Genomic DNA, 72089 nt, shown 5'->3' with positions numbered 1-72089 from the left:
TTTCTGTTTGGCTGATGTAGTAAGAGACTTGAGGTGATTGTTTGCTTTGGAAAGCCTTCCATCTCAAGAAGACCAAATCATGGTTGGCAAAGGCCATGTCTCCTCCAACTCTCCTTCCAAAGTACTCTTTCTTGCTCTCTTTGAGTTGGCCTTTTTTTTCCCCATTATCATGAAGTCAGGAGAATCTAAGGTCTATGACACAGGTACTCAATCTAGTAGGGAAGCACCAAGGCTGCCTCTGTTTTAAGTTTTATGTCAGAAATGCCAAAGGAGGGTCTTGACCAACCTACAAAGCTGAGCTCATCTAGTAGGGGTAAAGAGCTTGAGGCCTCATAGCCTTGAATCTGGTATTTCTAAACATCAGTGGTTCTCAACCTTCCTAATGCTACAACCTTTCATGTTATGGTGACCCCCAATCACAAAATTATTTCTTTTGCTACTTCATAACTATAATCTTGCTCCTGTTGTGAATCATATTGTAAACATACTGTTGTTACCAATCTGAGGATAGAGACCAGTGCTTTGGCACCCTAGACCCGCTCAGCTTCCTGACCCAGCTCCACCGGAATCCTGATAAAATTCCTGTTTTCCTTTGCTTTTATTTAGTTATTTTTAATGCTGGGTGAACTGATCATTTTAAATTTTTTGTTATTTTTTTAATTGTGCACCCATACACTCACTCAAGTACAGGTACCCGGAGAGGCCAGAGGCATTGGCTCTCCTGGAGTGGACAGGCCCCCAAGGGTCATGACCCACAGGTTGAGAATCACTGCTAGAGAATGTCCCTCTGTCCAGCTTGTAAATAAAGCAAGCACCATGGTCTTGCATGGTGCTAAATTCAAGCTTCCCTGACCTTTACCAGCATGTGGATCTGGAAAGTTTGGGATCAGGAAGTCTTGCACAAGCTGTGTCTTATGCCAAATCAAGCATCGGGGCAGGAGAGATGGCTCAGTGGTTTAGAGCACTGGCTGCTCTTCCAGAGGTCCTGAGTTCAATTCCTAGCAAACATTTGGTGGCTCCAAACACCTGTGATGGGATCTGATTCACTCTTCTGGTATGCATGAAAATAGAGCACTCATAACATAAAATAAATAAATAAATCTTTAAAGAAACACATCATAAACATTTTCAAGAAAGAAATGAGGCAGAGTTAGCAGAAAGCTACCATACAATGGGATGAAGGAACCATGTTCCTTCTCTACACACCAGAGCCTCAGGAAGAGTCTTGGATCAGACTAGCCCTCATAACTCATAACGCTATGGCTTGCTGTAATTCGATCAAACCCAGTGAGTTCTTACGAGCCTGATAAAGCCGGCAGCATGAAATGCTGACTCTGTTTTAAAGGCAATAAGAAAATAGTTCATTCTGAGCCAAATATGAATGAACAAGGGCTGGGAACATGGGACCATGTTACCCTGAATGACCTGTTTCTCTCACATCCGCTCCACCATGGGAAAGGAAGCATGGACTTTCATAGCCACAGAACAAAGAGGGTCATAAACCAATCCATGTAGCAGACATGTTGGTGGGAGCGTCAGACAGAGGTGCTCTGACTCTAACTAAGCAAGGGGATCCTTCCCATAAGACTCGGTTGCTGTCTTAGCTTTGGGCCTTAGCAGAGACCATAGATCTCTGTTAAAGCTAGAGATACATTCCAAGAGCTTTACCCCATAGTCCCAGGATGCTGGGTCAGACACAGAGGCTGAAAGAAAATGGCTGCTACAAGGATTGAGATAACCCAGGAACGTTTTGGGTCTTGACCCTTCAACATTCCATCTCTCCACAGTCTGGCTATGTTGCTCTGCTGAGGTCCAAAAGCCCAAGGCCTCTGTGCCAAAGACGCAGTTTGTTCAAAACCTTGGCTTTGGTGAGGTTAATCAGAAATAACGTTTTTATTATAGCAGCTGGAAGTGAATTTATTTAGACTTGTTTATGACGATTATTCATTCATTAGCATTAATTTGACACGCCGTTCTGCATCAAATTTGCCTCAGCCCTCTCTCAAAAGCAAAACAAGTTTTTTTTTTTTTGTTTTTTGTTTTGTTTTTGCTGAATTTGACCAGGGATGGGAGAAATATGCACTATGCATCATTATTTGTGGGTAAATCAAAGAAGAAGCGAAAAGACATTTGATTAAAGCTTCTGAGCCAAGTTCACCCCATCTCTGACCTTTCTGATCCCACCACCCACCCTCCCTTTCCTGTGATTCTCAGCTAGAGGCCTGTGGAATGTGCATAGCCTGTTATCCCCTGGAGACCGCAGATCCTTTTACTCTTCGCATTCAATTCCCTCAACTCCACTTGGTCCCAGCAATCTCATCTCCCTGTTTACACGGTATCTCTGTTGTCCTGCCAAAACTTAAAGTAGTTCCCTGGGCCCTTCTCCTTTCCCGGAGGCACCTCCTCTCCTTCCTGGCTTGAGCTGAAGTCCGTGTTTCCCCAGAGGATTCCGTCCCTCGCCACCCCAGCCCTCTGAAGTGGAGCGGCTCATCATGCACACAGACATATCCAGATGTCTGTACCCTTCTGCCCACACTCCACCGCTCTTTCACATTCTCTGAAAACTCCATCCTTCTGGGGGGGCAGAGTAGGGAGAGATTCTTATCAATCAGTTTCTCTCTGTATTACTTTCTTTTGCTGGAAAATAAAAATAGTCCAAACCAAGCAAGTTTCAAAGATCACAGTTGTCTTGCAGGCTTGGAGGTCAGAAATCCTGAGGAGGCTACGCTAGAATAAAAGCAAGGAGTCCTTTCTGGAGATCCAAAGGAGAAATGGTTGTTAAACCTACACTTACTTTTCTAACTTCTAGAAGCTGCCATGTTTCTTAGTTTGAGATTTCTTCCTCTATCTTTAGAACCAGCAATCTCATCACTCCAACCTCCATCCCCTTTGTCATTATATTTTCTTTCTCTTTCTAGCTCTTGACTTTTCTCTCCTGGTGTTTAGGAACCTATTTGATCATGACAACCTCAAACCCAAATGCTCCAACACAGTCTTCTCATATCAAAATCCTTAGTCACATCTGTGAAATCTCCATATGATATGTCCTGAGGTTTTAAAAGATGGACATTTCATCTTTCTTTCTCTATCTATACCACCCTTGTCTCCAGAAAGGCTAATCACCCCTGTTTGGTTTTTTTGTTTGTTTGTTTGGTTTTGTTTTGTTTTCACTTTTTAAAAATTTATTTATATTTCTATAAATTACAATTTATTCACTTTGTATCCCCACTGTAGCTCCCTCCCTCATCCCCTTCTAATCTCAATCTCCCTCCCTCATCTCCTCCCATGCCTCTCTCCAAGTCCACTGATAGAGGAAGTCCCTCTCCTCTTCCATCTGACCCTAGCCTATCAGATCTCATCAGGACTGGCTGTATTGTCTTCCTCTGTGGCCTGGTAAGGCTGCTCCCCCCCCCCAGTGGGAGGTGATTAAAGAGCCAGACACTGAGTTCATGTCAGAGACAGCCCCTGTTCCCCATACTAGAGAATTCACTTGGAAACGGAGCTGCCATGGGCTACATCTGAGCAGGGGTTCTAGGTTATCTCCATGCGTGGTCTTTGGTTGGAGTATCAGTCTCAGAAAAGACCCCTGTGCCCAGAATTTTTTGATCTGTTGCTCTCCTTGTAGCGACCCTGGTTCTTTAGTGCACCTGAGGCTAGTTAGGAAACAGAGGAGGTGTGAGAGGGAAAGGGTCCCTTCACTCTCCTTACTCTGACACTCAGGAGTTTTCAGAACTGACCAGGCCACATGCGAAGGAACTGGTCCACTGTGGGGAGCGCACAATAAACTCACAACATGCAGTGAGTTCAACGGCAGCAGTTTTCCAGATAATCCCAGATGCCTTGGTCATCTGAACAAGGAGAACATAGAGGTTTTTTTTTTATTGCAATAACATGTCACATGGCACAGGGTGAATATATTTCTCCATATATGTGTGTGTGTGTGTATGTGTGTGTGTGTGTGTGTATGGCTTACAGAATTAACTCGTATAAGTTGAAGAGAGTCCAGCAGCAATCAAGAGGTTTTTGAAGCAGGCTGGTGGGAATTAAGTTTGGTCTATTTGATACAATAGCAAACCCCAAACCACCTCATAAAAGAAGGTGCCACAGGCTGTGGGGGAACAGGGTTGAAACTGATGCTACAGACTTGAGTCCGGCTTCCAGATCAAAGTAGGACATATGCAGATGGGTGAGCGGGTGGACGGACAGATGGGCATGAACAGGTCCAGTCAACAGCAGGGGGGCTGAGCTGAAGTGTTGGGGTCAGTTCGGAGCTCTCTGTCTTTCACTCCTTGGTGCACACACCAGTTTTGAATAGGTCAGTGTCTGGCCGTTATCATCGCTGTGTGAGGTGTCCATCATTTTATGGGGTCCTGGTGAAGGAGTTACACCTTTCCTTGGGCTGACCTGTCCGGTAAGTTCTCAGGTCTGGTTTTCCCAATATGGTTTTAACGTACCCATGTGTGCCGACAGTTTCACGTTGCCCCCAATAAACCATAGAACGGGAATAGTCATTCATCAGCCTGTGCCATGTGTGTGGTGCTACACAGATGGTGATGTCTGTTTGCCCACCCAGGAGGTCATCCCCCACACTCAAGATGGAGTCAAAGCTCCTTGTAAAACGGAGTTTCTTTGGGTCAGATACACCTTAAACCCAAACCAAACAAAATCGCTTTTTATCCATGTGAAGAAACTCAGAGTCGGGCATAGCCTGATCTTGGCGACTGCACTCTCCGAGAAACTTCACAAGTGAGACTGTCAGAAAGGCTAATGGTGGGCATGCCAAGACCGACATCCTCGTGCTGTAGGTACAGCCAAAGTTCCCTTCGGTCAGCGTCCTCTCCGGCTGCAAGTCTCCATACCTGAGAAAGTCTCCTTCTCAGGACCAAATGCCATGGAAGAAGAAGGATAAATGAAACGTTCCAACATGGCTTTTCCCTAATATCTTAACCTTAAGCAGCTCCAAAGCCCACACATTGCAGGTGAAGCTACCATGAGGCGCTTAGATATTTTCCTCTGCTAACCTCTGCATCAGACGCTCACTAAATCAGTGGTTCTCAACATGTGTGTCATGACCTTTTTGGGGGGTGTCAAATGACCCTTTCACAGGGGTCACCTAAGACCTTTGGGAAACACAGAGATCTGCATTATGATTCACAGCGGTAGCAAGAGGACAGTCATGAAGTAGCAACAGAAATTATTTAATGGTTGGGGGTGGGGTCACCGTAGCATGAGGAACTGTATTGAAGGGTTAGGAAGGTTGAGAACCAGTGCCTCAAGAACATCTTGTCTTGAGGCAGGCAACTGGAAACCACTTGTGTTTAAAAGCATGGGTACTTCACTAGGGCCTACAAGGCAGTCAAAAGCACAAAAAAAGGCTGCCGTTGCTACCCTCATGCTGTGTCTGTCTGTCTTACTTTGGCTGAAGGCACAGACCTCAGTCATTGTCCTTAACTCTGTGTCACCCTGGATGAAAATCCTTCCATCTAGGCCACCCCTCTTCTCCCAGATGAGGATGATTATCCATGAAGGCAAGGCTGCACTGCAGAGCAGAAGGGACCATCTTGTAGAAACCAGATTCCCTTCAAGAGATGACAATAATTATTTGGATTGAAGAGCTTAAGATAGCCTAAATCTAACTCCATTTTGAAATAAAGATCTTGACTGGGAACTGAATTCAGACATCGGGAAATATCACAGAATGTACACCTGGCAGAAAACAAAGTTAACTCTCCTAGCAACAGCCTCCAGGAAATATAACAGAATAAATGCTTCATAGAAAATAGAGACAAACTCCCTGGCAATAATCAATGGAAATTGGTTGGGAATTGGGTGGGAAAATTCTCCCCAATGTTTCAGATATGGTTTAGAAAAATAGCCATTGTGATTATATGCCTTAGCCATTGTGATTATGTGCCTCAGAAAAGGTCACCCCGCCCTGCTAAACTTCACCCAATTCTGTAACGCCAAGGCTTGTGCCCCCTGCTTGCTGCCATGGAAACCCCCAGCTCACAGACTTTCCCTTTAAAAATCCTGTTCACTCAGAGCTCAGGGTCCCACTCCTCTACTGCTGCGCCGGTGAGACTTGGGTCCCGAGTTCAATCGCTCTCATAATAAAAGCTCTCTTGCAATTGCATCGAGTCGTCTCCTGGTGGTCTCTGAGGGTCCCGTGAACCTGGCATAACAGGATCACCTTTCATAATGGGAACTGAGACTATGATCAACCGGGCCACACCTTGCCTAGCATACCCCATGCCACCTGCACTCATTTTTAATTAATCAATCGATTGATTGATTGATTGATCTATCTCTCTATTTATTTTTATTTATTTATTTATTTTTGACACAGGGTTTATCCATGTAGCCCTGGCTGTCCCGGAACTCGCTTTGTAGACCAAGCTGGCCTGGAACTCACAGAGATCCGTGTGCCTCTGCTTCCTGAGTGTTGGGGCTGCCGGAGTGTTTCCCCACACCTGGCCAGCTGCACTAATTGAATTCTTCCTCTGTTTAAGCCTAAAGCTCCTGTCAGCACTCCAGTGTAGTCTCATTGCATGGGTCTCCTCTCTTTGCTGTTCACCATCACTGACCTTCTTCAGCGGTGAATTGGACACAGCTGCCTGAGCCCAACCTCTTGGGGCTGCTAGAACCTGGGCGTTCCCTAGAAAGGTCAGTTAGAGCCCTGTGTTTCATCACTAAGCTCACTTTTCTTCACTCTGCCTCATTATTTTGTGGTATTAAGTCAAGAACTTCACACATGAGTTGAGGACAGCAGTCTCTAAGGGTCTTGCCTTCCCTGGTCCCTCCTTAGCTCTCTTTCGGGACTCCTGCTCAAACCCCAGCCTCTTTCTTAAGGGTTCTTCCCATTAAGCACTCTCTTTGATCTCACTAAGAGCCACAGTACCCTAATGTACAAACAACCTGCTTCCTGGTTAATCCCTTCAGTGGCTTGTGTTTACTAGCAATTGCTTTCCTTTCTCCGACTTTCCTCCTCCTTCAGTTGACCTGGGCCCTGGAAGAACCAGATCCTGAGGACTTCAGAGGGAGAGGACGCTCTCAACTGCACTGTCTGGTACCCTATGAGCTTGATGAAAGCTTCTTAACAGGGCTCCAGTGTGCTTCTTCCTCTTGAACATTCAAAACATAAACTTTCCAGCACACATGTGCCATCCACATTCCTCACTCTGTCTTATCATACGGGATTTACTCTGAATCCAAAAAGAAAACAACAAAAAGAGGCCACAGGAGTCTGAGAACACCGTGTGGGCATGGAGGTACGCCAGAGGGTGCAGCCTCTGGTATCGTTCCTCAGAGATCTCCCACTTTTTGTTTGGGACAGGGTCTTTTATTGACCTGGTCAGTAAAGTTTCTTACAGTTTACTCTCAGCTCTTTTGTCTCAGTCTTTCTCTCTCTCTCTCTCCCAGTTGTGTTGTCTGCATGCCTCAGGGCCTCATTAAGTACCCCAATAGCCATAAATCACCACGATCATCTATCCAGGATAAATATCTACTTTCCAAAAGTCCTTGAGAGACAATACATGCTAGCCTTTTCAGAGCAATATACCAGTTAAGGATCCACACTTTCTCTTCAAAGGGGACCCCAAAGAGTTACTTGGGATAAGTAAATCTGTGTGAGCCTGTGTTACATTGCTCCTGGTCTTAAAATTAATGAAGCGTGTGATATCTTGATAACAATATGGACATCCACCCTTCCCTGTGTCCCACCAAATGCATCCCTTCCTAACTACCATAGAAAGCCAACTCTGTCTCCTGTCTCATTGGTTTCTGAGTATCTCAGCTCATCCTCAGGCTTGATCTCCATTGCCTGTGCTTTACTATCTCAGCATTATACCTAACTCCTCCTCTGAGTCTCAGACTGTAGGACCCCCAGGATGTTGGCAGGAAACCGACACATACTAATTAGCCATACTCAAACCAGCCTCCCACGTTACTCTGTCCCGCCTCACAGGGGCTTCCAAAACCCCTAGACTCTCCCTCGAGACACAACAGGGCATTGCTGTCTTCCGCATTGGAGAACCATTTTCCTTACTGTCAAGCCTTCTGGTCTCTGTCTTCTTCTTACAACCTAAAACCTATCCCTACCACTCACAAACCAAATAAATAACAGAACAGCAGGCTCAAGAGCTTTTACAACATCAAAAGACTTAAATTCACTCTCAGCTGTTACACTTCAAAGCCCCCAGGCCCTGGATTACTGCCCACTGTTGAAGGTGGCTCTTATGCCATGTGAAAGGAAGTAAAAGGTATCAGGACAAGTACAGCAAAGCCCCTGAAATGTCACAACACATGCCAGTAGTTTTCAGGTGCAAGGAATAAGTGTTTGATTGGTGGAATCAAAAACAAATCTCTGGCTATGGTCACGCTTACCCTGCTTCTTTCCCATTCTAGGACTGCTCACCACCATCTCCTTCCTGCATTTGACTTCAGTGTCCTTAATCTTCTTATCAAATGTGTTTCTTCTGGGTGTTCAACAGCTCTGTCTCTAGACAGAGTTTCAACAAAGCTTTCAACCCCTGCCACCAGAAACCCCACCTGTCTCCAGCTCTCTGGACCAGGCAGGGCAGACAGTCCACCCAAACTGCCCCTGCATATGCTTCTCTTTGAGAGGTTGTTACATTGTCAGGGGATGGTGGGTAGAAAAAAAAAAAAAAGGCCATGATTGAGAGGCCCAAAAGAAAATGGGTTCCTAATGCAAGCCTAGTCCATAATGATTGAGAGGCCCAAAAGAAAATGGGTTCCTAATGCAAGCCTAGTCCATAACGCATCTTGAAAACAGAAAACCACAGCTTTGTTCCACCCGAACAATGCAGACAAAATTAACCTGATACCATAGATCCCTCATGTACATGCTGGGAATTGCCTGCTGGGAAACTGCCCTTGAAGTAGCTCACTCTAACCAAAACTAGACACATAATTCTCAGTGGGCTCCTTATGGTGCACTAAATAAACTTATTTTCTTCCATCCTTGATGTAAAGTGAGCATTCTTTATCAACATGCCAAAATCCCCCGCCACAGAGGGATTCTCCCTCCTTTACTCCCATTGTTGGTTTCTGTCTCTATCAGTTGCCTCTTTTATCAAGCACTGAACTTCATCTGTTCCTCTCATTCATAAACATTCACATTTTCCTAGTCTAAACAAAAGAGGAGAGGGGGTCGTGGAGGAGGGAAAAAGAGAGGATAGGAGAGCATACTTGAGCTGAAAGCAAAAGAGCGGACCATTTGGGGTGGGAGGGAGATCAGGAGGAGGAGGGAAAGAGACATGGAGAATTAGCTGAGGAGGGAGATAAATTAGAATGGAGCTCAATGGCTCTCGTGTATGAAAATTCAGTGATTAGTCCCATTACTTTGTATGTTAACATACATAAACTAACTTTAGAAACTGGAAAATTGGGGTGGGGGTGAAGCAAAGGGAAGGAGGGAAAGAAGAAATTTTTTAAAAATTTAAATGTTTCTTACAGTAAGGCCAATTAGACCAATGGAGTGGGAAAAATGAAATAAAAACAAAATAAAATAAATACATCCTTCCTTACAGTTGCCATTTCTTAGGCATTCACACTCCTTGTGTAGGTGAGATGGAGGTGGGTTGCAGGATGTCAGCTGGCCTGAGAAAAAGCTGCTTCCTTCAGAATGAAATGAAGGCATGAGTTCAGCAACCTTCAGGATATTCCAGAAACTGGAACGTGATTAAAAGTTTGAGGAATTGTTTCTCTGACAAATAAATAAATAAATAAGATGGTGGTGGTGCTATTTAAAAAAGAAAATAAAGTTAGCAGGGGGTGGTGGGAGGCAGAGATAAGTGAAGGCCAGCCTGGATTACAGAGTGACCTGGACAGCCAGGGTACACAGAAAAACCCTCTCAACAACTGAAAAAAAATAAATAAATAAAAGAAAAGAGAGTCCAGGACAAAAAGACTGATGGCTGTGTAGGCTGAGTAATGGGCTCCGCAGCCCACACTTCCTAATTCCCTGTGAGTCTGCTGCTGCCCAGTCTGGGGCAGTGTCCTGAGTGCCAGCCTCTGAGAAAGGGTATTACACGGTGCGGTATGAAAAAGGCATTCACAGGCGCTCAGCTCACATCACTGCTGCGTTTCAAGATGATTTAGGAGCATATCACACGGTCAAAACGTCAAACTGTTTCATGAGCTTATATGACCAGCTTGTATGCGTACGTATGTGTGTGCCTTTTGGGTCACTTTCTTGATCTCTCTCCACTTCACTCACTGAGGCAGTGTCTTTCATTGAACCTACAGCTCATCAGTTTGGGTATCATAACCAGCCTATTTGCTGTAGGAATTCCCCCTCATTTCCTCATCTCTACCTCCAGAGCACTAGGAATTACCAGTGGGTCAAGTGATTATCCCATTGCTCCATTCACATTTGTAACACAAAACTTCCTTTTAAAAATAATACCTCTAGTAAAATATCTATTTATATTTTTAAAATACATAAATATTTTAGTAAAATTTAGTAATACCTTGCTATGAAGTTTGAACTAAGTTCATTTTTTAAAATAATCTAAGTGAGGTGGCAACTGGGCGTGGCAAGTTGTATACAGATAGCATGAGGATGAGCCTGTGTGAGAAGCACCAAATCGATGAGGATGAGTTGGTTCTGCCAAAGAACAATCTGAAGATGAGCTGAAGTGATGCCTCAGCCAGCAAAGTGCTTGCTGTGTAAGCCTGAGAATGTGAGTTCAATCCACAGCCCCCATGTAGAAGGCCTGGCATGGCGTCACATCTGGCAATCCCAGCACCAGGTAGGCAGAGACAAGTGGGTCCCTGGAGCTCATTGGAAAGCTATTCTAGCCAAATCTGTGAGCACCCCAAGTTCGGTAAGAGACCTTGTCTCAAAACATAAGGTGGAGAGTGACAAAGATACCTAGTGCTGACCTCTGACTTCCACACACGCTGTCACACACCCTTAAACGTTCTCACACCCACATACACACATACAAAATCAAGAGAAAGAAAATCTATCAATGAATCATCATTACAACCCCCAGGAAGAAGGCCATGGTCCGGGGGCACCTGAACTAGTCTGCAACCACAGCTTATAATGGCGGCGGAGGCACTGTGTGCCACAGGTTAATACTACCAGCCTATCATGTAGGTGAGCCCTCTCCTTCGGACCTCATGCTCCCTGGCAACACTGTAATTATAACTGAGAGGCCGCCTACCAACTGCAATGCTCCCATTAGCAAACCATCAACATCTGCCTTCCTTTGTAGTTTATGACTCAGTAACAATTAATTAATCATTCCAACCTCACATGAGCTTGGATCCTTGTTCTCGCAAGTTTGGTTCTGAGCCCGCAAGACTGGAGATACGGGTGCTGACCAGAGGTCAGCTTAGAGAGATGACATCATGCACAGGCTTGCTGCCGTACCAGCCCACCAGCCTTCCTTCCTCGGGGGCTCTCTGCCCTTGTGGCATGGTTTACATCAAAGGGCAGCCCCGTCTTAGCGTTGACTGCCTGCCTCTGTCCCGGCTGCTCACTGCCTAGTGCGTTTCTGTGGTCTCCTAGCTGTCTGATCCCAGCTTGTTTTCAGAGCTTCTTCCTAAGGACCTCCTCTTATCTTTGAAGGCCTTTGAGCATTTGATGCCTTCCATCTGGTTCCGGAGACGTCACTTCTTTTTGTTTGGTTGTTCGGTCCCCTGAAAATGCTTTCTCCTCACACTATTCTCCTGTTGCCCCTTGATCATAAATATGTCCATGGTAAACATCAGAACAGAGCCCTGGGGTGAGGTTGTGTGCAGGTAACGCACACAAAGTGTTGGCGGATGGTACACATCCAATAGCGGTAGCCGTTTGCTCCTTGGCCACATGCATGACTTCAGTTACTGTACGGAGTAATCCCATGAACTGTGCACAGCCTTCTGTTCTCCCCAGAACTCCAAATTGGTGTTTAAGCTGCCTGCTGACATTTCCCACAGGCCCCTCAAAGTGAGCATGTCTAAAACAGAATTCATCAACACCCTCCCACCCCACTGTGCCCCATTTCCCAGCCAGCAAAAATTCCTATTTCTCACCTATTGGTCCCTAGTGATGACTAACGTTATGACAAGCCCAGACATCCAAGCAGGTTAGAAGCCATTGTTAGGTCTCACCTTGACTGAACACCCCATTTATCGAGGCCATCAAACTGAATCCTCTCCCATACATACTTCCTAAACGTGGCTTTCCATTTAACTTGTCTTCGACAGTAGGGCCTGGATTTTTTTTTTCTTTTACAGACCACCTAACATCAGTACTCCACTTGCATGGTCCGCCATGGGCCTTTCACGTTCTGACGGCAATTTGCTTCCTCCACCCCACACCCTCCAACCTGACCAGTGCTCAGGCTTCCAGAAGTGTTTCGATCTACATTTTGTGCTCTTGTTTGTATCTGAGACAGGGTCTTGTTCTGTAGTCCCCTCTAGCTTGGAATTTACTGTGAGGCTTCCTGGCGATCCTCCTGCCTCAACCTCTGTGAGTCCTAGGGTTTGGGCATGTTCCCCCACGACTGGTTTGTTTGGAGGGGTTCACTCTTCCCTTGAGCCTCAATTCTCTGTCTTGGCAAACCCTGCCTCAGATAAGATGCTCGTCTCAAACATCACCTCCCTGGGGACAGATCCTCTGGGTGAGAATGTGCCTTGTTCCTTAAAGCAGCACTGATCATTGATCGTGTTGGATTGACACTGTCTGTGTGTCCTTTACCCACTGTGAGCTCCTTGAGAGCAAACACATACTGCAAAGCACTGATTTCCCTGATACATGGGGATTACAGAAAGACATGCTCTTGGAAAGCAGCTACTAGCAGCTGCCATTGATTAAACTGAGAAGGACCAGGCCTGCCTGCATCCCCCCCCCAAAAAAAAGTCAACCCTAGGCCATAGGTTACCAATTCCAGGAACAAGACCATACAATCCCCTACCCAAGGAACAGCCTGGAGATAACCACAAAAATGGGAAGGAATCTCATCTCAGGGTGGGGCATCTGTGCTGGGCAGCCTTGTATTATCTTGTAGTAGAACATTCTTGGCACAGGAATGCAGCCCACTGACCCCCTGGACACAAGCCAGTCAGGGGTTGACCCTTGTAACTTCCCTGGCACCCACCAGTTTGGACCAGTTTAAAGAGCCTCTCAACTCATATTCAAGCTCTAGCTAGCCCTAGCCAATCATCAATGCACTGGTACCCTTGCTTTTGACCTGCACCAATCACAATAAAGATAATCCAACTGTCCCTGAAATTCCCTTAGATGACCTTAAGTAGAGCTCTTGTGCTCATCTGGGGGTCACCATTCTGCCTGGATGGTGGCCCCAGCATGCTGGCCTTCTGCAGAATAAACGCTTTTTGTTGCTTGCATGCAACTTGAGTCTGGGGTCATTCTTTCAGCATCTTCTGGACCCTAGCAGAACGACTGTCAAATTCTGGTCTTGTCTCATGAAATCCAGATTTGGGATCATGCCTTCCTCCATCTTCTGTGACTTTGGCTCTGAAAGACTCCTTCCTTGATTTTCAGCCACCAGGGTTGTCATGACTAAATGCAACAGTTCTGGTGGCTTAGAGAACAGAAATCCACTGCTTCTCAGTTCTAAAGGCAGGAAGTCTAAGATTAAGGTGCCTGGGAGGATGCACAAGGCCAACTTCTCAAGGCCTTCTGCACAAATGTAGAAAGGGTGAGTTCAGTGTCCCTACCCCTCCCCTTTTTTTCTGAGACAGGGTTTTTCTGTGACCCTTTTTGAGACAGGGTCTCTCTATGTAGTACTGGCTGTCCTAGAGCTTACTGTATAGACCAGGTTGGCCTTGAACTCACAGAAATCCCCTTGCCTCTGCCTCCTGGGTGCTGGGATTAAAGGCATGTGCCACCACACCTGACCACTGGCTTCCATTCTTGCCTCTAACATCTATTCACCGCGCAGTAGCCACCGTGGTCCTAGTCATCAGGTTGAGGAGGCTGGAGAGGTGGCTCAGCAGTTAAGAGGGTGAACCGTGAACAGCTCTTGCAGGAAAGGGAGTTCAGTCCTCAGCACCCAATCACCTGTTACTCCAATGCCAGGAGATGGGGGGGAGGGGGCTGTTCTGGCCTACTCAGGCACACATACACACATAAATTTAAAATGATTTTTTTAAGTTATTAGATTACATGGTCCTCATCCTCAATATCCTCTGATAGACTTACCTCACGTGGAATAAACTCAAATGCCCCAGAGGTCTGGGCCATCTGCCATAGCCACAGGTTGCTTCACTTTCCCCAGCTTCCTTTCTTCCTTCGTTCCTTACCTCATTCTCCCCACCTCATTGGCACCATTACTCAGGAAAGGGTTGCTGATCACCTCTCCCTATTATCAATGAAGATATGCCATCACTCTGTCCCCTCAACTTGCCCCACAGCACACATGACGACATGTTTCCGCATGAGCATTTACATCCTGGTTTAGTGCTTTTCCTCTGAGGTAAGAGTTCCAGGCAGGCACACAGAGCTTTAGTCACTGCTGTGTCTCAGCACCTAGAATGGTGTCCGGCATGTGGTATCCCTTTGCATCGGTTTGCCAGGGCTGTCACAAAGTGCCACACATCTCATAGCTTAAACAGCAGAAACTTAGCTCTCATAGCTCTGGAGACTAGAATTCCAAAAGCTAAGCACTCCTTCTGAAGGCTGTGAGGGAAGGGTGTGGCCCAGGCCTGGCTTGGCTTACAGATGGTCATCCCCCCACCCCCACACTGTCTTTTTAATGGTCTCCCCATTTGTGTATCTCTGTGGTCAAATTTCCCCCTTTTTATAAGTACACAATCATATAGAGTTAGTATTCACCCTCAGGAACTCACTTTAACTTGTTTCAGTTCTACAGGGATCCTGTCTCAGGCTGGGAGATGTAACTCAGGGGTAGAGAGGACCTGCACAGCACAGGCAACACCCAGGGTTGGATACATAGAATTGTGGGGAAAGCCTCCCTCAAACTAAGATAACACTAAGAAATGGTGGAGGTCAGGATTTCAGAATATGAGTCTTGAGATTGGATACTGTAATGCCAGGTTCACGGGACCCTCAGAGACCACAGGAAATGACTCGATGCAATTGCAAGAGAGCTTTATTACGAGAGGGATCAAACTTGGGACCCAAGTCTCACTGACACAGCAGTAGAGGAGTGGGACCCTGAGCTCTGAATGAACAGGATTTTTAAAGAGAAAGTCTGTGAGCAGGGGGTTTCCATGGCAGCAGGGGGGAACAAGCCTTGGTGTTACAGAATTGGGTGAAATTTAGCAGGGCAGGGTGACCTTTTCTGAGGCACACAATCACAATGGCAATTTTTCTAAACCATATCTGAAACATTTGGAAGAATTTTTCTACCCGATTTCCAACCGATTCCCATTGATTATTGCCAGGGAGTTTGTCTCTATTTTCTATGAAGCATTTATCCTGTATTATTTCCTGAAGGATGTTGCTAGGAAAATTAACTTTGTTTTCTGCCAAGTGCACATTCTGTGATATTTCCTGGTACCTGAATTCAGTTCCTAGTCAAGATCTTTATTTCAAAATGGGGTTATATTCAGGCTAACTTAAACTCTTTAATACAACATATAACCGGCCTCAGTGACTTTCATTTTTAATTTTTTTATTGGATTTATTCATTTTATTGTATTGTGTTTTGCCTGTGTGTGTATATATATACCACGTGGGTGCCCTAGGAGGTCAGAAGAGGGCACCAGATCCTCTGGTGTCAGAGTCATAGTTGTGAGCCACCATGTGGGAGCTAAAAATTGAAGCTAGGTTGTTGGTATAATGTTCTTTTGAAATGTATACACCTTACCCTTGTTCATTCAAATGCTGATTTCTCCCCACCCCCGACTCTCTGGTTTTAATCTGGATATTGCATTGTGATACTTATTCTAAGCATCCTGTCTCAACTTTGTGTAAACAGGCCAAAATAAAGCAACTAGCCACAATGTTGAGCAATGGGAGGAGCCAGATGACAGGAAAGAAGGGAGGAGCCAGAGGGCAGGAAATGAGTGGGAGGAGAAAGGGTGGGGCAGGGCGAGGAGAACGGAGCTGGGAGGAGCTCTTGGAACTATGTGGAGAATGAACCAGATTTAAGATTTCACAAAAAGCAAGTATAATGGGTAAAATCTAAATGTTGGGAAACTATGAGGGCTTGGAGGTTTAAGAGAGAATAACTATTGCCCAGCATTGTGTTCTAGGTTAACTAAATAAACCCAGCCTCTGTGTGGTGATTTGGTTATACAGCTGTTTAGGATTAACAGCAGCTTTACTAAAAGATAATTATTAGTAAATATTAATCACCACTTACAACACTGGGTTCTCTGTAAGGGCAACAAGTGCTCTTAACAGCTGAGCCGTCTCTCTAGCCTCCTCGATGACTTTTTTCATTGAACAAACAGAATCCTAAAAGTTAACTGATGAGGTAAGGGAAAAATCCTCAGAAGAGCCCATGAGCAAGGCTCTCCCCAGTTCATTGTTCGTCTTTTATCTTCTCGTGGCCAACTACAACATGTTTATTAGATTTTCACTGAGTAAACACACTCTTGAAGGTTGACTGATGAATAAGGGGAATACTCAAAGGAGCTTTGTGTAACACTGAACCTTGCCTGTAAGCACAGCCTGTGATTGCTCTCCCCAGATTATTGTTCATCTTGTGTCATTTCGAGTCCAGATACAACATATTAATTTCCAAACCACACACACACACACACACACACACACACACAAAAGAAAAAAACAAACAAACAAAAAAGTATTAAACCCAGCTAAAATCAATTACAGGCAAGTAATGGGAATATAGATTAAGCATGTGGATTAAAAAAGAAATCAGTCTGCATTTTAAAGGATGTCATTACATAGAGAATTGCTTAGGACCTGTGAGTAGACAAAGTTGAAACCTCGAAGTCTCTCCACGTGTAACCAAGCATTCACAACTTTACAAAGTTCCCTGTGGCAGAACAAGTTTAATTTGTCTCAACTCCGGACTCCCTCCTTCTCAGTGGCTCAGGTGGTAAATTAAAATTTAGAGCCAAACTAATCTGACACATAATTAAGAACATACGTTGTTATGGTGGTGCTTGAAAACGCAGTGAGAGGGAAGCAGCTCTCTCCAGTGATTAGTTTAGCGCCTTCCACAGCCTTGGCAAGAGTGCTGAGGCTCAGCTGGGCGGAGAGTCAGGCGCGAAGTGGCTGAGCCGCCTCCTGCGCTGGGGCCCTTCTGAGAGGCTTTGAATTCGGGAACCCCGATGTCCCCAGAAATAGACGGTTTTCCTGGTCCGAAGGGGACACACAGGCTCCCCTGGTCACTGCGGATTCTGGCACCTGAGCTCTATAAGGAGCGCTCCCACCTTTCATGCCTTGGTAAATCCATCTCTCTCTTCAGATTTCAGCTAAAGTAAAATCCAGGTACTTTCGCTCATCTAATCTTCATGACAGCTCACGGGTGAAAATTACTGAGAGGACTGAAACGCTAAACCATGATGGAAGTTCTCGCCCATACGCCACGTTTTCTTTCTACTTTCTACTCAGCCACTTCCGGTTCACAGTCCAGAGCAGGAGAGGCGGAGAAGTAGGGATACCAAAGGAGCCCGGCATAGTGTGTTGTCTCTGGGCAAGTGAGGTGACAGGAGGTGGCCTTAGACGGTACACTGTTGGCTGGAGAGCACAGCAAGTCCTGACAGGTGAACAAACAGTAGCAGTGACTTAGGGGGGTTTGTACAAGGTATAGATAGACCTTAGCAGGGTGGGCGTGAAAAACACGAAGTTGTCAGAATGAAAATGGAGTCGCTTTTGTCAAGCTCGGAAACCCTGGAGGAGGGACGAGCGTGGAGTCTTGCATAACGAGGACTGCCCTCCAAATGCTGACAGAATCGCAGCACCATACAGTGGCCTCCACAACCTTACACTACAGGGCGGTTCTGCAAGGACATTTGATCTGCTGTTTGCTGTTTAAGCTTGGACTGACCTCTGACCCTCGAACACCCCTGTCCATTAATCTGCCTGGCCAAGGGATTATTGCACCAAAATATTTTGCGTAGTCTTCCTCATTTTTTACCTTTCAAAAGCTTCCCTTTCGGCTAACTGTGGCAGCGCATAGGCTAAAAGCTGCCCCTGGTCTCACCCTCCTTGGTTGGACACACTCATAGTTTATTTACTATGCACGTCCAACCTCCTCGCAACGCTGCTTTTCCCAAGTAGGCTTGTTGGCCTTTGCAGAACAGAGGTGTTTTCTATTTGGCTTAGTAACGGCCTCTCCCCGGATTCTGGGTAGCAGGCGCTGCCCAAGATACACCGAAAACTTACAGCTCCTTAGTACCCTTGCGGAGGAAGAGCCTCTCGTACAGGTTTCAAGTGGTTTCTGTGTTCAGAAACTAAACTCTGCAAACAGGGTAATTGCAACTATGTCTCATTTACCCCAGTCCTTGTTCTTGGCTTTGCGCGGAAGGCCAGGGGTCCATACCGCACATGCGCACTAAGTGTGTTTGACCTTCAAGTACCATTCGCTCCTTTTTGCTTTTATCTCAGTGTTAGAATTGCACTGTTTAATAAGTTATTGCAGGAGAGGTCCTTGAAACAAAAGCAAGGGACGTTTCCTGGACCTGCTGAGTTTGACAGTATTCCTGTTTAATCTCTAGCCGATTGTTATGATTTGGACCTTAAGTGTTCCCTAAGAGTCGGTTGCTAAGGGCTTTGTCACCCATCTGTGGTGCTCTAGGGTAATGATGGAATGTTTAAACATAGGACGGTTAAAACTGATCATTAGAAGGGATGGAGAGCTGGCTCAGCAGTTAAGAGCTCTTACTGTTCTTGCAGAGGACCCGGGTTGGGGTCCGAGCATGCACATGGCAGCTCACGTGTCTCTAATTCCAGTTAAATTGGCGTCTGGAGCCCCCTTCTGGCGTCTATAGGCACTGCATGTATGTGATGTCCAGCACCCCCAAAATAAGAAAATAAATAAATACATACATAAATAAATATCTAAAGGGCATATTGATCATGAGGTTGATAGGAACTAGCACCACCTAGAAACTGAGCCCGTGGTATGTTTGTGAGGGATTTCTAGATTGGGCCGGGGATGAGAAGACCCACCTTGATGCAGGTGGCATTACCCTTTGGGCTGGACCCGTTGACTGAAGGAAAAGGACAAAGCGGTCTGAGCGCTAGCGTTCAGTGCTCTTTGCTTCCTGACTGGGGATAAGATGCGACCAGGGCCTCACGCTTCTGCCGTCATGCCTTCCCAACCGTGATGGACTGTGCACCCAAACAGAGCCAAAGCTAGCCCTTCCTCCCTTAAGTTTCCTTCCCCGGCATTCTGTCATAGCTCTGAGAAGAGCAACACGGGCAGTCGTGTCCGGAGGCTGAATGACTCTTTCACAGGGGTCGCCTAAGGCCATCTACATATCAGGTGTTTACATTACGATCTGTAATGGTAGCAAAATTATGGTTATGAAGTAGTAATGAAAATAATTTTATGGTTGGGGGTCACCACAACATCAGAAACTGCATTAAAGGGTCACAGCATTTATAAGGTTGAGAACCACTGGGATAGAGCTACAAAGTTAGGTCATTGGGGCGCGCCCTTGAGGGGGCTAAGGGAGACCCCATCCCTCTTGTCATTGCCTTTGCTTTCTGGCAGGCAAAAGACGAGCAGGTTTCCTTTCCCACGAGATTGCACGTTTCTGTTTTTGTTTCTACCTGCAGATTGCTGCATTGCTCAAAGGCAATGAATGGCGCTAACTGACCTTGGCTTGAATCCTGGGGCCACGGCCCAGTACAAACTTTCCTTCCTTTAAGTAGTTAGTGCATGTCATCTGAAATGCCACATCATCTGAAAGCTAACTCAGCCTGAAGAATTTTCTCTTCAGTGCTTCATTCTTGGATTTTAAGGTGGTGAGATTTGCAGAAATCTCTAGTCATAGGCAAAATCATAAGCTTTTTCTCCTACCTGAGATAGTCTTGCCATTCTCATCCCTTCTCAATACTCTGAAGTTTTTGCTGTCTATTTTATTCCTCTGAAAATGGGCCACAGGTATGGCTTTCAACAGTACCATGGTACAGGCCAACCAACGTAAAATCAGAACAACGGCTCCTTCTGGATAGGTGTTCAATAAGGTCAAGGAAAGGGTCTCACTGTGTAGCCCTGACTGGCATGCAACTCACTATGTCGGCAGATCTCACATAGTCTGTCCCCAGAACTGAGAGAAATAAACTTCTGTTAGGGGTCAGTGATGCGGTGAGAAGAATTATTCCCTCAGGAAACTTTTTATTAAAGAAAACTGTGAGAATTACTTCATCAGAGCACAGAAAGTGAGACGTCTTGTGAATGATTTTTGTGACTGTTTTGACTCTGGTGTGGATATTTTGCTAACCCTCACCACTCTGAGGGAGGCAGGACAATACTCGGAGTTCATCAGACAACAGGATGCTCAGTGCCGGAACTGTATTTTTCTTTTTCCCTTCCTTCCTTCCTTCCTTCCTTCCTTCCTTCCTTCCTCCCTCCCTCCCTCCCTCCCTCCCTTCCTTCTTTCCTTTCTTGTTCTGTTCTGTTTTGTTTGTTTGTTTGCTTGTTTGTGTGTTTGAGACAGGGTTTTTCTGTGTAGCCTTGACTGTCCTGGACTCACTTCGTAGGCAAGGCTGGCCTTGAAGTTATAGTGATCCATCTGCCTCTGTGTCCCAGAGTGCTGGCATTAAACGCATGTGTCACCACCCCCAGCCCCAGGATATTTTCACATAAGCTGTGAATATGGCAGGTTTACCAGCATTGGGTATCCCTGCGGTGTTGTGGATATAAACATGTTTTTGTTTTAATCCCAGATGTGGGATGTGGGAATGATTCAGATGGTCCACAGCAGCAAACTATTTGTCTCATGCTGGTTCTGAGAGGAGCTCTTTGCCAGCTGCAGATAGTTTAGATCTGACAACTCTGAAGAGAAAATAAATGCCAGATCCCAGAGAATGTGGAGCTCAGAGAAAGAACAAGACTGCTCCTGCTTCCCCCTTGCTGCTCCTGGTTGCTGTTGAGAGACAAGAAGTTGGAGATCTCCTGAAATGAGGTTTGGGCTGGTTCCAAGGAACCCGATGACCCTAACCAGCAGGAAGTAGCTGAGAGAACTATGCCCCCTCTCCCATTAACTCTTTCTCTCTTCTACCTGGTGTTGGGATGTTGGGGTGGAGTAAGGAGAAAGGATTTTGAAAATGTAAGTAAAAGAGTTTTTAATAAGTATGCCCACACCAAGCCCTTCTCAAACCAAGGTTGCTCACAGGACTGCCAGCTTTATTGGACGGGCATTTTGTAACCAGTAACATCTGACAGCTGTCAAATGATTTGAAAGGCGGCCACAGTTTCCTGTTATTCAACTCCAAAAACCTCATGGATGATGGATAGATAGCTCATCAGTTCTTGAAAAGGGAAAGTTAACTTCTGTTTCTCCAAACTGGTATTGATCCATGTATTATTTGCATGGAAGCAGGACATTGGCGATGCAACCCCGGGCTTCAGGCTTTCTAGACAAGCCTGCCATTGAACTGAATTGCCAAACCTGTGTCGTGTTAGTTAAAATGACTATAAGAGAGAGAGAAAAAAACCTTTTGTTTATAAAGTTAAAACCAAACAAAACCTACTATCACTATCGAAAAGCAAGAGCAGTTCTTGGAGACTCACCAATGAATACAAGAAGAGTCCCGCTTGTTCCTTATGAGGTAGCCTTGGCTTCGAGCAGGGGAGCCCACACAGCTGGCTGTACAGCTGTTAAGGGACAGAAGTGGGACCTGCAACCTCATGCTGCTGTCATTTTCTGAGCAGAAACTGTCTCCCGTCCTACAGTACAGGCAGCCAACACTTTTGTTAGTGTGATGTCTGCTTCTTACTGTGTGCCAGACCCAGCTGTACTTGTCTTATGGGAACGTACTTCACCCTCTCTACAACCTGTGACACGGGAGAGCAGCTTGCCCAGGGTCACCCAGGGAAGCATTCTGCTGAGCCGGAGATCTGTCCCCGACAGCTCGGCTTCAGGATGCAAGTGCTTAGTTACATTTAACATGGTGCCTATTTTTATGGGAGATCTAGGAAAGGGTCCAACACAGATGAAACTGGGAGTTTAGGCAGAAGCTGGGCAGATCTGGGATGGGGGTGCTTTTCCTCCCCTGCAGCCTCGTACTGACAACATGGGAGAACCAGGAAACCGCCCTTCCAACCCCACACCCCCAGCTCCCCTGTGATCATTTCCATGTGTGTGCCTCCTGTCAGCCACACCTTACACTTGTCTGTTACCTCAGGAAGATACATGCATCTTAGAGCAGGTTTCCAGTCTGTTGGCTCTCTGAGGTATCCCAGCCATGTAGAGCTGAGCCGATAGTTGTTAAAATACCTGTCACTTGGTGAGTTACCTGGAATGCTGAAGGTTTTCAGATTTGTAACACAAAGCACAGTGATGGACCACTCGGAGACAAAGAAGACCCCACAGAGTGTGATGGCGTGTGGTGGGCCATGAGGATGCTGTTCTAACATGCAAAGAATTGCTCTCAGAGGAGGAAGTGGTGCCCCTGAAATCAAAGTGACAACCCTCCTGGGCCAGGGAGATTACTTTGTAAGTAAGACAATGGGAAGAGACAGAAAGGCACCACGGGAATGAGGCAGCAGGAAGTGGGGAGAGGGTAGTCTCTGCTTTCAATTTTCTTTGTCTTTACAGGTTTAATGTTTCACTGTAATCCCTTTTGATCCCCTTGTTGAAATCATATTACTTAGACACTTGATTCTAGTAGAATCTTAAAAAAACAAAAATGCATGCGTACATGGGTGCCTGCAGTGTGTGTGTGTGCGCGTGTGTGTGCGCGCGTGTGTATGTGTGTGTAGGCCAGAAGTCAACATAGGGTGTCTTCCTGGTTCATTCTACACAGTTTTTTGTTTTTTTCTTTTGGAGACAGGGACTCCCTATGTAGCCCTGGCTGCCCTGGAGCTCACTATGTAGACCAGGCTATCCTCAGACTCACAGAGCTCCACCTGCCTCTGCCTCGTGTGTACTAAGATTAAAGGCATGCGCCACCCATCGCCATGACTGGCATCTACTTTATTTTTTTTTTTAAGACAAGCTCTCTCATGGAACCTGGAGGTTATTGAGTTGACAAAATTGGCAACTTCCTCGGTGCCAGTTACAGGTTTTTATGTGCGTGCTAAGAATCTGAACTTAAAGTCCTCAGGCTCACGCAACAGACATTTTACCAACAGAGCCATCTCCTCAGCCCATCTGGAGGACTCTTTAACCGCATAATTTTAGAAGGCTGTGGAAGGTTTGGAGTGAAGCTGAGCTGCTGTTTGGTGTCGCTTTCCATTTTCTGTGGGTGCTAAGCAAAGGCTTCCTACTGGAGATCTGACAGTCAGGGAGAGCAGACGGAGAACTGATTCCCTCGGAGGCCAGGTTTCACGTCTCAAGCAGAACTATCGTGGCAGCTTTCCTCCACACGCTTTACGGTCTTCGAGTCTAGTCGGGCCCTTGTGGGCATGTGTTGTCTCTTCTTTTCCAGCTAATCTCTCCCGGGATTGGCTAGCATAGAAATACAGAACGTTTTGGAAAGCTGCATTAGGTATAACAACTGCCAAAGGTTCTTTCTTATGAGTCCCTGAGATCTGCCCACAGTGGGGCCACAGTGCCCAAGGTGGGCACTCCTGACACAGAGGATGTCTCGCACAGACTTTGTGACTGCAGATAAATGGCTCTGTAGAGGCTGGTTGTGGTGGTTTGAATAAGAAATACCCCCTTCACCCCCTGCATAGGCCCATTTATTTAATCACGTGGTCAGGCCCTGGTTGGCAGCACTCTTTGGGGAGGAAGTAGACCCTTTCTTTATGAGGTAAAGCCTACCGGAGGAAGTACATCACTGGGTGCAGGTTTTCAGAGTTGATAGCTTGGCCCCGCACTTCCACTTCATCCTGCTTGCTGTGTTCATTCGAAGATGTGATCTCTCGGTTTCTGGCTGCCAGGCCTCCCCTGCTGTTACAGAATTTCCTTTCGGAACCATAGCCCCCAAATCCTCTCTTTTCTATAGCTTGCCGTGGTCATGGTATTTATCACAGAATAAAATAAAAGTAACTGTTTCGGACATCCCGGGGTTGCTACCTGCTGCGGGCGTGGCTGGCACACCCTGCCCTCCACCCTGAATTTCCCAGTACATGGGCAGGGCTTCCCCTTTCCCGGAGGCTCTTCACCATATAATCCAGACATTTTGGTTCCTGTCTGTCTCCTCTGCTCTCTTCTCTTTCTGAATCTCTTCTTCTCCCTCTCCTCTGAACATGCTTCTCGCTCTCGCTCTTTCTGCCTCCTCCTCCTTTTCCTCCTCTTCCTCCCCTGCATGGCAGCGTAGAGCTGCTGCCAATAAGACTGCTTTTAAGTACTTCGTTTTGCCGCTAGCTCATTCTGTTATTTCAGTCAGTAACTAATACTCATTTATCATTAAAAATACTAGTAGCTGGGACTAGAGAGATGACTCAGTGGTTAAGATCACTGGCTGCTCTTCCAGAGGATATGTGTTCAAAATTCCCAGCATCCACGTGGTGGCTCATAATCATTTGTGACTCTGGTTCCAGGGGATATGACAACATTTTCTGGCCTCACTGGGAACCAGACACACATGGTACACAGACATACATGCAGGCAAAACATCCATACACATAAAATAAACATAATAAATTTTTAACTTATAAAAAAAAAATCCTAGTAGCAAAAACATCCTTAAATGTAGAAAAAGAGGCTAATATTAAAAATCTGTCCAGGAGGATGCAGAAGGCAGGCTGAAACCTCAGCCTGCAGTCCCTGCTCTGGGTCACTTTCTCTGCTTATAAAATGTACATAGATAATGAAAGTGTCTGCCAGAGCCCTGGCCTTTGGTAGATGCTCTCACAAAACCCCTGTGCTATGCTGATGAGATAACCCTGGTCAAAGGCCGAGAGAACTGAGACAAATGCACGCGCAGCGGACGCCTGGCTAGACTCCTCAAGAGTATTGGAGCTGTGAAAAATGAGAAATCTAGGAGCTGTCGAAGCCCACAGAAGACTGGAAAAGAAATATGGTTTCCTGAGTCCTGCAACACAAAGTCAACATCGATGGAAATCTGGGGCCGATGAAACAGACCTGAGATTTTGACAAATTTCCCACGGTCATGTAAGATGTAAAGAGCGGAGACACTAGCATCTTTGCAGCTTTGACATCAATCTGAGTGTTACTCCAAAATGAAAACTGTGTGGACACACACAGTACTAGGGATTGAACCCAGGGCTTAGCATATGTAAGGCAAAGGCTCCTCAACGGAGCCACACACCTAGCCCCCAAACAAGCCCTATTAAGTAGGTACTATAGCTATTTCATTACACAGAACTATGATTTAAAGGGATTTGGTTGCCATGCCGTCAGAGCAAGAGAATTCTACTCATCTGAAACAGGACTGTATCCCAGGGCCATTTTCAATGGTTACTAGAAGGCCTTGACCTCCATTGTCCCATTCCTCCTTTTTGACCCAGTTTCAGCTTCTTACTCTTACTGAACGCTTACCGGTTCTATTTTGTTTAGTCCTCAGGACAATCCTACAGCATATCTCTATATTTCACATATAAGAAAACAGAGGATCAGGGGTGGGGACCAAAAATTTGCCCAATATCACACAGTAACTAGAGTGGAGCACAGCTCTAGACCCCAAGGGTTGACTATAGGGGGCCCCTGGAATAGATTCGGCATACACCCAGACACCAGATTCTCAGCTCAAAGGACAAAGGGGAGGTGTCTTTGGATTGGGCAAAGGCAGCATCAGGTGTTTCTGCAGGAGTGGCTTTTAAGGAGAAAAGGAGGAAGCCTGTGCTAGGATGAGTTGGGAAGTCCTGATTGGCCATGTTCGCCAGTGTGGCCAAATAATGAATTTTGATTGCTGGACCTTGGTGTTTAGAATCAGAAATGAGTCAGTGGCCAAATAAGGGGAACGGATCTTGGGGGCTAGCTTAGGAATGCAATCTAACAGTTTAAGCAGGGGAGAGGAAAGAGAGGAAGGCAAAACCTGCCAGAGCCATGTTTGCCTTGCTCGAGCCTGTTAGAGAGCCCTTTCACCTTGATGATCTTGGTGATTAATACCCATTGTGTATCACCAGCGGCTGCGCCACAGAATGGAAGCTCCCTTAGCTGCTTCCTGTGAAACAGGACTGTCAATGGGACACAGCCTTACAAAGCGTAACAAGCACTTAGGACATCTTTTCCAGAGAGCATTGACTCCTTACTTGGGCCCTTGAACATGCTAATTACTCAATAATGTTCTCTCTAGAAACCCCAAGCTAGTTAACCTAACTCCCTTCAAGACTGAAGGCACAAGGACAAGAGTAATGAGGTATTTTCCTGCTGTCTTTTTTTACAGTGTTTTGTTCCAGAACTCCAAAAAGTACCCACGGGTCTTGTGTTGTCCTAATCCTGCCATTTCCAGGAAAATGAAGACTTCCACGACCGGTGACTCCAGATCACACAGCACAATCATCCAGGGTGTTGAGGTGCAGTCAGAGTGTGAGCTAGGCTCTTCAAGCAATAAGGGTATCTTTCAACCATCTTGCACAACCAGACTTGAGAACAACTGGTCCACACAAATTAATTACGTGCCCCCACTGCCCCAGTTCTCTACTTAAACCTAGCGTCAACATGAGTTTTAAACCCTAAAACTCCTTCCCAAGACCCTTCTGTTTCAAAACCCTTGGACCTTCTGCTCTTCCCAGGTACAGATCTTTTAATCAGCCAATCAGGATTAATTGGGGAGCATTCCTTCTCATCACCTGTGTTGGGGGTTGGGCTGATGCTTGTACTTTGATATTAATTACTGGCCCTCAAGATCTGGTCACTGACCTATCCTTGTGTAAACCTGCCTAAGACATTATTCCTGACTGGTTGATTAAAAGGCTTAAAACCTGGGCAGGGCAGAATGTGGTGGGCATGGCTAAGGTTCCCTGGGTTTGGGGTTCAGGAGAATCACGGGAAACAGACAGACAAGAAGAAAGGAGGCAGGAGGACACCACGATGGGTTAGCAATGGGTTTACATGGAGAAGGAACCATGTGGGCCAGGAGGAAGGGTGCCAAACATGGCGTGGAAAGGCCTAGATGAAGAATACAAGCAAGTATTTATAAGACTATAAATGGAAGGTAGGAATGTGCTAAGGCAGATGACATTGGATGGGGGCGGGGAAGTAGATAGGGAGGTTATTAAAAATAGCATAGGTAGATATATTTGCCCAGCACAAGGTAAATAGGAATTATAAAATCTAACAGGTGTCTGTGTCTTATTGATTGTGATAGTTGAATAATACCACCATGATAATCACAGGGCTAATAACAAACATGATTTAGCCCGACACCATTTTACCGCCAACAACATAGTTGTGAGCCATCTGATCTGGGTGCTGGGAACCAACCTCCACTCCCCTGCAAGAACACTTTTAACTGATGAGCCATCTCTCTGGCTCCTAGCTATGCTTCCTTGAGATGGCATTTTAGCCTACTTGAATTGTTTGGGAGCCTCTCAGAACCCCAGATGATGTGGCAGGAGCCGGGAGATAGGAAGTCCAGGATGGTGCTGCAAACATAGAGACTTGCTGGGCTGCGAGGCAGGAATGAAAGTCATGGTGAGAGGACAGTCAAAGCAGGGGCTGGACAGACAGCCCCGCTGCACTGCTCAGGGCAAGCCCGAGGCTCTGCAGGGGAGGAAAGTGAGAAATGAAGCAAAAAAGGCAGAAGAGCTGAGGAGTGGGCTGCTGAGGTTGGCTCAGCAGTAAAAGTGCTTTTGCACAAAGCTTGATCCCAGATCACACTGTGGAAGGAGAGAAAAGCAGAGAAAGGCTGGAGTGAAAAGGGTCTGTTCCATAATCCTCAAAAGAAGAAATAAAAATACAAATGGCCAACCGGTACTTTTATTATTATTATTATTATTATTATTATTATTATTATTATTTTATTATTATTATCCATTGCCATTTATTTCATCATTTTTTCTACCTACCATCCATTCTTCTCCAACAAAGGAAACTTCACCTTTCGTTTTATTCATTATCCCCTTACCTTTGTGAGTTATTTTTCCTTTCAATTTCATCTCCATTGAGGCCTCCATACTGTGACTTTTTTTTTCCTTAAGAGCCACAGAGAGCCTCTTCAGCTACATAGACATAGACGCTTCCTCCTCCATTCCCTCCTTTTTGCTATTTTCAAACAGAAGGCCTAACTCTCAAAGCAGGGTCTCTGGATGTAGGCAGGTTTCTAACCCTCTTTAAAGTGATGTATAATTTATGAATGATTAAAAATAAATTCTTTGTAGCATTCATAGCATCATTTATTATTTAATTATACATTTTAAAAAAAGCTGTGTACTTTATATGGACAGATGGACTGACTGACTCTGGGCTTGGTTTGGGCTTTTGAAATCTCAAAGCCCACCCCTATCGACACACTTCCTCCAACAAGGGCACACCTACTCCAACCAGGCCAATCTGTAAGAGCTTCTTGGGGTCATTCTTATTCAAACCAGCCCAGAGCTTTTAGGAGTTGATGCTTCGACTTCCTTATAACTACTTTAGGGCACAGTCTTTGCTTGAAGCAGCATCAGTCTAACATCTAAGTCTCCATCTTCATTAATACTCTCCTTACAAATGTACCAAGAACAAGCATTTCACTTGTTCAAATAAGAGGCTCTTTAGATAGGCCATCAAGTGCCATATTCTTCAGGTTTTTAAGGACATAAAGAACACTTGTCCCCAAATCTTAGAGAAGTGTTAAATGGTTAATATAGGTCGATGCATCTTTCTTTCTTTCAGACAGACATGAAACTTTGCCTTTGGTCTAGAGAGTCAGCATACATATATACTGTGCCTTTCAGCTGGGTGTTCCTAAGAGCCAACTCCGCCATTATCTCTTAACTCCCGGGACTGGCCAACAGGTACTTTTAAAGATTTTCAACATCATTAGTCAACAAAGAGATGCCTACCTCAGTCAGAACAAGCTATCAAACAAGGAAAAGGACAATAAAAGCTGGGAGGGATAGGAAGCAAATGTGCCCTTCTGCGCTTGCCGGTGGGAGAGCGGCTAGATAGAGCAATTATGAAAATCGGATGGAAGTTTCTTAAAAAAAAAAAATAATAGAATTGCTCTAGGACCCTGCTATGCCAGTGCCAGACACATCCCCAATGGTGTCTGTGTGCTATCGCAGAGAGATTTACACACCCGAACCTACTCCTGCATTATTCACAATAGCATGGCAACGGAACCAGCCTTGACGCTAGAAGCTAGAGGAATGAGGAATGAACATGTGATGTATATACATGGGAATTTTATTCGTCTTTAAAAACTGAAACCACAAAATGTACAAGAGAATAGATGGCACTGAAAAGCATCACATGAAGTGATGAAGCAGACTGAAAAAGACACAAACTCATGTGTTCACTCTCATTTACAGACGCCTGTGTACAATGTGCAGGTAAGTGGAGTGTGGGTACAGGTCGTGAAACTAGACAGAAGACCACAAGATGGGAGCAGGATGAGTAAGGGAGTGGGCAACAGCAAACAGGGACATGAAAAGGAAAAGGAAGGGGCCGGAGCAATGCTCTTCTATAGGTCCTGAGTTCAATTCCCAGCAACCACATGAGATCTGGTGCCCTCTTCTGGCCTGCTGGCATACATGCAGGCAGAACATTGTATAATAACAAATCAGGAAGGAAGGAAGGAAGGAAGGAAGGAAGGGAGGGAGGGAGGGAGGGAGGGAGGGAGGGAGGGAGAGAGAGAGAGAGAGAGAGAGAGAAAGGAAGGAAGGAAGGAAGGAAGGAAGAAAGAAAGAAAGAAAGAAAGAAAGAAAGAAAGAAAGAAAGAAAGAAAGAAGGAAAGAGAAAGAAAGAAAAAGGAAAGAAGAAAGAAGGGGGAAAGGAGGGGACAGGAGGGAGGGCTCAGCAATTAGAAAAAAATCACTTGCTGCTCTCTTGCAGAGAACCCAGGGTCAGTTCCCAGCACCTTCGTGGCAGTTCACGACCACCTATAACTCCAGTTCAAAGGAATCTGACACCCACTTCTAACCGCCACAGGACATGAGTGCGTTACCCATATATACATGCAGGCAAAACCCTCATAGATTTAAAATACTTTTTTAGAAAATAAAAAGGAAGCTGTGGGGGTGGAAGAGGAAAGGGCAGAAGAACCAGGGGAATGGGTAAGACACCGGGGAGAGAATCAGCCAAAACAAGTTTTGCAGAATGAAACTTAACCTGTGTACGCTAATTAAACAAAATTAAAAGAAACATTTATTTTACTTACTTATCTTTTGGTTTTTTGAGACAGGGTTTCTCCGTGTAGCCCTGGCTATCCTGGACTCACTTTGTAGATTAGGTTGGCCTCAGACTGACAGAGATCCACCTGTCTTTGCCTCCTGAGTGCTGGGATTAAACGGGTGTGCTACCATGCCCAGCCCAAAACATATTTTTAAAAGACGAGATCTGTTTGAATATTGATGAAATAAGGAGCAGAGGTCTTGAGATAATCTTTCATTTTAGCATCTCTTATGTAGATAAGAGAACAGAACACTTTTACATATCTATTCCAATTGTTAATTTTCCCCTCCTCTTTTCTTCTTAGTGCATAAATCATATATAGGACCTTTCCTCCAGTGCTAGGGAGTGAACCCAGGGCTTATAAATCAAGCACCCTACCACTGAGCTGTAGACCCAGAAAGCTTGAGGCCTTTTGCTTGCCAAGCAAGCACCCTACCTCTGAGCTATCTCCCTGATCCACCTGATAAGTTTCTGATAAAAGCACTCTTAAGATTTGGCACAATTACACAGAGATGGCTTCATAATTTTAGCTATTCTCCCTTTCTCTGTGTCTGCCTCTGTGTGTCTTTCTGTTTCTGTATATCTTCTCACTCTGTCTCTCTCTCTGTGTATGTCTGTCTCTCCTTCTGACTGTGTAGCTAGCCTGCGACTCACAAAGATCCACCTACCTCTGCTTCCAAAATGCTGGGATTAAAGGTGATCCTACCATGCTTGGCCCTCTGTCTGTCTGTCTATCTGTCTGTCTTTTTTATAACTTCACCAAGTTCAGTTTGTGTTCCCACTACTATTATCCTGCTAAATGGATATAGCATTAAAATTACTTGCTACTACACCCATACATCACTCAGACTCAAAACTTGGACATTACTCAGGCATTCCTGAAATGGAAATCTGAGTCCTCAGACCAACATCAATCAGAGCAGAGTGGAGATGGGTTCCTTCCCATTGGGCTTGGATACATGAAGGCAGGTGAGAGGGAGAATAAAATGTCTTTCTTGGGATTCCTTCTGTCCATCTTATCAGGCAAGGAACTCATGCACACCCAAATCAAACAGCGTATTTTCAATGCCAGCATCTTGGTGCAGTCGATAAAAGAATGGAGGTTGGGAGGATGATTTTTCAACTTAGCACACTTTAGCAGTGTCGCTCAAGTGTGTTGGTTCTTGAAGGCAAACAGTATTGCTGGGGTAGACAGCTGGGAGTCTGGCTATGAGCACTGAAACCGAGTTGTGTTATTCACCAATAAAACTGTAGTACACTTTCACTCCTCCATCAGCGACATGGAAAGTAAGCCAACAAGCATGCTTACAGCGGGTTAGTCACTAAGCATGCTCACATGTGCTGTGTTTCTGGAGCTCAGCAGCCACCTGGGAGGGGCGGGAAGATCACTATGCATTATTGCCCTTTCCACTACAAGGCAAGTTAGACTCAGAGAGATTAAGCAGCTTGAGCGTGGAAATGACCCAGCCTCAAGTAGAACTAATGTCTTTTGACTCCACTTCTCTGATTTTGGACCACACAGCTAAGAAAATGATGTGCCACATTTGATTTTCTAAAGACTACTATGGCTTAAATTTTCATGGGAGACCAATACTTCGAGGTCAGTAAGTACAGGCATCCCTCAAGCATGGAACTGATTTTTAAAAAGCATCTCGTAGCTCATTCCTCTGCTGAATTCTGAGACCACTTGCATGGGTGTCTGAGGGTAATGTTCCTAGTACTGTGAGCACAGACTTGAACTCTATCTTGGAAACTTTCATTGGCAGATGCCCACTTTCCAGGACCCTATGGCACTTCTGTGGGCTCTACAGCAGGAACCTATAGATAGTCTGGCTCCATGCTCCATGCTGTTAATCACCACCTCTCCAAGCACCTACACATTTTTAAAAATTTTATAAAAATTAGGCATATATGTCAGTTACAATCTATTAATTTCTTTGAGACAAATCCTGCACAAGAGTGGGTTTCCACCTTGAAAAAAAATAATTTTAAAGAACAGTCTCCTGTGAATAATGACTAATATTTGCCGGGTTATTTAGCCAAGAGGCATTTGCCTAGCACCTACTCCATGCCAAGCAGCTGGAACACAAAAAAAGGGCAGAGAGGCCACCTGTACTTAAGAACGTTCTAAAATAAGCCTAAGTTGGAAATATGTGCACCATCAAAATGAAATAGGGTGACGTGGTGAAACTGGATGACTTGAAGCAGGGTGAGTGACTGAGAGCCAGGCTGTCATCAGGCACGGCGTTTTGAGGAGCGGGGTTTAAGACGGTCTTGAATTTCCATGCTTCTCATGGATGTCTCACTGGGTTCCAGTTGAGACTCTTTCTGTCTTGTGAATATTTCTAAATTTGCCTGGTGCTTGGAAAGAGAGATAGTAAGGTGCACCGTGAAATCACTCTCCTCCGTTTTTTCCTCTTCCCTAGATGGGTTGCATCAGCTGCACCAAGAGGCTGACCTTGAAAACATGCTCTTTGGTTTGGAGGTACATGGGTTCCTTGCATGATGAAATGGAAAGAAGAAAACCCAAGAAAGACGTATCATTTCCCCTCTCACCTACCCCCAAAGAAGCAAGCAGAGTGGGGAGGAACCCATCTCCACTCCACCATGGTTCATGGACAACATAAATCTCTTTAAGATTTGAGGACCCAGATCTCCCCTCCAGAAATGCCTGGGTTATATGCAACTTTCACATGTGAGTTTTCTTTTTGCTCAAGAAATGTTTGAAAATATGTACATTACAATCCAGGAAGTCAAGTCAAAATATGGCCACTCTCCCCCACTAAGTGAGTATCGGGATGGAGAGGGAAGAGGAACCAGAGAACATGGAGTTCCACCGTCCAGAGATGTGGGGCTTTTGTTAAAACAGTGGAAGTAGTGAGCCAAGTCTGAATAGACACTTGAAGATTGGCAGCAAGGAATAAATTATCTTTCATTTAAAGGATAACTACTGAGCTGGAATGTATACTCAGTAAGGTGAATAAAACACTATTTCTTAACTTCCAGGGCAATCTAGACAGTCAATAGATGTGAAAACAAAACATTCTGATGAGGTAAGATGAGGGATACCAGACAGTGTTAGGTTCTGTTCAGGATCACATTTCCTTAAAACACAGTCAGATTTAGATGAAAACTGTGAAACTTATTTAGCAAATGCGTATTTTTTAAGAAATAGTTTTGCATGAGTGTCCTCAGCCATGCTCTTCTTAAAGAGATCGCTGTGTATTTGTCCAGGCTTCTTTATTGCAGGACAGTGTGAAGGAGGGTAGGGAAGGCTGTGGAGACCCATCCTCCCCACAATCAAGTCACTGCCCTTTCCAAGTTTTATTCAAGGCTACAAAAACGTGACATGAACAGACACAGGAGAAGTCTATTAAGCCACATTAGAAGGGAAGTTGAGCCTGTACATTTCAATTTTGATAGGGACCTTGAGTTATAAGGGTTATAAAAAATATAAAGGGGGATACTCTGCCATGAATTTTTTTTGGTTTTGGTCATAGGTAAGTGCTTAAAAATATACTCAATACTCAATGTATTATTGGGTTTGGGGTAGAAGCTGAGAAAACTCACTTCAGAGAAGCTTTAAAAATGAAAGTGCTATTTTCTGTGTGCACAGGGAGGCGGCCAGTCTGAGATCTGAAACGCATCCCTGAGGGAGATTTAAAGGATGGGGACACCAAGCATGGGGGAGCAGGGTGGGCTCTTGCGTTGACACAGGGGGTTGAGCGAGGAAGTGAATGTGGGTGACTGGGCCTTTCCAGGTCACCTGGTTTCAGGACCCTCCACTCAGCTTTTTGCAGTCATGTCCCCTCTTGTACTTTGGCCTGGAATTCAGAATGATAGGGGAACAAAGGGGTGGACAAGCTGCAGGTTGTTAACCGAGAAATTTACAGTGATAAAGGAACAAAGGAGCAGGCCAGCTTTAAGTCAAGACAGGCAACACATTTATGTCTTGTGTGCCTTAGTTTAGATAACGGGATAACGGTAACTTCTGTGTTTACATCGGTTACCAGTAAACAGATAACCATGAAACATCTGAAGAAGCATTGTCTCCGTCAATAAAGATAGAGAGGTTGTGCCTGAGATGGCTGGACTCAGGCAACCGTCTCCTAACAGGAAAAAATTTAATGTGGAACTCCATAGCTTCTGTTCTGAGTTCCTATTCTAACTGTAGAGTTCATTGAGTTGTGTAGATTTTGGATCTGGTTAATTTTTTGGTGTGTGATATTCTTGTTTATTTGCAAGTTTTTTAATGATAAAAATTAGTATTTTTCTTTTTTCTTTTTTTTTTTTAAGACATGGTTTCTGTGTAGCTCTGACTGTTCTGGAACTCACTCTATAGACCAGGCTGGCCTTGAACTTAGAGATCTGCCTGCCCCTGCCACCCAGGTGCTGAGATCAAAAGGACTGCATCACCACTACCTGGCTTAAAAAACTTAAAGGTATCTTAGAAATAATGTTTAAAACCAGTCCATTCCTTTTCCCAGTAAGATGTCTGAAGCCAAGGTTAATGATTTGCTGAAGGTCATGCGGCTGGTTTGTGACAAGAGGCATAAGCTCAGGGCCTCCCGGTTTCCTGGCATGATCCTGCAGATGCAGGTGTTTTTGTAAAAAGAAGCAGACCACCCCCACCCCACCCCCCGACCCCAGCAGGCATCCTGGGCACACCGGTGATCTCAAAACTTGTCAAGTAGAGGCAGGCATAGTAGAGGTAGGCATAGTGAGTTCAAAGCCAGCCTGGGCCATAAGAAGTCCTATCTCAGAAACAAACCTCTTCCAGATACAGCAAGACCCATGCACCTAGGAGCTCATAGAGATCATGGCAGCATGCATGTGACCTGAACAGGTTCAAACCAGATGAAATACCAGTGCTGAGAAGGGGAGAGTGGACACAAAGCCTTGTCCCAAACCAGGAAGCTATTTGCAATTGATACCTGCTGGGAAATGAAAACCTGTTTTCTCCCACACAGAGCAGGCTCCATGTTCAGGAGGAATTGGTCAATACAAAATGGACTCCATGGGTTTTTTTTATACCTTTTTTTTTTTTTAATTGAGGGAGAAAGGAGATGAAGTTGGGTGGGTAGGGAGCAGGGATGATCTGGGAGGAGTTGGGGGAGGGGAATAATACTATCAAAAAGCTATTATATAAAAACATAATTAACTTTTAAAAACACACAACAAGAAATGGACTATCAAAAAGCCCATGCACACAGTGAAAACTGACCAAGCATTGAGCGACAAGACTGTTTAAAAAGAGAAAAGTGATGGACAATTAGAAAGCATGTAACATGTCTCTCTCACATTCCATAGTTTTTGGCCACAGAGGGATCTGCCCTGGCAGGCTGGGTAGTCTCCCACAGTGGGATGTGACCCTCTTAACCATGTGTGCTCTGGGGCCTTGTTCTCAGTTGCTTGCCCTCCGAGTGGAGTCATTTTCACACACACACACACACACACACACACACACAGACACACACACACACACACACACACACACACACACACACCCATAAGAGCACAGCCAGTTTCTCACTAACTTCCCTCCCTCATGGTCAGGTCTTGGTCGACAATACCAAATTACTCTCACTCCATCTTATGCTCCAAGCTAAACACTGACTTCTCCTTCTCTTCAAGATCACATAACCATAAGCTAGTCTCTGCAAAGCGTTCCACAGGCCGACATCTGCTTTTCTTTCCTCAGTTCCCGAAAGGATGCGATTATAAACAGAGCTTCCAGAAATTTTTCATTTGTCTGTTTCCATTATTTCACTGCTTCTCCGGTTTCGGTCCTGGGGATCTCTACTGCCGGCTGCTTATATTTGTGTTACCTAAGAAATAAATCCTCTTAATTAAAAAACAAACAGTCTGTGGTGGCAGAGTTCTAGGCACAATGTAGATGGCACCTGATTAATCCCGTTCACTGAGATCTCCAACGAGCAGCCTGGGTTTTGCCCATTCTCTCTCTGCTCCAGACCTGCCAGCAACAGCGAGAGACAGCGGAGGATGTGTGCGCGCTGTTCTCAAGCCAGTTGTGGAAAACAGAACCCCTTGTTTTGCTCCACAAAGATTGGTCTTTGTAAAGAAAGAAAGAAAGAGAAAAGTCTTTTTAAAACTCCAGACAAAGGAAATTCCTCCTATTTAGGAAAGGGATTTAGATGCTGGAGCTGTGCCTGCCTAGGTCCTTAAAGCCTGCCTGGCTCTCTTCCTGAAACAATGACAAAATCAGCAGCCCACCCCTTGCCCCGACACCAAACAGCAGGAGAGGAAGCCCACGTTGTGTCCAAAACACAGCGCGACAGTCTACGGACCATTGAATCACTCTGTGGAGCCGAGAAAAGCACTGCCTGTGCGTTCACACTGGACCCCAACCCGGGTCCACCGTGAGAAGGAAGGATATCGCTTTTCTCGTTGGTTCTCAGGATGAGCTGAGGTAACTCCCTGACAACCAAGCCCTGGCCCCAGCACACAGTAAATGTAATCATTGAGTGACAGCTGAGGTGTGACGCAGACAAATGAGCTCGGCTTGGGAGTGAAGGAAAGAAATCCCATAGGGAGGGATGTCAAGCCAAAAAACGTCTACCCCAGACAGGCAGAATGGCCCAGCAGGCCCCACTCACCCAATACAGCCAGGAAGGATTCTGGCTAATTTTAAGATTTATTCAATCAATTATAAACTTACAGAATAATTGAGCAGTCTTTGTTTCTCTTGGCAAAGTCCTGCTTTGCAAAGTCCTATTTGGCAATGGAAGCCTAAATTCTTTTTTTTTTTTTTTTTAATTTAAGAAAATTGTTTTAGCAACACGATATAGATTGCCTGAACAACCTCAAAGTTCCTTCAGTTCAAAACACACTGTTTCTGACAGCAACATGCCCTTGAGGGGAGCATGCGGGAGGACAGACCTGAGCTTTGGAGTCACACGGCCAAGGATGCCTCCTGCTCATACGGTTTGGAAACTGGTCCAAACCTATGGTCTCTTTGAAACTTGGTTTTTCAATGTAGTGACTGGAGATTGTAATACCTACCCTATGGCCTGTGGTAAGAGTTCAACAAGGGTGAGAGTGCCTAGCCTGGTTCTGCACACACAGCAACTCACCAGTATGTCCTCAGTCTGTCTAGGAGAACCTCCCGGGAGAGAGTTAGAGCTGTGTTTAACCCTTTGCCATCTGAGCTCCCTACGTCTTACGTTGACAGCCTGTTGAAGAAGATACTTACCAGCCAGAGCTTGGGTGTCTGGGAGTTACCTCGTTCATCTTGAGATCCAGTTCATCTTTAGGAAATAAGAAACTTCTCCCAGGAGATTCAGGTTGGGGTCCAGGTCAGTGTGAGTCCACAAACAGTGTTTTCCTTGGTGTTGAAACCTGAGGTAAAAGGGTTATAAGTTGGAGGACAATCTGAGCCAAATAGTTTCTAGCAAGCCTAAACACCTTGTCTCAAAGTGATTTAATGAGTAACAAATGAATAAACAAAATATAAGGAGTCCTGGTATATCCATCACACCATTTGAAAAATAAGAATAGGTTTGGAGAGATGGCTCAGCGGCTAAAGTGCTGTTTTGTACAAGCACAGGATCTGGGTTCACCTCCCAGAGCCTCTGGCAGACTTAGCTGCACAAAATAATCAAAGGCTGCGGAGGCAGATACAGGCAGATCCTGGGACGTCCTGGCCAGCCAACCTAGCTTAATGGATCTGTTCCAGTCACGTGAGAGAGCCTATCTCTCACACAGCTCCTGAAGAATGGCAAGTAAGGTTGTCCTCTGTCCTACACACACACATACACATAAGCAGCCACATGTACAACTGTACCCTCACACATACAAACATGAACATAAACATACATGCACAAATAATAATAAAATAGATTACAGGCTGGTGATGTAACATGGTAGAACCTTGCATGTAGAAGGCCATGTGTTCAATCCCTAGCAAAGGTAAACACACATATATGCATGCATACATATATACAGACTTACATACATACGTGCTATGGTTTGAATATAGATAATAGTTTCCAAAAACCTCCTGTGTAAAAAGTTCAGACAGCAGGGAGGTGTCACTGAGGAGGGGTTCTTGGGTCATTAGAAACATGCCTTTGAAGGGGACAGTGGGACCCCAATATCTCAGTGTCTGTCAGATGTAAGAGACGGCCTCGTCACATCTTTGCCAGAGGCACAAACAATAAGGTCGTCTGGTTTCGGACTACCACTTCCTGAACTGTAAGCCAAAATAAACCTTTCGTCTTCATAAGTTAATTGTCTCAGGCATTTCATTACAGTAACATGAAGCGTTCTAATACACACCTAGTATTACAATAGAATTGAACTCTCCTATGCAGTCTCCTTTCTCATTTGTTCCTTTACACTTTCACTGCATGGATGTACACCTTGTGATATAGTGATTTTTGAGTGTAATAAATCTCTGCTCAATAAAAGCTTTATTTGCCGACATGTACTTAGCCAACTGACTTCACTGAGAGTTGAAGTGAGAAGCTGAAAAATCAAAGCAGGTCAAAGCTGTGAAAACATTCACAAAAGTGCTTATTTTCCACTTTTGTTCCAATTGTTTCTCAAGTTTGCCTTTGGATTTTTGAAACTTCTCAGCCTTTCTGGTAAGACCAGGTATAGATTTTTTTGACCCTCATAAGTTCTTAGGAGAAACGCCAGTGTTTTTTAATCCTTACGTAATAGATTAAATGATTCATTCACTGTAAACATCCCTCTGCTGTTGCATAAGCTGTAAAAAGGCCCAATGGAAATAGGCCTGCGACAAAGAGAATGTTATTTCAGTAACTTGCTTCAGGACTCCTGCGACCAATGTGTATCTCTGGTTACATAAGCAGCTAGGTTTGCAGCAGATACTCGGACCACCACGGGTGGGCCCCTGGAAGAGCTGCTGTGAGCACATAAAAGGCAGCCCAGCTGGACATGAGGCTTAGAGCCGTCTGCCCACAGTGCTGGATGGAAATGTAAAGGGCAAATGGAAATTACCAACCCAACCGTGAGAGGCAGGGGGGAATGAGGGCGCTATTTTAAGCACAGTGAGAGGAGAATTTGAAGTGAAAAGGGCAGGACCCATTTGGACAGTAGGTGGCACAATGCTTTTTTAGTGTTGCTAAGAATTACACTTGGAAGGTGAGAAGTGATAAACTGTGGACCAGAGGGGTGAGGTAATCCAGGAGAAACTCTACAAAGAATTGTCACAGAATGCATACTCACATAGATACCTCAGTACACGCGTAATACATACACACACACACACACACACAGACAAACAGATAAGCTTAGGAACCTGTGGATAGAGGCAACAACTTCCTGTAAGACTTGACTGCGTGGACACTCTCACTCTAATTGTTCCCTAGGCCTCCACCGTGTTTCCCAGAACTTACCCACCAACGGAGCAAAGTGCTGACTGAGTGCGTCGAATCCCAGGCACTTGTTAATGACAGTCCTGTGTGCCAGCTCCCCTCGGAAGGATGAGGTCCCAGGGAGGACCAGCCATCAATGCCATGGAAAGCAGGTGCCCATAGCCAGGGAAACCTGTCAGACTGGCTTGAAGACTACTTTGGTCTTGTTCTGGGATGGGAGGGGGGGGTTGTTTCTGCAACAGTTTGGGCTCTTCTGCTTGAGATGCTGGCCTTACAGCAGAAGCCAGAGAGCAGAGACTTCCACATCTGGAAGAACAAGGCTCCCTTCCGGGATGACCAAAGGCCAGACACAGCAAGGAGATCTGGTCCAGTGTTAGACCTGCTGAAAACAGACGCTACGACCCCTGGCTGCAGAACCTGGAACAGATGGTAGGTGACCAGGCATCCTTTGAAAAGCCACTGTGGGTGAGTCAGGTAGCTCATCTGTCCCAACTGAAGCAAGGGACTCGAGGGCTGGACATATCCTCAGAGGGAAGCAGGTGTTTAGCAGTTTCGGTGAAAGGAGGGCACCAGCGGAAGGCCACCTGCGGCAGCTGCTCCAGAGGGCTGAGCTGGACCACAGGAGGAAGCCGCGCGGCCATACGCGGAGTAGATGGAAAACTGTGCTTGATGTTAATGTTCCCTTTAAGTGCTCACAGGCACACGTCCACCGCAGATAAGGCAAGGCGGGTGGTCTAGAGGCCGACGGGGCCAGAACGGGGTGGAGGGCGTTAACACACCTGGAAAACGGGAATTCAGTGTGGGAAAGAGGGGCTGCCCTTCCCTCTGCCCGCCTGGCAGCCTCAGCGCGCCGCCAGGTTGCCGAGCACCGCGGGGTGGCGCTGCCGTCTAATCTTTTGTGACCAAGGTCAGCCTGTCTCTCTATGACTATCGCAATCACTTGCGTGTTGACTGCGTTGTTTTCTTGTTATCTTACAGACTGAACAAAATTTGGAAGTCACCGTGAAGGAGAAGATTCTCTCTGAGGCGGGCTCAAAATTCTGGCCCTCGTTGCAGTGGCATTTTCTCTGAAATAACGAACCCTCGTTCGTATCTGTGCTCCTCCCTCCCTTGTGACATTTCAAAAATAGAGGTCAATACTGCAACTGACAGAATCACAGCCGTCACTGCCGAGGTGAGGCTCCAGGCCACCGGGGAATCCTCTGGGTCGTTTTTACTTTGTCTCATTGTTAGTGCTACGTGCCTACGTTCTGCCTCAGCTGTCCCTGGCTTGACTCCCTTATACCCAGTCTTGCTTCCTTTCTCCTAAATAAACACACTGAAAACAAGACCCATCCAAGGTCTTCCTGAACCACTGTCACCGTGTGGGAGAAGGAAGTCAACACACAAAGGGAAACGGAAATCAGAGAGGAAGGCTGGGTGCAGTCAACCAGAAGGCCAGCTCTAAGGCAGGCATCCTGTGGTCTGCTTATGTGAGCCAGACGGTTCATGTCTGAAAATATTCTGTTTCAAGGCTGGGTTGATCTGGCTCTTCAAGCAGAGAGTCCTGGCTGGTGTAAGAGGCGTCTGAACAAACTGCATGGCTTACTCTTAAAATGGTTAGTTTAAAAGATCACTCCTCGGTTTAGATGGCTTGTTGAAATTTTTGTTTGATAGCCCATGAAAGCTACTTGACCATTCTGTGTCTCGGTTTCTCTCATTTTCTTTCTTAAAAAATTTTTTTGTTATTAATTAACTTATTAATTTGTATTGAGGTCTCGTGTACCCCAGGCTGGCCTTGAACTCTGTAGATAGCTGAGGATGGCCTGAATTTTTGGATCCTCCTGCATGCTGGGATTCCAGGCCTGTGCCACCGCACCTGTTTTTCTGTGGTGTAGGGAATTGGAGGGAGGGCTTTGCCCATGCGTGGCAGGCCCTCTGCCCTCACCTCCTGAGCCCTGCTTAGTTTCTTCAGTGTGGAATTACATTAGCCAGTGCCTACTTCATCACGTTGTTACGAGGATTAGAAAAAGTATTACATATGGGTTGCCTGGAACAGGCCCGGCTGGGAAGGAACCAGACCCTTTCTCTTCACCCACTGAAAATTATCAGCTTCAGGCTCATGTCATTCTTGGCCGTGTAACTCTATTGGGAAATACCTTTGCTGCTTTGTGGGTTGGTGAAAGCATGGCGAGAGATGAAAACGGTTGCCTCCTGCCCTTCATCTGGAGTTCCAGAAGGCAAAAACCTAAAGGAGCAAAGTCAGGAGCCCTCAAGGAGTAAGACAGTAGCCTTGGGTAAGAACGCTTAGAAAGACAAGACAGCGGGGACTGCTGCAAAATGGGAAACCTGTCAACACACAGCCGCCTGTACCATCGCCAAACAAGGTTTTGTCTTCACCGAATCTGACTTTTATGCAAAAAAGTACATTTTTGCAACAGTGGTTAAACACACGAGACCAAATAAAATACACCTGCCAACCGCCAGCCTGAGGTTGCCGTTGCATAAAGTTTGTGGAGCAGCATAGTAAACAGCAAGATTTTTTTCATAAGATGTTTTAAAATAATAAATGAACTATGACGGTGAGTGACTGGTATGAACAGCATCAGAAATATGGAGCATTGCCAGATCGAGGGATAGCCAAGCCGACATCAGCTGATGTCAAAAGAGCAGCTCAAAAGCAAGAAGATCAAGAACAAAAGGATGAAGAGAATGAAGAAAAACTTTGCACAGAATGCGAGAGTGGGATGACTGGAAGGACACCCATCCCAGGGGCTATGGCAACCGGCAGAACATGGGTTAATCATTCCAAAAGGCAAAAGGAAGACGTGGTACACCTTCACACCAAGGACAACATCAGGAGGGTACAGTGAAGGCAGTCATGCGGAGTCTTGCTTTGCATTTGATAGTGTCAAATAATTATGCTTGTACCTACCCTAGGTAATGACCAATTCATTTTTGTTTGGCTTTATTAATCTCATCACGATATATTCGGATTTCTTAAGTGGTCAGAAAAGAACACTAAGAAATGGCTCTATATAATCAATAGTAGTATAAATTGATTCTCTTTTAAAAATTAATAAAAATCCCCTCTATTATGTGAAAAAAATAAAATAATAAATGAATATAGATTGTATAAAATAAGGTTGACGAGTGAGAACCAGCAGTCTCCTCCTCTACCCTTCTAATGGTCATAATGTCCTAAATATTACCATTACCCCTTACGCATCCAGTTTTGCTTTTTGTTTTGTGGGGTTTTAAAAATCTGTTTTGTGTTTTGTTGTTGTTTGTTTGTTGTATTTTGAGACAGGGTTTCTCTATGAAGCCCTGGAACTCACCATGTAGACCAGGCTGGCCTTGAACCCACAGAGATCCACCTGCCTCCACCTCCCAAGTGCTGGGATTAAAGGGCTGTGCCAGTATGTGCAGCTAACGTATCTAGTCCTTATCATAAAACATGAAGATCTAATTCCTGAGGAGATTAATGGTTTACTGGTAAAACAATCACCTGGCAGGTCCTAGGTTTGATCCCCAATAACTAAGTAAAAACAAAAAAAAAATTGTAATAAGGATTTAATCATAAATATTTTACAGTTCATTTGGGGGGGTGCTTAAAATATGGAATTTCATGTTTCCCTGGTTGTTTCCTTATGATTCCTCTTTTAATTTTATAAACTTCATATTTTTAAAACCTTGCAAAAAAAAAAAAAAAGAATCACACACCAAAATTAACCAGATACAAATCAGCGAACTTCTATACAGTCCCATCCTGTCCAGTCTGTCCCTTTCCACCCCCTTCTCCCTAGATGGAGGTGATCCTCTGACTCCCATTTGCTAGGATTACTCACTTGGGCCACCAAGCCCCGCCTAATTGCTTTTCTAAGGCTTGTGAAAGCTGAATCAGCAGGATTAAATCACAACCACAACAGTTATTTAATGGAGAGATGTAATGTAAAGATTTTTTTTTAACAGCTTCTGGAACTCTTTGTAGACCAGGCTTGACCTGGAACCCACAGAAATCCTCCTGCTTCTGTCTCTGTCTCTCTGTCTCTCTCTCTCTCTCTCTCTCTCTCTGTGTGTATGTGTGTGTGTGTGTGTGTATGTCTTTGTCTCTCTTCCTTTTTTTTCAAAGATGCTTTGTGCATGGTCTTTAATAGTACATGACATCTTTTTAGGACTTGCTTTGTAGACCTGGCTGGCCTTGAACTCACAGAGATCCGCCTGCCTCTGCCTCCCTGAATGCTGGGATTGCAGGCCTCCCCCCCCTCCCCCCCCCCCCCCCCCGGCTTGGCTCAGTGTGAAACATCTTTAGCTGAAGGGGTTAAAAAGAACCGGAAACCTGCTGCTGGGGCTACACCGGGTGGACTCGCTTGTGGGGCCTACCCTGTGTGTAGTAGGATGTTTATTTCAAAGCATCCCCGACCTCAGAACTCAGCAGAGGAGGTCGATGCTCCCTAGCCTGCCCTGCGCTGTAACAAGCAGGCACTTCTCCAAACTTTGGCGAACGATCCCGTCTTCAAGTGATCCCAAAGGCAGCGGAGCTAGTGAAGAGCTGCCACCCGCGGCGTTGGGAGAGGGGAAGGAGAAGAAGCCGGAATTGCTTAAATTAGCGTTCTGCTGATGCCGCTCTCGGCACCGCGCACAGTGAAGCCGGCTCTGCCGGTGCTGCCAAAACTGCAAACCGGACTCCATTGCGGTTTGTGGGACGAATCTGCACGCGTCAAAGTCCGCCGCCCTGACCGCTTCGGCCTTCCTCGAGCGCCCCCTGCAGGCAGAGCCAGGCAAGCCCCTTGGTTGAGGGGTTAGACCAGAATGGGCTCCAGGAGAGACTCTCCGCTGAGGTCGTTCATGCATGATCACGTGTGGTTCTCAGACTTTAAAGAGTTAGCTAACCACTCACCCGAGGCAGAGCTGGAACTCTCCGCAGGGCTGGAGGAAGAGCGCGGCAAGTTTGCATGTACGCCAGTGGACAGCAGGAAGTCTGGAGAGCGTAAGCTAACGCGCTTATCGGGAACAGACTGCACACCGCTTCCCGGTGGCTAACCTTCCCCTCCGTGGACTGACTCTGTTTTTGTTCTCGTCGTAACCTTACTTCCAGTGTTGAGGAGATTTGTCTTAATCCATCTGTGACCACTGTCCCAGACAGTGGAAGTGGCTAGTGCTGCGTCTGACATTTTTGTCTTTGTCGTTTTAATGTTTCTTTCTCCCGCGAGGCTGTTAATGCCTCCATAGGAAGAGTGTTTTATTGATTTTTCTTTGCCCACAGTCTGACTTACGAAGTATTCCTTAAAGGCCTAATAACGGACGAACTGTCTGAAAGGCAAAAGAAGAGGAAATGTAAATGCGCTTGTTAAAAAAAAAAAAAAAAAAAAAAGCATCTCCCTCAGGGAGATGGGTTCTCAGATGACAAGGGAGTTAAAACAAAATTTAAAGGGCCAGGCATGGTGGCTCACACCTTTATTTAATCCCAGCACTTGGTAGACAGCAGAGGCAGGTGGATCTCTATGAGTCTGAAGCCAGCCTGGTCTACAGAATCGGTCCCCAGGCAGCAAAGGCTACATAGTGAGACTTGGTGGCCTATGTATTAAATACTGTAGAAGTAGCGGTTACACTAAATGGACCCTCTTTTCAAACTCTACAGGAATATTTTGTAACAATAAGTGATTCTGGATGGAAGACAGATCTAGAATATAAAAGATTTTGTCAGATGACAAAAATACGTGTTTACTATAGGAAGATGTCTATGCTGTGCTGACGTGGCTCCCTGAAAAATGGTCTATCCCAGTGGCCCTCAGCCTTCCTGATGCTGCGCTCCTTTAGCACAGCTCCCCATGTCGTCGTGACCCCCAACCATGAAATCGTTTCTTGTTGCTACTTCATAACTGTAATTTTGCTGTGTTGTAAATTGTAATGTAGATGACTGGTATGCAGGATATCTGACATGCCGCCTCTTCAAAGGCGCACAGACCCACAGGTTGAGAACCACTGGTCTATCCCATGGAGTGTTTCAGGACCCACACAGAGGCTGTTCTGTCACTAACGAAGACTGAATGGCTTCACTGTGAGTACCTCAACTCATCCTTATAAACTGGTAGCAAGATTCTTGAATTTTAACCAGGCGGTGCTCGCACACACCTTTAATCCCAGCACTCAGAGGCAGAGGCAGGCAGGAGGCCAGCCTGGTCTACAACATAAGTCCAGGACAGCCAGGGCTACATAGACAAACCATGTCTGGGCAGAGGTACGTGGAGGCATGTGTGTGCCGTAGTACCTGTGTGAGCGTTACCCGTGTGGAGACATGTGGAAGTCCATTCTCTCCTTCCACAGTGTGATCGGGAACAAGCTCAGCATCTCAGCTTTGCAGAGCAAGTGCTTTTACCGCTGAGCCATCTCAACAGCCCTCTCCTCAGCTCCTCTGCCTTTTTGCTTCATTTCTCACTTTCCTCCCCTGCAGAGCCTTGGACTTGACCTGTCCAGTGCGGTGGAGCTGTCTGTCCAGCCCCCGCTCACAAGTGCCTGTAGCTCCAGCTCCAGGGGGATCCTATGTTCTTGCCCTCCCCAGGCCCGCATGTGTGTGCACAGGAGTGCATATGCACAGAAATTAAAACTAATGAAAACAAATATTAAAAAAAAAACAACCAAGTATCGCTATAAGGCTGACCATACGACTCTGGGGGACACGTGGGCCTTTGGAGAACATTCTAGATCCAAACTAAAGCAGCCCTCAATGATCTTGCCCTTGCTTATTCCTCTGATCTCACCTTTACTGCCTTCCAGTCATCCACTCTAGTTTTCCCGATGCTCCTTGAACATGGAAATAATATTTCTACCTTAGAGCCTTTGCACAAGCAAATCCTTCTGTTCAGAATAGTCTTCCACAGATGTTTGCATGGCTCACCTCCTTTTGTTCCTTCCTTCCTTCCTTCCTCCCTCCCCACTTTCTCTCTTTTCTCCCTGTCTTAGTTAGGGTTTCATTGCTTTGAAGAGATGCCATGACCTTACAGTGACTCTTATAAAGGCAAACGTTTAACGGGGGCTGGCTTCCAACTTCAGAGGTTTAGTCCATTATCATCATGGCAGGAAGTGTGGCAGCACATAGGTAAAGATGGTGCTGGAGGAGCCTAGAGTCCTATATCTCGATCCGAAGGCAGCCAGAAGGAGACTGTCTTCTGCCGGCAGCCGGGAGGAGGTTCTGGATCACACTGGCCAGATTTGAGCATCTATATGAGACCTCAAGGTTCTGCCTCCACAGTGACATACTTCCTTTTAACAAGGCTACACCTCCTCCGATAACACCTCCTAACAGTGCCACTCCGTAAGGGCTGAGCATATTAAAACCACCATACTCTATTTCTTTCTGCTTATGATATTGGGATTGAACCAAGGCCTTAATATCTAGGAAATCCCTCTAACACTGAGCTCTAGTACCATCTAGATAAATATTTCAGTTTTCTACAAGGGCTCATTAAATTGCCCAGGCTAGCTTTGAACTTACTGCATGGCTCTAGCAGGCCTTGAGCTTGCACGTCATCTGCCTCAGCTTCCCTTGTAGCTGAAATCACAGATATGTGGGGCTGCTGGAAAAGATACAGTGTGTCTGTTTTGGTCACTGAATTCAGAACCTGTCTAGCACACCATGGGATTTAATTAATACTGTCATTACTGGTGTGGGGGGGGGGGGTGCTGAGGATGGAGCCCCTCTGTGTGCTAGACTCTGATCTGAGTTCTGGATTCAGTAAGCAAAACACACACTCTGTAGTAGACAAATTATTTGTGGTATCTAGCATATTCAGATATGACTGTAAGGACAGAACAGGATGGTGCACTGCTCTCTGGGCTGAGACCTAGCCAGCATCACTGAATGAATGAAAACTAGATACAATCCTAATTAACTATTGCTTGTCTATGCAATTGTTTTTGAAGAGATTCTAACTTCAAGATTATCCTGGCCACGCTGAAGGCTAAGTATTGTTAATAGCTATGGCTACTGACAACAATGCACTGTCATGACACTGAAAAAATTGCCCAATCCTCCTCTACAGATTTCAAAGAACCTACCCTTTCTGAACTTTCACAAGGAAAACTTCCTGTCTGTACCTCAACATTGCCTGGAGTGTAAACCACAGTCACCAGTTTCTGCCGCTCAAACACTGACACAATATGGCCTCACACAGAGCCGTGAGACCATGTTGCCATGGCAACCTCTATTCCCATCATCATGAGCTAATTGTTCAGTTCTCAAACTGCATGCTCCTGAGGTTCAGCATGCTTCAACTCTGCCAGACCTCAGCCGTCAGGAAATTAAATGATGTGTTATTATTCATCATAGTTATTTGTTAACAATTTATATTTAGAAATGGAAAAGTGGAAAAGGGTTTTTTAAGGAGGTCCTTTCGATCTATCTAGTGCTACTTTAAGTATCGGCACCAGTTTTGCCTGTTGTTGGATCATTCTCCTTACTTTGATGGCCCCTAAATTATACTGGCCCTGTCATATACCTCCACCTTTTGAGCATATTTGTGTTTCAAGATAAGAGAACTTCATTCACAAAATTTGCTTTCTTGGTTTCATTCTTTAGGAGACACCAAAGAAAAGAATTGTGGGAGAGTATATGACCAATGTGATTATGGAGTGGAAGAGCCCGTTAAAAGAAAAATGAACCAACCAAAAAGTCTCCAAATGCTTGGTTATTTCAAAAAGGAAAAAAAATAGTTTATACTGTGTAATTACTATATTAATGTAACTATTTTATTGTATGTTTTTCAAAGTATACTTATAGTAACTTAAGTCATAAAAATAAATGGAAACTTCCTTTCTTTTCTTTTCCCCATACCTCTTTGAGACAGGCTTCTATTATGTAGCCAAGGTGGCCTCAAACTCAGTCATTTTTCCAGCATATCTCTTGAGTGCTGAGATTACAGGCATTCAGAGCTATTCATGGTTTATATAACCCTTTCCATCAGCACCCCAATACTATAATCTTTATAATTAGATTTAATTTTCTTACTAATGGAGTAAATTATCTCGTTTTCTGGTTATATTTTAAATCCTCCACTTAAACAAAGCTTCTAGCTCTGTTTCCAGTTCTCACCTTAATCTTGAACCTGAAAAGATCTTGGGGACCTGAACTGAGTGATACTAAGTGTTAATGAGGAGAGATGCAGATGTGAAAATTAGTTATGAGATGGATATAAGATATGTTGTTCTATTCCTGCTGCTAAAGATTTATATTTATAAAGAGAAGTTTGTTTATATTATCATAGTGTATATTTATTTTTATAAAGAACAAAATTGAAGTGTCTTGGGGTGGTGGTGGCACATGCCCTTAATCCCAGCACTCAGGAGGCAGAGGCAGGTGGATCTCTGAGTTGGAGGCCAGCCTGGTCAAAGAGTGAGTCCCAGGATGAGCAGGGCTACACAGAGAAATCCTGATTTGAAAAACCAAGAAACAGGAAGGAAGGAAGGAAGAAAGGAAGGAAGGAAGAAAGAAAGAAAGAAAGAAAGAAAGAAAGAAAGAAAGAAGGAAGGAAGGAAAGAAAGAAAGAAAGAAAGAAAGAGAAAAAGGAAATTGAAGTCTCACAGTGTAGTTCTGGAGGCTGAACACAGCATAAACAACATTCCAGTACATCAGTGTCTGATGTGAGCCTACTTACTCCTCAGGGTAACTTCTGTAAATCCTTGAATAGTGGAAGGGACAGGCAAAGAGGCAAACAAGATCCCATGGGCTGCTTTTATAGGGGCCCTAATCTTGTTTATGAGAACTTCACCCTCTTGACCTCTTCACCTCCCAAGCTCCTCTCTCTCTCTCTCTCTCTCTCTCTCTCTCTCTCTCTCTCTCTCTCTCGTGTGTGTATGTGTGTGTGTGTGTGTGTGTGTGTGTATGTGTGTTGCATCCATGTGAGTTTCCAGGTTTGCATGCCCGTGCCCATGAATGTAGAGCAGAGGAAGACATCCAGTGTCTTTTCTATCCCTTTCCTCTTTATTGCTGTCTTAGTTAGGGTTTTTAGTTGTTTCGAAGAGACATTATAACCACAGCCACTCTTATAAAGAAAAACATTTAATTGGGGCTGGCTTACAGGTTCAGAGCTTTAGTCCATTATTGTCAGGGCAGGAAGCATGGTGGCACACAGGCAGACATGGTGCTGGAAAAGGAGCAGAGAGTTCTACATTCAGATCTGCTGGTAGCAAGAAGAGAGAGATACACTTGAGCATCTGAGACCTCAGAGCCCACCCCCAGTGACCCCAGTTCACCTCCAACAAGGCTATACCTCCCAATAGTACCAGTCCCTATGAGCCTGTGGGGGCCATTTCCATTTAAACCACCACAACTTCCTTGAGACAAGGTCTCTCACCGAATCCAACTCACCATTTTGGTTAGGCTGGCTGACCAGTGAGCTTCGGGATAAGCTTGTCTCAACCCCTTCCTCCCCACAATGCTGGGGTTACAGGCATGCATAGCCGGGACATTTTACATTGGTGCTGGGGATTCAAGCCTAGGTCCTCATGCTCGCACAACATTCTCACCCACTGAGCCACCTCCGCTGCTCTTCAATATGTGAACATTGGAGGGACACAGGCATTCAGATCATAGCAGAAGGTGAAGAGAAAAGCAGGTGACTGCCAACTTTGCATCATGGGTGGGGCCAGTAGTAAGTTGACATCACCAGCCACTGAGTTAGGATGTCTTTTCTAGAATCCCTGAACAAGCAGCTAGAGATACCCATTGGAGCATATGGCCCAGCCGGCAGTTATGTGAGCCAGACACACGATGCCTCAGTGGTTAAGAACACTTATGTCCCTGTGGAAGCCCTGGGTTCAGGTCCCTGCAACCAAACAATAGCTCAAAACTGTCCATAACTCCAGTTTCAGGGGTAAAACACCCTTGTTTGGCCTCTTAGGACGCAGCCACACACATGGTACACACGCAGGCCAAACACTCACACACAAAATAAGGTAAATTAATCTTTTTAAAAAATGTTTAATAATATGGTCACACTCCTTTCAAAAGAAAGGAAAATGAGCAGGGCAAAAGCTCGGCTTGTGGTGTGTTCACTGGTAAATTATCCCTGTTGAACTCCTGCCCGGCAATTGTTTCCAACTGGCTCCTGCACTAAGTAAGACCCAATGGATTGGAGTAGACCAGACTGGTGTCAACTGGGGCGAATAGCCAATGAGAATGAACTTTGACATTAGCCAGTGTCAGTCAGGGCCCAGTGGTTTACACCTGTAATCCCAGCACTTGGGAAGGCAGAGGTAGGCAGATGTCTGTGAGTTCAGGCCGGCGAGGGTTACACAGAGAAACCCTGTCTTGAAAAAAAAAAAAAAAACAAAACAAAAGAACAACAAATTAGCCATTCTAAAAAGATAAAAATTAAAAACCTGGACATTCACAGCAGTGTCTTTCAGAAGTGGCCTAGTTTCCCCAAGCCACCGTAAGAAAAATCTTTTGGCATGATAAATAAAGGAACTTTAAAATAACCAATCAGCCTTAGATTTTTTTCATTACATGTATTTATTATGTTGTGTGTGGGAGTAAAGAATAACAAGAAAGTATTGTATTTAATGTCACTTGAAGCTCTGAGCTAAATGCCTTCTAACTAACCCCAGAAGAAGGTACAGGGCATTGAAAACAGGCTTAAAGCTCTAAAGGTTCACCCAGCATGCTGCCTAAGGAGCTTCGGAGAAAATGGTGGTGCCAGACATCAATTCTCTTGATGTGTAGCCCCAGTGTGCATGCTTTGTAAAGCGCCCAGGGGGTTCTTCACGCAGCTGTGGCTGAGAACAGCTGGACTATGCTACATATAAAGGAAGGGACTGTGGCTGGAAATCACTCCATTGCTTTTCTGCGCCCTCCCCTTCCTGCTCTCTTACCAGGAAGGCTAGATCGACGCCATCTGCATGCAGGGATAGAGAGGTATCTTAAGATTGGGCTGGGCTTCAAATCTGTGCACTAAAGAGACCCTGTCTCGCCCTCCCTGTAGCTGGGACTCCAGGCATGCAGTACTAGGTCAGGCTGAGCCACCCTAACACACTTTCCAAGTGTCCCCTGCTGTCCTCCTACTCACTGATTACTTATGCGTGTATTTGTGTGCCTTCCCGACAAGTTGGATGTTTTTGTGCTCTAAGCTAGCTCCAAGCACAGTGCCTGGTGCTGAGTTCATGTTCACTAATATATATGGGCAGGTGAGAACTGTGGCTCAGGAGTTCAGTGATTGCCTAACATATGTGAAGGCCTGGGTTCAGTTGGGCCCCAGCACCATAAAGAAAGGAAAAACAGAAACAAAAAAAAGATGTGTATACAAAAGACATACAAATACGTGTATATAAAGTCATAAGCCAGCTTCAAAGTATCTCCAGATTAGATGGTGGAAACTGAAAGACCTTTTCCCCCTCGTAGGAACCAGCTCTCCACTTCTCCAACATCACCTGAGACTTGAAAAAAAAAAAAAAACACCTGCGAAGAAACTCTTTCCATTGCATTCTAGTCTAGAACCCATGAGTCAAGAACCAGGGACAAAAAACCAATATTAACTTTTATTATAACGAACATGCACATGTATGTACACCCACATGTTTGTGTATGTCGTTGTATATAATATCACTCAGAGAGCAAACACTTTTGCCTGATGAAGCAAGCCTATGCCTCAGTAGAACAAAGGTCAATAAAATACATGCCCCACCCCCCTCTATATCAGCCAGCCAGCTGGGAAGCAAGGAAAAACCTGAAGCTTCACATTCCACATGTCTATAAGAATAATAAAAATATGCAATTTTAGATGCATTTCTTTAGATGCATAGGAAGTCTTCCCAGAAGATGATATGAAGAGCTCCCATCCTTCTGCCCACAGGACCAAGAGGCTTTCATCACTGAGGCCCAAGGCCAGGAAGGAATGCTTAAGGGAACTCATATATAATGTCCAGATCAGTCCCAAGGTAGACTTTGATTCCTGGGAATCTATGACATCTTGACCTTACGTAAATAGTAACTTTCAGGAAAAGAAAAATAGGGGAGGGGATGGCAGGGGTTGGAGACTGAGAAAGATTTAACTTCACAACAACAACAAAACCCAGAATCAGTGAATTGATGGTGTATTTAATAGTTCCTCACTTCAAGAATGTGTATACAAGCCAGGAATGAGGCAGAAGGATAGCCAGTTTGAGATAAGCCAAGGCTATACAGTAAAATCTTTTCTCAAAATTTAAAGAAAATGGAAATGATAAAGGAAGGAAGGAAAGGGGAGATGAGGGAAGGCGGGGTGACATTCTTAAATTGGCTTGAAATAAATAATAAATACAGCACCTTATTTAAAGACTATCTAACTGTATTATAGCTTTCAGAATTTGAATATGGAGGAGCAGATGTGTTAAATAACCTTCATTTCCAAAACAACACAGATGCTTGATTGATTTAATATTTGATAGTCTGTGTTCAGTGTCTGCAAGGTTGATTCTAAACGCGTGCACGTACCTCTGCAGATATCCCCCATATCGATTCAAAGCCAGAATGCACAAAAGGATGCCAAGGACACATGAAGAGCAAACCACAGCCAGAGCATTCAGGGACTGTTTTTCTTTCTCTCCATATGTCCATTTACTTCCTTCTTGAAGGCATGTGCCTGAGCTGGGTCCTTTAGCACAGGGCCTTGTAAATAAGTGAAACTAGCAAAGAAATAAAGTCTTTACAATTGCTTGAAAAGGAAAAAAAAATATGAAATCTGTTTTTTGTTGTGGCTGTTGTTTTTTGTTTGTTTGTTTGTTTGTTTGTTTGTTTTTTCAAGACAGGGTTTCTCTGTGTAGCCCTGGCTGTACTGGAATTCGATTTGTAGACCAGGCTGGCCTTAAACTCAGAGAGATCCACTTGCCTCTGCCTCCCTAGTGCTAAGGCATGTGCCACTGCCTGGCTGAAAACTCATTTTTGCATAAATATCTAGAAATAAGAATTCTGGGTATGCTTTTAAAAAAAGAGTCTTTTCCTTTGAGACAGTCATTATACATTCTGTATTTTTAATGTCACAGCATTAAAGCAAAGGTAAGACTTTACAGTTTCTAAGTTACTCAAGTAATTCCATTCTGCCGGGTGTGGTAGTGCACACCTTTAATCTGGGTGCTCAGGAGGCAGCAGAGGCAGTGAGATCTCTGTGATTTTAAGACCAGTCTGGTCTGCATGATGAGACCCAGAATAACCAGGGCTGCACAGTAAGACTATCTCTCAAAAAGAAAAAGAACGAAAAGGGGGGAAAAAGAAAAAAAAAATCATTACAGATGTGGATCAATGAAACCAACCAAGAAGGCTACCAGGAGTCATTTTTCTCTTAATTAACAGAACACAAACTGTGTAAACCATGTCCTGACAATGACTTGTTTCCAACTCCTTAAACCCCCCTCCAATACCACACTCCCTATTTCTCTAACACGCACGCACGCACACACAAATCAATTCAAATCTTCCTTCTAATAGGATCTCAGGGCGGTGAGAACGCAGCGGGCAGGGTGTCACGTGACCTGCAGCGGCGGCGTTTGCCTTGCAGCCCCGGCCTTGCTCTGACCTTGCTCTCTTGCTGCCATCTAAAAGCCTTTCCTAAGACAGGAATAACCGTCTCCCAGCTCCATTGCCACCTGCCCTGCCACTTTGCCACCTATATCTGTGTCATGTGACCGAGCTCCCACTTGATTCCCCAAAGCAGCTCCATCTGTATTCTCACTGTGACAGCCTCCAGGGACAGCTGAGAGATAACAAGAGCAAGGCACGGAATCAGGGCGTTCCGCACTAATCTCCAGGTGAAAGCGTGACGGATGGACCAAACGGCAAACGCAGATGCCGTCGATTCCATGTCAGACAAGCAGGGGCAGCACAGAAGCCCCGGGCGATTATCAGTCCGCACCTCGGTGGCTCCTACCCATGAGAAAAGCTGGAAAAGAAGGTGCCCTAAGCCTGCTCAGTCTTGGATCTTCCATCGACCAGCAGCGTGATTCTTGACAGGGTATATTTTCTTCCTCTGAACTGGGTCCACATTTGTAGGGACAGATGAGCCCCAACCCTGGAACCTCTTACCCCCACCCAGAGCTGAGATGGGAGAGGCTCATTTTTCCTGTTCGCCTCTCGGGTACTTCGTGTCAAGCTATGGCAAATTCATTCTTCCGAATGCTTGCTGGGCTCACCAACCACGGGGCCCTCCACACTTCTCCAGCCTTTCCCTCCTTCTGTTTTCCGTCACTGGGCTAGTACACACCATCTGTTGTAACCAGTCATTCAACACACATCAGGCTCCGGGGGTTGAGCGAAGTGGGCGTGTTCCTCGCGCTCATGAAATTTACAAGTCAAATTAGAGAAAGAAACCAATAATAATAATAACACTGCTGATAAAATAAGCTGGAGGAAATGCAGCGGCAAAGAAACGCCCGCCCTGCTGGAGGGAACACCATGGAGGCCTTCGCAAGGAAAGCTTGCAGAGAGCTAATAAGGAGGAGTTAAGTAGATAAAGGGAGGTTGAGGAAGAGGTAGCAGAGTGTGGCCTAGGGAGCTGAGAGGAAGCCTGAGGGGGACAGTGTAGGAACGATGGAGGGAGAGGGGGACTTTGGACTCCAGGTTAGAGAAATCACTGAAGGACTGTACATAACAAAAAGGGGCTTGCATTTTAAACACACGCACACCTACCACAACACACCACCCATCCCTCCCCAGGGGCCGGGCTTCACCCCTGCAAGCATTCGGATGACACATTGCACGGTGGAGGAGAAGAAATGGAATATCAGGCAGGAGGCTGTGTGCCATGGTCTGGGTAGGGGCGAGTGACCTCCTGGACCGGGCCAACAAGTGGAGTGTGCTGAACGCACAGAGCTGAGTGCTGTGATGACGGGCTGAGCAAGATGGACTGACCCTCTCTCTCGGCGCAGCTGGTGAGGAGACAGCCAGCCCGGTTCCGGGTAGGGATACGTACACTAGGCCTGGAGTCACCCTGGCTGCCCTGGAACTCAGAGATCTGCCTGCCTCTGCCTCCCAAGTGCTACGATTAAAGGCGAGTACCACGAAGCCTGGCAAGGACAAGCAGAAGTTTTAAAAGAGCCCCGTGGTGCTCTCTTCTCCCCTGGGCTGAAGCCTGACCCTACACAGCCCTTTCAGATAAACCTTGTTCCTCAAATTTTCTTTTCTTTCTTTCTTTCTTTCTTTCTTTCTTTCTTTCTTTCTTTCTTTTTTTTTCCTTTCTTTTTTTGTTTTGTTTTGTTTCGTTTTGTTTTGGGTTTCTCACAGAGATCCGCCTGCCTCTGCCTGCCGAGCGCTGGCATTAAAAGCGAGCACCACCGCGCCTGGCTGCTAACTACCTTCTTGTCTGGATTTCAGACTATCTTTTTTGGGGATTTTACTTCTTTGAAAAAGAAATGGACGCCTGCCTCGTTGTACAGTTTCGGTCTACATCTTGGTTCTCTCGTTTGCAACCTCAGGTTCAGACAAGTACCAATGCTCAAGGATGCCAGTTAGGAAAACCTGTGAGAACGTAAGGTCCAATCAGGCTAGCATCCCAGCGCGTGATCAGCCAACGAGGTGCAGAGATTTGGGACACCTGCCCTCTCCTCCTCCAGTGCGAGTCCCACTGACTGCAATACCAGAGCGCAGTACAGCAGCTCTCTCCCTCTAGCTATGATGGGAGAGGTACTTTTTCTAAAAGCCTTCCATTTCCAGCTTCTGAGAAACACGGAATTACACGTTCTCACGGTAATAGACTAACGACTGGTTTGCTGAATTACGTTCACCACGGTGAAACTACCTTAATACCTTTGCTAATATACATCGAGGGAGCGGAGAGCTAGCGCTTGCAAGGTCACTCACACCAAATCCTTACTGACACTCATTCTAGGAAAGGTGACTTTCTGGAAAGGACAGTCCTCTCACAATTTTCACATTAGGTTTCAGAGCATGAAACAGAGAGGAGAGCTTGCTAGAACTCCTGAGATCATGAAAGTATGCTAGAATAAAGAAGCAAACACAGAAAAGAAATTTTACAATAAGTAGCTAACTGATTTTTTTTTTTTTTGCATGAATAGATTCACACGACAGGCTGCACAGTAAAAACCGCCCTGAGTGTTTAATAGTGTATTGCTGAATGATAATTTACTGGTGGTGTCTGCGCACTCACCAATTCATGCAAACTTAATAATGAGAAGCTTGAGGAGAAAATAAGACTCTGGGAATAATGATTAATTCCCAACTGCAATTAGCACCTCAGAAGGTCTCAACAGAGAAGCTAGCTGGGTGTGTGGCAATGATGTAATTCAAGTGTTTATGTCTGGGCTGAGCTACATTGATGATGTTGGGGGCAGGGTACACACTGTCCCTTTTTAAATTCTATTAATTTATTTTGTGTACACGCATATTGGAAAGGAGCGAATGTGTAGAGGTTGGGATATAACATGTGAGAGTCGGTTCTGTCCTTCTATCATGTGGACTCTGAGAATCAAGCCTGGCGACAGGTGCGTTTACACAGTGAACCATCCCACCAGCCCTTTGTCTCCATGTGTCTTGGTATTGTTGTTTATGTGTATGGGTGTTTGCGTGCATGTGTGTCTGTGCACCACCTGTATGCCTGGTGCCTGAGAAAGCCAGAAGAGGGCAGTGGGTTTCCTGGAACTGTACTAACAGTTGCAAGCTGCCATGTGGGTGCTGGAAGTCAAACCTGGGTCCTCTTGAAGAGCAGCAAGTGCTCTTAACTGCTTAGCCTTCTCTACAGGCCCATCTCTCTATTCTTCTTTTTTTAAGGGTGGCATTTAAAATTTTTAAGCTTTATTTATTATGTGTACAGTGTTCTGCCTGTATGTGCACTTTTATGCCAGAAGAGGAAACTATATCTCATTATAGATGGTTAAAGCCACCATGTGAGTATTGGGAATTGAACTCAGGACCTCTGGAAGAGCAGCCAGTGCTCTTAACTTCTGAGCCATCTCTCCAGCCCAGATTTCCAGCCCAGATTTCTCTCTCTCTCTCTCTCTCTCTCTCTCTCTCTCTATATATATATATATATATATATATATATATCAATGTATATTATTGTTCCTACCTTTAATCCCAGCCTCTCTCTCTGTCTCTGTGTGTATAAGCACATTATTGCAATGTATATTATTGATCCTGCCTTTAATCCCAGCAGAGGCAGGAGGATCTCTGTGAGTTCAAGACCAGCCTGGTCTACAAAACGAGTCCAGGACAGCTAAGGCTATAGAGAGAAACCCTGTCTCAGGGAAGAAAAAGAAAAACATTTTCTTGGGGCTGGTTTACAGTTCAGAGGTGTAGTCCATTATCGTCGTGGTGGGAAGCATGGCAACGTGCAGGCAGACATGGTGGCTGGAGGGGCAGCTGGGAGTTCTACATCTAGATTGGCAGGCAGCGGGAAAAACAATGCTGCACCCCACCTCAAAGCCCACCCCCAGTGACACAGTTCTTCCAAAAGGCCACATCTCCTAATAGTGCCACTCCCTATGAGCCAAGATTCACACATGAGTCTATAGGGGCCATTCCTATTCAAACCACTACAATTAGTATATTTTAAAGGACAAATTTAATCACGATTTTATTCTTTACCACCTCAAACTTGTACACATCTCTCTTCTTTTTATTCTATTCCACTTTTTATATTGTATGTGTACACAATGGTGGAGGTCAGGGATGCCTGTGAGAATAGCTTCTCTCCTTCTACTCATGTGGGTCTCAGGGATCAGACTCAGGTGGTCAGGATTGCCAGCAAATGCCTTTACCCATGGAGCCATCTCTCCGGCCTCTTTGCTTTTATTTTTCATTTTTGTGTTTTGAAACAACATCTCATATAGCCCAGACTTGTCTCAAACTCACTCTGTTTGAAGACAGCCTTGAACTCCTGAACCTCTCACTTTGAACTTCCATGTGTTCTAATTACAAATTATGCCAATAGGGCTGGTGATAAAAGCTGATTTTTCCAAACAAAAGATGGCTGGGGAGTGCAAGTGATCACATAGTGGAGAGTAGTTCATGTGAGTTATGTGGAGTTCTACAATGAACTAACTGGGTTTTTAATTTATGTTCACAGTCATCAGAGAGAAATGCCTCCATGAGATCCAGCTGTAAGGCACTTTCTCAATTAGTGATCAGTGGTGGGTGTTGTCATCCCTGGGCTGCTGTCCTGAGTTCTAGAAGGAAGCAGGCTTAGCAAGACATGGGAAGCAAGCCAGTAAGCAGCACCCCTCCATGGCCTCAGCATCAGCTCCTGCCTCCAGGTTCCTGTCCTGTTTGAGTTCCTGTCCTGACTTCCTTCAGTTGTCTTTGAAAAAGAGGATGGGGCTATCAGGAGGAGGGGGAGAGAAGAAAAAGAGGGAAGTGGAACAAAGCAGCATGCCTCCTCAGAGGACCTGGAACATGCTTTTCAATCAGCCGAATCTAGAAGCGAATCTACTTTTAAGAGACAGGACCCCACCATGTAGCCCAGGTTGGCCCTAAATTCACCGTATAGCCTCGTTAGTGCTGGAACTGCAGTTGTGTATCACCACCCAGTTCAATTCTATTTATTATTTACCTACTTATTTGCTTAGAGACAGGGTCTCACTTTGTTTCTCTCGCTGACCTAGAGCTGGCTTTGTAGACCAGGCCGGCCTGGAACGCAGACAGATCTACCTTCCTCTGCCTCCTGAGTGCTGGGATTGTAGGTGCACAACACCATAACTACTGTTTATTTGCTTTAAATGAGGTTCCCAGCTGACAGCCTGTTAGGTTGACTTTGATGGTCTGGTTTGATGTGCTGATACAGTCTCAGCTCCCTCTTCCTATACAATCCTTCCTATAGGACCTATATAAACCTCTCATCTCAATTCAGAATTCATCAAATTTTTATCTAAAGTCCGAGATCAAGGTACAATGGGAATTTTTTTTTCCTAGTGTGAAAACATGACCTACCTTTTGACCAGTGGTAGTACATCCAGTAGAATCAGAATCTCTCCATGATTTATCCTGATCAGCAAAGGATTCATGAGAATTTTCATTCCCAAATAGGAGTTTCTGTTTTTATTTCTGTCTGAAAAAAAAAAAAAAAAAAAAAAAAAAACCTAATGGTGGAATTAACAGGAGGAAGGGCTCACTAAAGAACATTCAGTGGGTGGATTTTTTTAGATGATGTCTTTGGCTTAGTAGGGTGAATCAGCACAAAAATCAGCTTGGATGGTATGCAGGGAACAAGGAACTGAGTTTTTTGTTTATTTGTGTGTTTTGCTTTGTTTTGTTTTTTTTTCTATATAGAAACTGTCCCCACAGGACCACGGTCCTCTCAGGGCTAACACCTGAAGGTTGCCTGATGTTTGAGTGATTATTTTTAAATTAATACAAAACTTGTATTGCTTTGTCAAGGACTGTAGTAGATTATATTTGAAGCTATTCTTTATTGATCTGTTATTTGAGACCGACAATTCTACTCAATTTGGGGCCTCAGGCCCACGTTGTGGTAAGCTGACAGCAATTTCAAATATGATTTTAATCGCACTTCTAAGCATGACTTCCGGGGCTCTATAGGCAAATGCAAACGCATTCTATCTCTCGATGCCACCTCTGGGTTGGTACAAGAGGTGCTGGCTCAGGTGGAGCTGCTTAATTGGTAACCTAAGATCTGTTTACCAAATGGATGTGCAAGACACTATGCTCACCCAGGCCGCCCCACAGAGTGGTTTGACCTTAACTAGCTCGCAAATCAAATCTCTACTTTTGCAGACAAAAGATTAATTAGCGTCCACCAAGACACGTAGCGGAGTGTGGAGATGACATCGCTTCTCTGAGACCTTAGGCAAGTGTGACCGTATTAACTGGCAACTTGACAGAATCTGGAACCGTTTGGGAGCTAAACCTCCAGACACACCTGTAAGGAATTACTTGGACTCTGGGCATACCTTCGACAAATATGTTAATCGGGTTAACGGAGGTAAGAAGACATACACTAAAGTGTGTGTATGGGGGGGGAGGGGCATTCCCTGAGTGGGGTTCCACACTGTGAAAAAGGAGAAAGCCACCACGAGAGTACACACAGTCATCCGTCTCTGCTTACAGGGTAAAGCAGCAGTGTGAACAAACCCCTGTGATTTTCCCACAACGACTGACACGGGACTGTGATCTAGAGTAAACCCTACCTTCCTGAATCGCCTCATTCCCGAGTGTTTATCCCAGGGTGTTTTATCCCGGCAACAGGAAAAGAAACTAAGACAGCAAGTTATCAAACTTTGTCTGTTCTTTCACATTCACCTGCCGTGTCCGGGGCACTGTAGAAAGGGGTGGAATCGTGTCTATAAAGGCTCCCCCAGTTTCCAAGAGAGAGGAGGCATTCAACAATGCCACTCTTTCCCTCTACCCTTACTCCTGCTGTCTCAGGCACACCTGAAAATTCTCCTACTGATGAACTCGTGGCAAAAAAAAAATACTTGAAGAAGCATCACTCCAGCTCAGCAATTTCCTGGCCTCACAAAGGAAGTGTAAAGTGAAAATTCACACAAACTTGACTTTAGGTTTTGTTTGTCCTGCATCAGACTGTTCTCCTTCATGTCATTATGAAGTGTGATAACCTTCTCACACCACCTTGCTTCCTCTGCCTAACACTTTCTCGTAGGACAATGGACTGAAGAGCTTTATTCATTCCACTAAAATTCATATGTTGACTCCTAAGCTTCTGTGCAATGGGAGTTAGAAGTGATTGGTTCATGGAAGCAGGATCTTATGAATAGCTTTTGTGCCCTAATGAAAGGACTCCAGGAAACCCTGCTGCCCCTATATCCCGACCAGAAGGCTGCACACAGGGACAATGACAATCTATGAACCAGGAAGCAAGCCTTCAGCAGACACCAAAATCAATCTTCCAGCACCTTCATCTTGGCTGTCCCAGGTTTCAGAACTCTTAAGAATTAAGTGTGTACTGTTTAAACCATTCAGTCCATACTAGTTTGTTATGGTAGCCTAGATAAACGCTAGCTTAAAAATGCCTTGGTAACTAGTCATCATTCATAGTTGGAAGCCAGCCACTATATTAGATAGGTAGGTAGGTAGGTAGGTAGGTAGCTAAATAGGTAGGTAGGTAGATCTATAAATAGAGGAGATTGTGTAGAGATAACAAGAAAGTTAAGATAGAAATAATCAAAAGTAGGTATAGTGGGTGCAGGGTTAGCAAATGGGTGGAGAGAGGCAGAAGACTTATATTTGCATTTTAGACGCTCCTAAACTATTTGGTTTTTGCATGTGTATGTGTGTGTGCGTGTGTGTGTGTATATATATATATACATATGTATATATATATATATATATATATTACTATTATACTTTCAACTTTCCCACTTTTTGATAATTAGTGTAGGTCAGAGAGGCCTGAGGCCTGTAGGGGGAAAAGCAAGGTATTATTGTAGGTACATTAGTTAAGGTTAGCTAGCAGCTCTATTCAATTAACCCGAAAATGTCTAATGGCCCAAACACTATAGATATTTATTTTTCAGTTTCAGAGCAGCTCTGGGTGGTGAGATGGAGCTGGAGAAGTGGGGGGAGGGAGGAAGGCCTTGAGTGCAGTCACTCAAGAATCAAGGTCGGTGGGCTTTTCCATCTTTAGCTGGTGGTTATGAAGGTCACCTGAGAACCAGCATCCAGAAGACAGGACAAGAACGAACATGAGGAGCCATCCAGGAGAGGATTATTATGAGACACTCACACAAGGCCAAGCACTTCTGCCTCCAGAGATGACCACGCTAACCTACAAGGAAAATATGGGCTCCGTGCATTCGCTTCAAAAAGGGAGTGCCGGGTTGGTCAGCAGTCTGTCAGTGGGTTACCAATGATCCTTCTGGGGCTCCAACTTGGGAGACTCACTGTTAGCTGTAGTGACCGTGGGGTAAAACCCTCACTCCAAAGACAAGAAGAGGCCCATCTCCTCAGCCTGCCTTAAAACTTCAGCAAAAGTGCAACAGTCCTGAGTTCACCTTGTCTGGCCCAGTAACCGAGTTTGTTTCTGAAGTCATGGGACATGGGCAGGACATTCCAAAAGTGCAAAGCAATGATGACGAGGCATGTTATCACAAACCTACGATGCCAGCGTCTGGGAGGTGGAGGTCACGCTTTGCTACACAGCAATTCTGCTACACAAGACCCTGTATTCTCTACAGTCCAGAGGATGATCCATATAGCCATATCTACACCTTAACTGAGTGAGTTTATTAAGAAAAAGCAAGCTAAAGTGAAAGAATCAATGGCAAGTGCTAGACAGACAGCAAAGAGTCATCAAATCAGATACTCAAAACATTTGCCAGGGGCTGGAGAGATGGTTCGCCAGTAGCCACCCTATCGGAAGGCCCAGGGTTCTAATCCCTGTACTCTCACGGCACCCAGCAACCATCTGTAACCCCAGTTCCAGGAGATCTGAGACCTTCTAGCCTCCAATGGCACCGCATACACATGGCGTGCAAGCATACACTACACGCAGGCCAAACACACGCCCATGCACGCATAAAACGACTAGCAGAAATCAACTGTTGAAGCCCCATTGAGGCAGTCAGCTGCAGTTCCTGATGGAGTCCCCAGCAAAGCAGGGTGTCCCTTGGGGTGGTTTTCAGGTAAAAGAACAGAGAGAAATGACGTCATCGAGTCAGGCGCTCGCAATGTCCTGGAGACATTAGAGCAGTGGGCTGGAGGTCCTGGTTGAGGTTTGTTTCTGAAGATGAACTTCCCCAGGAACAGCTGAACACCTGGCTCCTCTCTCCCACTGCGGGCGCTTTTATATCTTTGGGTAAACAACAGCAATTTCTGTTGGAAGTGGTCCATGTTCTAGTTATTTTCAAGGATATGGTGTTATCAGGGTTTTCGTTAGTTAGTTAGTTAGCTTGTTTGTTTTTGAGTCAGGGTCTCATTATGTAGCCCTGGCTAGCCTGAAACTCACAGAAATCTGCCCTCCTCTGCCTCCCAAGTTCTGGGATTATAGGCAGTTACCACCACAGCTGGCCAACATATTTTCACTCTTCTGCTGTTTTCTACTCTCCCTGTCAGAGTTAAGGGAGCCACCCATCCCCACACAAGGGACCTCGGAGAATACTTTGAGACAAACCTGTGTGGCTCTGAAATGGGAGAGGGGCAAGCCCCCACTTCAAACAGCCAGTGATAATTTAGCAATGCAAAGTATATGCTCCCTGTCTGGGAAAACAAAGCAAAGCAAAAACAAACGGAAATAGGACCATACCTGGTGGCTGACACCTTTAATCTCAGCTCGGGGTGGGGGTGGGGATGTCAGAGGAGGGTGGACCTTTGTGAGTTTGTGGATAGCCTGATCTACGTAGTGAGTTCTAGGACAGCCAGAGCTCTCCAAGATGTGACCTTTCTAAAGCAAAAAAGCAAGAATGCTGAAGTCCTAATCAAGGTGACAGAGATTTAATAGTGATTCCTTCCCAGTGGGGACAGAGTGAGAAGACATAAAATGGAACCTAGATCCGTGTGCTGATGGTTCAAGTATGTCCATACAAGACAATTCATTAAGCAGCCAGCTGAGGTTGACAGTTGTATGGTCATGAACTGTTCGGAGAATGATGGGCAGTATTTGCCACACTTTTCATGGAGCTGAAAACAGAAGGAGCTTACAGGGCATGCCCCACCATCACCCACTACACCCTGCTAGTTCTGGGGGTGCTGGGCCTGAGAGCACTCTCAGGATACCCTCCTGGAAGGCTAGTGGAGTTGGGGTCCGGGGAGCCTGCCCTGACAATTATTGGATCCTTCAGTGGCATATAAACGGAACAACAAACACTAGGACAGAACTCCGCAGATTTAAAGCTGCTGTCTGAAGTTCAATTTCACGGGCATGAGGCAGGGTTGGAGGTTTTATTGCAGTAACCAATAATGAAGAGCGAGGGTGCGATTAACTGTCTGAGCACAAAGAAGCTCAGATTGGGAGAGACAAGCAGGAGGCCTTCCCTTCTGCTATTGTCATCCTAAGACTGCATTGAAATTTGTGGCTGGGGGTGCGTTGAGAGCACCCCTGAAAGCATTTCGTTTATTGAGGAGCTTTGATTTAAATGAAGCAGCAGGCACTGACACCACCATTATTCACAAATCCCTCCATAACGTGGATGTAAGTGGGGCACAAGGTAGCCACTGAATTAGACGGCTCCACAGGTAGGAAAAAGGGCCTGTTGGGGATCAAACCGCCAAGGCCATCTCTGGTGGGAGGGTGGGGGCAGAGAGAAGAGCAAAGTGATGGGAAAGCAAGCAGATTTTATCAACAGGTAGGATCTTTGAGCTGATGTAGGCTGGGAACTGAATGCCCTTGCCCTTTGACCCTTGGGGTGGTTTAAGGGAGGCGCCTGGTAAACAGAAACCCACCTGTACACCTCTGTTTACTCAATCACAGTCATTCTGTACACCCAGCCAAAGTCCTGTTTAGGACATTGTCTCCAGCACTGCCACTGGGGGAGGGGGGTTGCTTTGAACCTTGCACTGAGAAACTTGGTGTCTGTATTCTTAGAGATCTGTCTCCTGGTAAATCAGGCACCTCGATTAAGGACCCTGAAAAGGACTATGCACCCCTCTACCCACCCACACATCGTGGTCTGGCTGGAATCACTCAAATTGGACACAGCCACTTACTCACATGGCTGCTGTCAAACTAGGCAGACCCTGTCAGCTAGAGACTGGAAGAGGGGACTTTTAATGCCATTAAAAATCTATCTTATCTCAGCAAGCGGTCTCTTCAATACAGGTGGACTTCTTATCAGTGGCTTGGTGTGTGTGTGTGTGTGTGTGTGTGTGTGTGTGTGTGTGTATGTGTGTGTTTGCATGCACGAATGCATGTGAGGTGAACAACTAACTTACTGGTGTTAAGTATAATTGCAATGCTGTGCAATATACCTTCAGAACTTTTTCATCAGCACTGAATTCTAGGCTGGTTAGATACTATTGCCTCTTCTCCCTTCCCCTCCCCGAAACCCATAGTAACTACCATTCTCCTGATAAAGACTTCCTCAGGATACCTTTAAAATGAGAAGAATGTGAATACAGTGAGAATTTTGGAATTATGGTTTCATTTTTTAAAAAAACACAGTGTAAGAATGTTTTCGTTTTAATCCCAGGTGTGGGGATACGGGGCTGCTTTGATTGTCCATGGCAGCTGACTGTGATTTGCCTCGTGTTCTAGCTGAAGTGTGGTTTTGCTAGCTGTGGAAGTTTCTGTGGCTGTGTGACTCTTGGAACTCTGGGAACTTTTCTGAGGATGTATAAACCTTAGAGCCCCCATAGGCAGGATTGGTGGTTGGTGGTCGTCCAGGGTGGGTGTGGGTGTGGCACTTTGTTAGTAGTCGTGCTTAAAGAAGATACAAGAAGAAACTGGACTCAAGGATCTCTCTCTCCCGCTCTATCCTATCTAGGATAGGGGGTGAGGCATGACGATGGGAAGAAGAACCCACAAAGCAGAAGAAAGAAAAAAAAAAAGCAAGCTACAGATGTAACCAGGCAGTAGTGGCACACTCCTTAATCCCAGCACTTGGGAGGCAGAGGTAGGCGGCTCTCTCTGAGTACAAGACCAATGTGGTCCACAGAGTAAGTTCTAGGCCAGCCAGAGTTGCACAGAGAAAGCCTGTCTCAGAGAAAAGAAGACAAAGAAGAAGAGAAGGAGGAGGAGGAGAAAGAAGAAGGACATGCAGACTGTATTTTACAAAAATGATTGCAACAATATTTCCGTCCCCTAGGCTCTTCCAAGCCTTGTCACTTCTCCATCATTACCAGTTCCCATATATATCTTCTCCTTAAACCTGGGCAAAACTTTAAACATGTCTCAGTGAACAGAATGTAGAAGTGACAGTGTATGCTTTCCCAGATTTGTCATTAAAAACTAACATGACTTCTCTTTGATGTTCTTCCTCCCTCCCCTTCTTTCTCTCCCCTCTCTCTTCCTCCCTCTGTCCCCCCTTCTCTGTGTGCCTTTAGAGGTCAGAGTCCTGAGCCACTGGTAAGTCCCTCCTGATATAGATATTTAATGGCCTGAAAAGCCCCCCTAGTCCAGTCTCCAGCTGGCTGAATCAGCCTAGCCTGACAGGAGACATGTGAGTGACTGGTTGTGTCTAGGTCGGGTGATTTCAGCCAATGACTAGCTGCAGCTTCATGGACAATCCTGACCATGAACTGCTTGCTGAGCCCTGCCAACCACATCAGCCATGAACACTCATAATTCTAACACTGGTTAAAAAAAAAAAAAGATTTTATTTATTTATTTTATGTATATGAGTGTTCTATCTGCATGTATGCCTGCAGGCCAGAAGAGGGCACCAGATCCTAATATAGATGGTTGTGATTCACCACGTGGTTGCTGGGAATTGAACTCAGGACCTCTGGAAGAACAGATAGTGCTCTTCACCTCCGAGACATCTCTCCAGTCCAACACTGATGTTTTAAATCAGGGAATTTTTTCTGGCTATTTATCTGGAAGATGATTTTGGTCAGATGCCCAACTCATTTTCCCATAATAACTTCTTAAAGAAATTTCATTTGATAACTAAACCCCACATTACCACCTAGCAACAATACAGAATAACCACACTTCAGGCCTTAGGAGAGAATATAAAGCCAATGATCGTTCCCACCCACATTAAATGTCCAGTCCCAGGAGGCGGTGCCAATGCAGAACTGCAGAAGGGGCTATTGTGCTTCTCTTCATTTTGTAGGTGCATTCTTTGATTTTGTTCACATTTTTCAACTGAGCAATATTTTCTTACTGTCTAATAAAGTTGCTTTCAGTGAGCTGTGCAGGTCACGCTAGAGCAATGGTTCTCAAGCTATGGGTTGTGACCTCAATGACCCTTTCATGGGAGCTGGTATATCAGATATCCTGCATATTATACACTTACATTATAATTCATAACTAGAAAAATTAGTTATGAAGTAGCCATGAAAATAATTCTATGGGGTGGGGGTCACCACAGCACGAGGAGCTACATTAAAGGGTGGCAGCCTTAGGAAGGCTGAGAACCACTCTGCAGGAGGTTCATACTATAGCACATAGCTGTGGGAAAGCTCTCTTGGATTTGCTACAGACTAGTAGCCAGGGCTGTTTATCATATTCCCATAATGGTCCAAAAATAAAGCAGCAGATCAGAACTCTATATTCAAGTTAACTTCCTATAAATCTTAAGAAACTTGAATCATTTGCCTATGTAGTCAAGCTAACCATGCTTGGCTTTCTTTTCTTTCAGTAGAAAATCCAGTACAAATCTGTAGCTGGGCTTAGATAATTAGGTGCTGTCTTATTTCTGGCGCATCTCATTCCGTTCCACTAACTTGTGTTTGCCTAACGTATGTGTCTCTTGATGCTGGCTTTACTTCTTATTTATATTTTCTATTTGGGTGCATGTTTTATCACAAGCTTTCTCAAATCTCTGTGGAGGAAGACGTTATAATTATAAGGCAAGAAGCAGATAAATATATAAGTGAACTATTCTTCTGAGACCTCGCCAAATTATAGGCCTCCTATAAGCCTGATTTAATGATTCATTCATTTGCTTCCAAACATGGATTAAGCATCTATTATGTCTAGGCAATTTATTACAGCTGCAGCTGAAATAACACTTGAACCCGCTGTCCTTGCCCTTAGCTAAACAGAATCCCTGAGGGTTGTCCAAAAGCTTGAGGTCCAGTAGCGGCAGCTGGCGATTTCCAATGGTGACATCTCTGAGGTTGTCATGAAGCTGCAGTTCTTAATCTTTTCATAAATAAACCAGGGGGCGGGAGGGAAGCTACAAGGTGAATATACATCTCTTTAGGTTCCTTGCCAGGAACTTCAGCAAGTTTGAACTTGTTCAATTCAAAATTTTGAAACATTTGAATAGTTCTGGAGAAACTGTTGGTAAAGCTGGTCCCTTGGAGCTCCTTGGCTGTTTCTACATTGACAATTTCTTTATTCTCTGCCAGCAGTAGTTCTCAATTCTTTGGGGATGAATGACCAGTTCACAGGGGTGAACCTAAGAGTATCAGAATATTTACATTATGATTCACAACTAGCAAAATTACAGTTATGAAGTAGCAATGAAAAATAACTTTATGATTGGGGGTCACCACAACATGAGGAACTGCATTAAAGGGTCATAGCATTAGGAAGGTTGAAAGCCATGGCTCTACCAGGCTGACACTCATATCTCTCTGGCTTGTGACTTGGCCGCTAGTTTTACTTTTACACTCATACTTTGCTTCCTATTTAAGTCACCTGCAGCCCTCATTTATACCAGCTTTCACACTGGCGTGCCAGACCTCCAAGCCTGGAAAGTCTCAGCTTGTCCTCCTGCCAAGTATGATGATAAATGCAAACTTTCCCGAAACACCCTCCTGTTCAGACTACATCATTTTTGGTGGCATTTTCTGCTGATTGTGCTGACCTTTGCTAGTCTTTGCCAGCAGGGGGCTCTGTACTCTTGTTGACAAAAATGCCCCCTACCTCCTGAGGTACTTTTCCTCTTTTTCAGAGTGATCATGCCTCACTAGTAAACATTCCTGGCAAATATGATTACTTCTTTCCCCCATCCCCCACCCTGCGCCTTGGAATCTAGACAACAACAAAAAAAGCTCCTTTTTCTAATGTAAAATAAAACCATGTCCAAGCAATGCTGTCCACAACATCAGAGAAATATCCACCTCTAAAAACAATTGAGAGCAGTTATAATGCTGGGTATTTTTTTGTTTATTTGTTTGTTTTAATTATTTTATGCATATGAGTGTTTTGCCAGCATGCATAACTATATCACATGCATGCCTGGTGCCTCCAGAGGCCAGAAGAGGGCGTAGGATCTCCTTGGACTGGAGTCATATGGGTGTGAGTGTCCATGCAGGTCCTGGGAATCAAATCCAGGTCCTTTGAAAAGCAGCCAGTGTTCTTAACAGCTGAGAGCCATTTTTCTATCCTCTATGTGACTATTTTGAAGGATATGGTTTTAAAAGATACTCTGTGCTGGGATGAGGCTGTAAAGGGATGAAAGAAAGAAAGAAAGAAAGAAAGAAAGAAAGAAAGAAAGAAAGAAAGAAAGAAAGAAAGAAAGAAAGAAAGAAAGGCTGGAGGGGTGGAAACTCCTGCGTCGCCTCCTCCCCAAGATATTATTTGGAGTCCTCTTGTCTACTTGGTTGGGCACATTAGGTAAATACTGAGACAATGCCTCATGGTGTGCCTCATAGTGTGCTCCTACAAAAGAGACAATTAGATCTATCCCAGAAGCAAAGCAAGTCTTACACACAACATGCTGTTAGGTCTTTAACCAGAATGCTCAACCTTACAGAAACAGATTTCACACCTGCTATTTCCCAATATGTTCAAACACTGCCTTTGCCATCACAACAGGCCAGAAGCTGTAGCAATAATTTTTTTTTTGAAAGCCTGAAGGATAGCTGTCCAAAAGTATGTGATTTTTTTGTTGTTGTTGTTAATGAGGACTAAGAAAACATACTTAATGAGGGGAGGGGGTATCATGAAGTTTGTTTTTCTTTCATAGAAAATTATTTAACCAAGGCAAAGTCATGTCACTCAAAGGTCATGTCACTCAAAGGTCCAGGGTGTGGGCTAGCTTTAAGAGGTGTACAACTGCAGCACCAACCTTATGGCACAGAGAGCACGGTTCCTTGCCATCTCACGACTCATCTTTAGTTGGCCTCATCTTTAATTCCAACACAGGCAGATGCAAACACTTTCTCAGGAATTAGCAAGCTTTTCCAGAACCCTAGAGGACATCCCCTCAGGCCTCAGCTGCAACCAAGATGCATGACCAGCCACTACCATATATCTGATACTTAGCAAACGACTCTGGAGCAGAGAGTGGTTGTCCCAATGAGAGTCAACATGAGAAATGGGAAATGAGTCTGAGAAATGGGAACAATGTCCATTATATTTTCCTACCCCCCATGCACTGATTCTGTCTTCCACAGCTCCCTGCTTTACCTAACCCTTTGCTTTGTGGTATTTCTGTTTTCAACTAAGGAAAACCCTTTCCCTGGGTTATCTCATCTGCTGTCAAAGGCTTAGAATCCATATGCGGGGATCTCTCTCAGGGCTGCATCTTCACGCCAGGCTGTTAGATGTGGCTAACTGTCAGCTAGAGAACTAGATCTAGTTTTTTATTTCTATAAACAATTATTTTAAAGAGTCTTTGTCTTTTAGACATACGTGCTATTTCCACAGAAGAAATTTTCACAGAAGAAATAATATGGACTAGAGAGTTGGCTCAACAGTTAGTAAATAATACTTGCTGCCCTTCCCAGAGGTCATGGGTTCAATTCCCAACACCCACATGGTGGCTCACAACTGTCTGTAACTCTAGTTCCAGGACATTCAATGCCTTCTTCTGACCTTTGAGGGCACCAGGAAAGCATGTGGTATGTAGACATATACACAGGCAAAACACCCACAGAGCATTTAAAAATAAATTAAATTTGAAAAAGAAAAAAATGTGATGTTTGGGGTTTGCATCATAATACTCCAATGGAGGGAAGGAAAGCAGTTAAGAGCATAAATGAAATTAGATGAAGATGCTTGTTGGTATACATCAAATTTTGTACTAATCTATCTACTTTTGTACACACTTAACACTTTTCACCCCCAAAAATTAAATAAATAAATTATCTTATTTTTTTTTTTTTTTGAGACAGGTTCTCATTATATAGCTCTAGCTGTCCTGGTACTCACTCTGTCTGTAAGCCAGGCTGGCCTTGAACTCATAGAGATCTGCCTGCCTCTGCCTCCCAAGTGCTGGGATCAAAAGTGTGGGCTGCCACACCTGGCTCTCTTTGAAGCATCTTAAGCACAATCCATGTATATACATTAAGATAGAGAACCATATTTATTGGAGAAAATATATTTCTTTTTATATAAAATTCTTGGACAGTAATCCATGGTGCCAGCAGCCTAAGTTCCTTTTCCTGTGACAGTTCCAAGTATCAGATGTCTCATACTTTTAAAAAATGTTTTTAGATTGATTGATTTTATTTTTGAATTTTTCAAGACAGGGTTTCTCTGTGCAGTCTTGCCTGTCCTGGAACTCACATTGTAGACTAGGCTGGCCTCAGATTCCCAGAGATTATCCTGCCTCTGCCTCTCAAGTGCTGAGATCAAAGGTGTGTGCCACCACCACCCAGCTTGATTCATTTGTTTTATATGTGTGAGTGTTTTGATTGCATATATATATACCACGTGCATGTCTGGTACCCAAGGAGGTCAGAAGAGGGCGTTGGACCCTCTGGAACTGGAGTTAAAGGTCGTTACGAGTGCCGGGAACTGAACCTGAGTTTTCTGTAAAAGCAATGAGTTCTCTCAATCACCACTGAGAAGGTGATTCACATTTTTGTCCAGAAAAAAAGGAAGACAGGGGACAAAAAATTACTACCACCTTCACATAATACACAAGCTAGCTGTAGGCAAAGCGTCAGCCATGTGTATGCCCCACAGCCATGCA

At 45.0% G+C, this 72089-nt stretch overlaps 2 long non-coding RNA genes across 2 annotated transcripts; one reads left to right on the top strand and one right to left on the bottom strand.

The window, feature by feature from the left end:
- Positions 1–22869: 22869 nt before the first annotated feature.
- LOC132652449 (uncharacterized) lies at positions 22870–40667 on the bottom strand. The gene is made up of 4 exons (XR_009590032.1): positions 39702–40667; positions 37532–37677; positions 23857–23985; positions 22870–23538 (listed from the first exon to the last, which is right to left on the bottom strand). It is a non-coding gene; the product is annotated as an uncharacterized LOC132652449 (long non-coding RNA).
- Positions 40668–43740: 3073 nt separating this feature from the next.
- LOC132652448 (uncharacterized) lies at positions 43741–48916 on the top strand. Its single transcript, XR_009590031.1, has 3 exons — positions 43741–44649; positions 45576–45720; positions 48238–48916. It is a non-coding gene; the product is annotated as an uncharacterized LOC132652448 (long non-coding RNA).
- The last annotated feature ends 23173 nt before the right edge of the window (positions 48917–72089 follow it).

The sequence above is a fragment of the Meriones unguiculatus genome, chromosome 2, assembly GCF_030254825.1.
Source record: "Meriones unguiculatus strain TT.TT164.6M chromosome 2, Bangor_MerUng_6.1, whole genome shotgun sequence".
In the NCBI taxonomy this organism is placed as follows: Eukaryota; Metazoa; Chordata; class Mammalia; order Rodentia; family Muridae; genus Meriones; species Meriones unguiculatus.
The sequence above is the reverse complement of the archived record's forward strand: the minus strand, read 5'-3'. Positions and strand labels throughout refer to the sequence as shown.